Source organism: Cyprinodon tularosa, unplaced genomic scaffold, assembly GCF_016077235.1.
Source record: "Cyprinodon tularosa strain WSP-4 unplaced genomic scaffold, ASM1607723v1 ctg66, whole genome shotgun sequence".
Lineage (NCBI taxonomy): Eukaryota > Metazoa > Chordata > Actinopteri > Cyprinodontiformes > Cyprinodontidae > Cyprinodon > Cyprinodon tularosa.
Window position 1 is genome coordinate 3,646,482 of NW_024039407.1, and position 71,409 is coordinate 3,717,890.

The window sequence follows — 71,409 nt, forward strand, 5'->3', positions numbered from 1 at the left end:
GATTCAACTTAAACCTTTAATGCATAGAGATAGTATGAGGAGACTTTGAAGACTTTCCTTTTGGTTTGTTGTTAAATAAGAAATAGTAATCAAAATAGCTGTTCTTCTATTTACGTAGCAGTAATGCATAATTGTGCATAATTATAATAAAGCAATTTATATGCAGGAAACAAGTTGAGCAATATGGCAATTGCCATACTGCTACACTTGTGAAAGTAAAATCTGTTGGGCTCTTTTTGGCATCAAGACAATTATTCTTATTGCCACATTGCCAGACAGGACACTGTAAAAAAATAAAAATAAATAGCTGTTCTTATTTTTTGTGGCCTTTTTTATGCTGAAGTTCTCTACAAGTGGTGTAGAATTTGCAGCGGAGGTTCTATGAATCAATACATCAGGTGGTTTCTAAAAGTTACGAGGTTCTTTGAAATTTCTCTGAAAATGTACTGATATAGGAAAATTTTATTTGGATTATTAAATACATAAGTAGTGCATGTACTTATGGGTACTTAAGTGTTTTTAAAAGTGTGCACTTTTATACTTTAACCTGAATAGATGTTTGACAGAGTGACTTTTACTTGAAGTTGAGTAAGAGTTGACTATGAGTATTAATACTTTTACTAAAGTACTAATGTTGAGTACTTCATCCACCACTGATATTGGTTAGATTACAGGATTTCACATTTCAAGAATGTCAACATTTTCTGGCTCTAGCCAGGTTCCACGAGAATTTAACTCTTGCCCTAAATGAAAGAAAAAACATAGATTTAACACAACCCTCTACTGCAACTACTGTAGTACTTAAGGGATAAAGTGAAGCCAGGTACTGGTACTCAAATGCAGTTCATTAATTAATTATCCTTTGAGGTAATCTCTCATATATATATATATATATATATATATATATATATATATATATATATATATATATATATATATATATATATATATATATATATATATATATATATAGTATATTTCGGAATAAAACAACTTGACTTTTAGTTATTTTTTTTTCCTCATTGACATTTACTGGTGTCCTCCATACTCAGACTTATGGTCCCATCCAGGGGCATCCCTCTCCAGGGTTAGACCCCTCTGGTGTTCTCTCTCCAGGCTTAGAACGCCTTAGTGTTCCCTCTCTAGAGACCCCAAGCAGGCTCTGTGCCGTCCAGAGACTCCCTAAGCCTACTGATGTACTAGTCCCTAAAATAGAGCTCAATGAAGGCTCGTCCTCAAGGTCCTCAAGGCCCCCCCAGCAGCCACTCCTCACCCTCAAAGGCCCTTAGCAGGAGCTTCTCGCCTCCAAGGCCCCTCAGCACGGACTCCTCGCCTCTTCATGGGTCCCAAGCTCTGCCGCCTCTTTGTGCGTCCCAAGCAGTGCCGCTGCTTCATAGGCTCCTGTGCCTCAGTCGGAGGTCCCAAGGCTCCTGTGGCAAAGTTGGCATTCACCAAGGCTCATGTGCCACAGTTGGTGGTCCCCAAGGCTTGTGTGCTGCAGTCTGGGGTCCACAAGGCTGGTGTGCTGTAGTCTGAAGTCCCCAAGGTTCGTATGCTGCAGTTGGCAGTCCCCAAGGCTCATGAGCCACAATCGGCAGGCTCCAAGGCTTAAGTGCAGCAGTCGGTGGCCTCCAAAGTTCCTGCTGTAGAGATGTCGTACTCCGGAGGTCCTCTGTTGCTGTCCTCATGGCCTGCCTCCAGAGACTTTGCTTCGTCTCTGGCCTCTCGGCGGGCCTCCAGGGACTATGCTTCACCTCAGGCCTGATGGCCTTGGGCCTTCAGAGAATTTTTTTTTTTTGTCCTCGCCCGCCTTTGGTGGGTTGGTTTGTGTTTGGACTATATTTTAGAGTTTTATTTCATATGTCAGGTCTTCGCTGTCTAAATCGTAAATATGTGAATGGGCCATTAACCTTGTGTCTTTTCCTAACTTTCCCCATATTATAGGCTAGCTTACTTTTCTTCCCATTATTCCTCGAAAAAAGTTATCCTTTATACTTGTCACAGTTGTTTTAGTTATTACAAGCAAACTTTTATCAAACTACTGTGCTAAAAAAACAGTCAGTCTGATCAGACAAGTCAAGAGAGGGAGTCGTTTTTCAGACCACCACCCTCACCTGGTCAACCAAGTAGGGTCTGAGGAAGGAAATTACAATGAATCACAAAAGGCAATTGTCCATTTTTTTGTGCCAATATTTTATTAGCTTCCCAGATTTGAAGGGATTTAATTTTAATGGAAGACGGTCATTTATATTTCATATTTATATTTTCAGTAATTTAACTTTTTGTGGACAAATAAGTGAATCTAAATTTATTTTATTTTATTTTCAGTGCTTCTCTATAAACTTTTATGTTTTTCTTTACACAAACTTTGAAATGATAACCAAAAATTTAATTAAAAAAACATAGTTTTATATAAATCCGAATCAGCATTTTTCCACTGGCCTACTGTAGGCCTGCTGTGGGGGGGCCCTATGATATTTATTTAATGGGGCCCAAGATCCCCGAAAGCACCCCTGATCCTATCACCTGCATACAGTCGATTTATTTATATAGCTGCAATTAACAACACATATAATCTCAAAGCACTTTACAGTGACAAATCAAATTATTTTTGAAACCCAACATTGTTTTAAACTTATATCTGTCAGCAAATTCTAACTTGCTTCACAAATGATCAAAAATACAAGTATTTTTATAGAAATGTAAATTCATATAAATGCACAATGATGCCATTTTTAGACATTTTGACTTACAAGATGGAAAAAGTTATTCACAAGACATTCTGAATTACAAGCTGAAAATCAATAACTGCTTCCTGTGCCTCTGACGCAGATTAGCTCCAACCACCCCCATCTAAACAGAAACAAAAAATGAGCTGCAAGAAACACTAAATGATGTTTTCCTGAAGTCTCTATAATAGCCTCTGTCAGCTTTCTTTCAGTGTGAAACATTTGAGGTTAAATAATAGTAAAACTATGCAATGTCAAATGTATTATCTGAAAGCAACACTTTTTATTTGTTGACATAAATAGTTCGGGAGGCTTTGAAATAAAAAAACCTATATGTTAATTGTCAAGCTTGAAATATTCTAAAAAATAAGTAATTAACTTGGAAATGTTTTGAACAGTCTTGAAGCAATCTGGAATAGTGATTCATACATCACAAGTTTTTAATGCTTTAAAATGATTTTTTTCCCAGAATCCAGCCTGACAGAAAAAGTTTCCTTACACTGCTCCGTTCCCAGGATGATCATTTGGAATACTAATGGAAGTTTTGTCGATTTTCTAATTAATGGCATTCCGCCTTTGGGCTACCTGGTATGAATACATAACAGCTTTGGAGAAGAAAACATCATAACATCATTATTCTATCATCTCTGTACATAAAGATATATTTGCAGGGCAAAATGTTTGGTATGCAGAGGAAGACATGCTTGGGTTACAATTTATTTTATTATTTATAAGGCTTGCTGGTTCTAATTTAGATCAGACTAAATGAACCACAATGATTTTGGAAAAAATATAGATAATGGAATAGGGTGGTGCAACTATATTCTTGTGCTATTAAGATCTTTTTATATATAACACTAATGCATTGTGATTGACTGATACAAGGTTTAAGCTAATTTAGTTTTAGAATTTTCTCTAACTACATGAGATTTGTAAAGCAGACCTAAAAATGGGGAATTGTTTGCCCAGGTGACTTTTCAGAGAATCACGAAGTGGACACAATGTCAGGAGCAAAAAATAGATTGTTAGGAAGTTTTCTATAAATATCCTTGAATGAGTTCTTAAAATAAAATCCTCAAGCCTCATGGGAAGCATTTGATATGCAAATTACCTTAGAAAAAAAATATCTTTTATAATGTATTATCTATTCTGAACAGCGTGGTGAATATTATGGTACCCAGATAAAACAGGAACATTTAATATATATTATCTATTTAAGCCAATCAAAGAATTTACTTAATCTGTTATTGTTCATTTCCTGCCTTGTGCTTGCTTTATATTTCTTGATGTACAGTGTCATCTAGTGGGGCTGAAATGTTAAAACCACAATAAAGCCGCAATGACACCATATTTCACCCTAAATAAAATTTTAAAAAAGAAAGAAGGAAATACATTGATGTGTGAAGAACTTTGATGGGGGAAATACAGCTGGTGGTGGGCCTGTTTCCTGTTCTATATGGGTTTCATATATATCCAGCGTAAAAAACAACCTTACGCCTGTATAAACCACAGGTGGGCCCAACCTGGAGAACATGATGTGTTTGCAGAAAAAAGTCGTTTCAGTGACTCATAAACAGGATGTTTGATTATTGGTTCACGTTTAGCAAAAGCAGAGCAACAGCAAGAAGCAACACTTGTCAGATAATGTGACAAACAGCCATCTGCTCTTTGAGCAAAATGTCAGCAAATCATGATCTGTTTTTTTACATTGTACAAAGTGTCCAAGGTGGCTGTTTCATTAGAACAACATACACCAACAGTTTGTCTCATGGAGAATTTTATTTATTTTTTGTGTATATTTTATTTTGAGATAAGTTTTATTTTGAAAAAATTGGAGTAAACTGTAAGAATATCAACCTTTTTGTTTTTAGCAGTTTTAGATGAGTTTACACAGTCCAAAAAGTTAATGAGGCTCACAGGCATATAAAGAATGCCTACAGCAAAGCATATCAAATGTTTGATGTGAAATGTTAGAAATATGGCAATGATAGGAAAATGGTCCTCGAGTTAAGAAATCAGTCTCATTCTGGTCGTCTCCTACTTATCCGAGATCGGGTCGAAGGGGCAGCAGTCTCAGCAAAGACCTAGACTACCCAGATAACTCCAGCTCCAATGGGGGGTTCCAGGTTTCCAGGTTTCATGACCAGAGTGGGGGGTAAGACAAAAACTGATTGGTAAATCAAGGGATTGCCTTTTTCTTCAGGTCTCTCTTCACCCACTGTCTGCAATATATCAGCAGCCGCACCATGACATGTTAAATATAAGAAGTGTCCAGGGGGCATCCAAAAACGATGTCCGAACCACCTACGCTCTATCACAAGGTAGAGAAGCGGTAATATTACAAACCTCTTCTGTACGACCAAGTTTCTCATCTCTGAGGGAGTGGCCAGCCACTATGTCGAGAAAGATCATTTCATCATCCAGATGACCGACAGCTCTCTCTTCACCACAACGGACCGGTGCAGTGTCTGCAAAATAGCAGCCGCTGCACCAGGACTTAATGAATATGGGAGGTGTCCAGGGGGCATCTGAAAAAGATGCATGTGCATACAGTCTCAAAGGCCTTCACCACTTCAATCCTCTTTCCACTGGTCCCTTATGGTTGTGGTGGGTCCCCTGGGGAATTGCCTTACATTCCCCCTTTCTGGTTTGGTCCGGCTGCAATTTGCATGAAGGAACCCGACAACCAGGCACTCACTGACCATCCCAAAAACTGGGCCTGGTTACGGGGTAAGGCATTCCTTTTTTTGACGGATCACCTAGAGCCTGTTTGCCTTGGTAGACCCTGAGATGGCCTTTAGGATCACCCAAACACTGAGTACAGAAATCATTGACTGTATCAAGAACTATGTGGCAACAGGTCGTCAAAAACCCTCAGTGCTCTTCAAGACTTGGTGAAAGCCACTAAGGTTACAGTATCTACACTAAGGATGTAACTAAAACGAATTCCCTTTATGTCTCCCAATGCTTATTCAGGCCTTTTGACCAGTGTCATATCTGGAGGATAGAATGAATAGAACAACCTGCCTCAATTGAGCAGGTAAAGACTAACTTATTCTTTGGAGACGTTCTACCTCCTTCAACTTTCAAGATCCACAGGAGGCAATTGTAAGCATCCTACAGGCTGGGCTTAGGAGGAGGGGATCAAGATTCTTAGAAGCTAGTTCCTGGCTAAGGGTCATTTATGCAGCAGAAATGGGATGCTCTAAGAACTAAGAATCGGATTTGTTGCAAATGGCTACTAACTTGAATATTTTGCCAATAAGCAAAATGTGTATTTTAGGTTAAACGGTTTTCTGTACCACTTAATAAGTTAAACAATCAAAAAGTCATTCAAATGGAAATAAAAATGTTTTGACAAAATGACGTTTCTCTTTCGAAGATAACACAAATCTATCTTAGTGCATTTCAATTAAAAACACTGGAGGTAATAGGAAATGTCCTTGTTTAGTGTCTCATCTGTTTTTCCTGTAATTTCTTTATTAAGTATGCTCTTCTTCTTTCTGCCTGTTCTCTGAAAAATGACGCACAGATATTTCTGCGTAGTCGCTTGGCATAAACCTCCAGGAACACCAAAAAATAGCTCATCATCCAGAGACATCCCAGCAGCATAGAGACACCCAGCTTCGGAGCTGAAGTTGCCACCTCGCAGAGTGAAGGTTCGGGGTTGAAAGTCCACTTGTATTCCTTTTTGAAGTTTATCAGCTCTCTTGTGACGCACGAATTAGGGATAATACAGAATGCAGGAGGAAACCATTTAACCTGCAGTAAAAAGTAGGGCACATTAAATGAAAATGTTATTCAGTGGAAAAATATGCAGAGTCGAAGCGAAAAATAAAATTACCTTATAATCGACAGTCATTGCAGCAGTAGTCGGTGGAAAATCCAACACCCATGGGATGATCATTTGGACTATATGATACGCAACATTATCCAAAAATACTATTAGAGTAATTCCAACAAAGTATAATGTCACAACGACCAGTGATATTAAAGAAGAGGTACATTCTTGACTTGTTATTTTGCAGATCCGGACTGGGATTCTTTCTTTAGCCTGCTGGATATTACCCCCAGGAGATATTTTTTGTCGAAGTGCTTCAGAGGTCAAGGGGTTATCAAAATGAACAGCTGTCAGATAGGATTTTAAATATCGTGCAGATTCTATGATCAGCAAAACGACAAATATGGCTGCGAGGATCCGGTTTGACACCAGCTTATAGTGAGTCAGGAGGTTCCTTGTATATGATAAGTTGACCTCTATTTGATAAATCACTTTAGCAAACGTGCTTTTGACTTCTGACATGTCAACATGAGTGAAATGGTCCAGGGTTCTTAAATTTTTGACAATACTTAAGTCCTCCCTCCTTGCTTTGATGGCTTCGTTGACTAGGTCTTGCTTTGCTTTGTTGAGGGGTTGAGATGAGTTCAGCAGAGTTCTTGTAAAACCCTCAGCAGTACACTTCAAGATCCGTGCTACAGCCCCTACGTTGACCGCGATGTTAGGGATGATGTTCAACACAAGAATCATGACAGAGGCTGAGATAAGGAGTTTGCATCCCTGTTTGGTGCACACAGTGGGCAGGATCATTGTGAGAACGCAGCGGAGGGGGTGGCACAGGAAGGAGACCAGGAGTATGGTTATGCTGTAGAAGCAAGTGGTCTGAAGCGATGCCATGTGGCTGTATTTTAAAGTATGTGACAGCCACTGGTGCACCAGACCACCTGTAATGATGGAAAAGGTGAAGCAGATAGAGAGCAGAGAAATTATTTCTAGGCCTGAGGGAGCAGGTTTGGAATAAACGTCCCAGAGATAAAACAGCAGAGACTTTAGAGCCTTTCTAAAGGTTCCCGATTTGTTCCTGAAAAGAAAAAAAAGAGTTTCAAACTGGTGATGAGGCTGTAGGATGCTCAAACAATTTATCACTTTATATGAACATTTGCACATTTAATATAATTATTTTATATAATGGTTTAGGTTTTATTTGCCCTACAGAACCTTTTGAATCATCGACCCACTATTTCTTCTACAGTTCTATTTTATGCAGAGCTCCTCAGGAATCTATTCTGGGATTACTTTTGTTTCTTAAATTCTATTTAGATATATCTTGCATTTATGTCTGGTTTGAAGAAAACATATAACTTCTTTTCTGTTTTTATGTTAAATAATCTCAGAACTACCTTTAGTTGAGTTGTTGCCAAACTTCCGCATTTAAACGATCCATTTGAGTCTTACTGAGGACAAAGCCGGGATGGCTTCACATTTTAATCGGAGAAGACTTAATGATTTATCTTTTAAAAACATGATAATCAGACTTCATCTTATTTGGATGTGGTTCTTCTGGAGCCTTTTGTTCAGTTGCAAGTTAAAATGTGTGAGTTGCTTTTAATTTTAATCATATAAGCAAACTTTTTTAAACTGAAGCTCTGTATCTATGTAAAGTATTCTTTATCTTTTGAAAACTTGCAACTGGGGATATATGCTTCTTTTAAATGGCATCTTAAATATTGCTGCTTTTTTTTTTTTTTTTACATATATAAAGCTTTTATGTAGGTCTGTCACCCAGTGGCGGCCGGCCCATAGGGGGCGCTGGGGCACCGCCCTCCCTGATAAGAAGAGAGAAACGTAAAATATATTTTTAGAAATTAACTCATAAATGTCAGTTTTACTCTCTAGACTGTGTACCTATAAGCAAAACAAATTATATAAACTACATTTCCCTATCTACTGTCATTAATTTGTGGATTTCCACAGACAGACTCCTACCGTCTCTGTTCTGGGGGCGCTGATCAGACTGACCCACATTTGCAGAGAATCTGTCAATCATGTACTATTGCTAGGTGAATTTAATGGCCAATCAGCGTCTCGGAACTTTATGGTATTGGGGCGCTGAAAATACTGCGCTTTAACAGGCTTCTGAACCCAAGCGCAGGTGCAGACAGTTAGAGGGAAGATGGCGAATGTAACGACCGAGATGCAGCTTCCACCAAATTCGGTGAGATCCTTATTTATCTACCCGTTTGCCAGAAGAACATCCCTGTTGTAGGATATGAACATTTCATGTCATGGTTATTGTGACTGTGACGAATCCACCTCGTCGCTTAAAACAACCTCTCTAACTTTGCGCACCACACACACATTCCTGTTATACTGTGTTTGTGAGGACCAATACACTCGCGCTGAGCCAAGTAGCTCCATGAACTTAAAACACACAAGCTGTTCCTGGTTACCTGCTGGCATATTGAGGGTGCACACTTAATATTTCAGTGGGGTTAGCCGTGTGTGTGTGTGTGTGTGTGGGGGGGGGGGGGGGGGGTGTACGTGTTTATGCTATGGGGACTTGTCATCTTCAGTCTGGCTGCGTCTTTGCTGGGTTCAAACCCAGTTTTGTGTAATTGAATAAGTCAATGAATCTGTGTAAAAGAATTAAGTTGTAAAAATTATTTGTTTTGTTTTACATCAATTGTTTGTGGAGGTAATATATGGACAAAACTGATTAATGAGAAGAAATCAGAAATAAGAGAGCCTGATGTGAGGGGCTTAAACTATTTAATGAGGGCTGTGGGAAGAAAAGCGGCAATTTTTGTTTTCTGTTTCTTTGTTACATTGCTGGTAACTGGAGGGAGGCTGAGGCCCAGAGTATCTTGTATGTTTAGTTTCTTTTGCACCCTGTTTTGAGTTTTTGAGCTCAATAAATCACCAACACCGGTAACCCGACTGAGACTGGATTCTTGGAGGCCAAAGAACCCCGTCACAGTGACCCAAATCATCACTGTTACTGTTATTATATAGTAAATTAAATCATTACTGTTAAATTGTATGTATTGTCCAATTGTTTATTTGAATTCTTATTCCGGATTAGTTGGAGACATACACTAGGCTATATCAGCCCCACCAAAAATATTTTTCACCAGCCGCCACTGCTGTCACCCCTATAAAAACGTGTGACCGTGTTTCCCACGCATGGGCGTAGGTTTGCATAGGGACCATAGGGACATGTCCCTACCAAAATTTTGAACCGACCTAATTGTCCCTACCAATAATTGGATGTGAGCAACATGTTTATAATTTACAGCAGTAGTTGTTGCAGCAGTGACTTCTTTTCCTCTCGCAGCTCCTCTGCCTGGTCTCTCCTGTCACTTTCATGTAGCATCGCATGGAACTGTGCTGCGCTGTTTAACTCAACTCTCATTGGTTGTTCTGCCTTAAGTTCCGCCTTCTCTCTCTCTGATTGGCTGTTTACTAGTCCGCGTGTGCTTGGAGCACAACATTGAAAATGTATTCACACTAGAATGCAGCGGTTACTGCAATTAATATTAGGCTACAAAACTAGTCCCAATAAAAAAATGAATATCATGTACACTAAAAAACAAAAACCTTTTTTTTTCTTTTATAAAACGAAATATTCTGAGTCAGCCAGGAGTTCTGAAGACTGCTGGAAAAATGGGCAAATAAAGGCTGTAAGCCATCAACATTTCTGATTCTCAGCCACAGCCAACTAAAAAAGAAAATGTGAGGGTTTCCTTTTTACCGATATTTAGTTGATATTACTGTTTTCTTTTTTTTGTTTTTATTTTTACAATTTTGCTTCATTACCAGTAAAGAGCGAATATCCTTCTATCAAATGTGTTGTGGAGTGGGAGCTGAGAGATAAAGACAACAAAGACCTGTTCTGCATCCGATTCCCAGTTCAGATTGTGAGCTAAACCACCATAACAGAGAAGAACCTCAGATGAGCCGCTTTTAAGAAGGGATTCAGCTTTGAGTAAAAAAAATAAAAAATCTAATATCCCTGGTTCTTGAGACTTTTATCTAAGTGGGTTGCTCTGTGGGGAAAGGCACATTTTACATTTATATTACTGTATGTTTTAAAGTCTCTATACAGTTAATGATGAATCACTCACTAAATTAGTTGACGATTATTGAAATAATCAATTAATATGATTCATTTTTTTCAGCCCCAGATGAAATACATGAAATTGGCTATACAGAGTAACTACAGCCCAGATATTCAACTTTTATAGTGAAGTTAATATTTTAATGAATGTATTATTTTGCTTGATACAGAGAGAGAATAGTAGGTACAAATATTAGAGTGGGGTTTAACTCTGCACAATTCTGTATCTTCAAAAGAAAATACTGTATTTACCTTCTCTCTTAGTCTTTCAAATGAAACCGTTTTCAAAGTGGAAAACAGTCCTAATTCCACATTCATCAGAGCCGGTGATACTTCAAACATTGATAAACAGCATCTAATGAGTGTAGAGCTTATAACATTTTTATTAATGGAGCAAAATGTTGCTTTTCTCTTTTAACAATGAATTCCTCTTACCAGTACGGATGCTCACATCGAGCATAAAAAAGGGCACGCATATTGCATAGCACCAATGACACCAGACCAATAGTGTCCCTACCAAAGTTCAAATCAAACCTACGCCCTTGTTCCCACGTCTATGCTTTTTTAAACTGGCTCCCTTTTTTGTTTTAAAGTCGATTTTAAAGTTTTATTTTTGACTTATTAGGGACTGAATAGACAGACTCTGGGGTAACTGACCTGCTGCAGCATTATATGCCCTCTAATGATCACTTGTTTTCTGTCTCTAAGGAACAAGCTGATTCACAGAGGTGTTCAAATGTTTAAGGTAATGCCCTTAAATTATGAAATGAAGTCCCTTTGCACTTAGGACAAGGTCTAGTTGTCTATATTTGCTTTTAATACAGTGTAACAAAAGTCCTTCTGAATGTATTACTGTATGTTTTTTATTGTCCTTTTATTAAGATTAACTTAATTTAATCATTTAATCATCACTGTTCATTGTTAAAAAATTAGTTATTTTACCATCTGAATATGTATTCAGGAGATAAAGTAGCAACAATATACATCCTTTAGTATTATACTTTAACTCCATGTGTTTTTCAGACTCCTTTTCACAAAATAGACTCAAATAAAAGAATAAATTATTAAATTTAAGCAGTAGTATACCCCTCTGTCAGCACAATAACTGTGAAAATAATAATAAAATAACAATGAAAATCAAATAATACAAACAAGGTCACAAAGAAGTATCTTTTCCTAGTTTAATTTTCATCAAATTTTATTTTACCTTTTCTCAAGTCTAATTTTTGAGAATTATTCAGAGCAGCCAAAAATGCAACAAAAATAATGAGGCAAAGGTAGTTGACAGTTCTTACCTGAGCGATAAGATAGTTTGGGCCATAATCCACTCTTTTTAAGCTCTGAATGCGCAGGGTAAAAAACAGTTTTGGGAAGTGTTGAACCTTGAAGGTAGAAAAAGGAGAACTAAACTGAACAGTCAGCGTCATGTTGGTGTTTATTGGTCACACGAATTCTCACGAGGAAAACAAATACTCAGCTCTTCTCAGATCTTTTTTAACAGCTGATTGGTAAAACACAAGATGACACAAGTTTCAAGATGATTAGAATGTGATGACGCCATTGACCAACAGCATAATTTATTGTTTTTTTACTTCCTGAATGTTACTTTAGGATCCTTCCTTCGACTACCAACTAAAAATGGGGGAGGGGTTTCAATACTCTGATGATCCCAGACTCACCCCGAGCTTAATTGTGCCAGGTAGGGACTGCCAAGGCAAAGGAGCTCTGGGTGACAGGTCAGACAAAGAACAGTTTAAGAAGCCCTTATGATGACCAGAAAATCAAGGTGCATAACATCGCTCAGTGAGTTAGGAGTTGGGATTTCATCCTGGAGTCAGGCCTTGGAATGTGGTTCATTGGAAAGTGTCTGAAAGTCGAGTTTCTCCCTTAGGGACCTGTGACCTGATCCTCAGTCGCTTAAGAATGTAGAATCTTATCTCGCTATGGGTAAGAGAGGAAAGAATCTCTTCTATTCTGGAGAGTAGAAAAGAGTTCAGTTTGGGGAGAGCCAGAAAACTGGGATGGACATCCTTGTCTCAGCTCAGGTGTCTTGTGTTGGAGTTTACACAGGTGGATGAGAGGGTTGCATCTCTTTGGATAGTGGGGGAGTCTCTGATTGTTGTCTCAGCCTATTGGCCAAACGGCCTCCTTAACATCCTGGCTGGGGGAGTTTGGATAGCAACCCTTTTTGGAGATTTCCTCAATCTGTTCAACCTTGGCCTTAGGAGGAGAAAATGGTTTTGGTATATAATAAATATATATATATATATATATATATATATATATATATATATATATATATATATATATATATATATATATATATATATATATATATATATATATATATATATATATTGTTAGGTTTATTCTTTTATACATCATGTGCATTGTTAGTTTGTTAGCCAGATAGAGAGAGCAGATGGCCGTCCTTTACATTGTGGATGTCACTTTGTGTAAGTAGGTCATCTAAATAGGACAGCCTTCTTGTCTTTTAAAGATACACAGAATATGGGCACATCTTGGAGCCGGACTGATAGAGGAGATGTATCTGTAATCTTGGGCATAGAGCAAGATGCATACAGGTCAGGGCATGGATGGCGTGTCAGTTTCTCATACTCTCAGCTAAACATCCACATGATCCGATACATAGACTCATGAGTTATAAGAAGGAGAAGATGACCTTGTTCCGGGCTCAATCTTTGCCAGACGTTCGCGGACGTGATTTTTTGAGCCCACAGCTGTGCAAGCTCCAAGCATTTTCTCTGTCCTGTAACGACCTCATCTGGAATAACTCTGTTACTTTTTTACTCCTGTTTTTATAGTCCTTTTTTATATGGTTTTACCCAGTTTGAGTTAAGAGTAGTAAGTAACTCCCAGGAAAAGAACCAGTGGGGAAGCCCAGAGGTGCAACTTAGGGCTTATATTTAAGAAGTTCCTATCCTCTTAGACAGACAGACAGACAGATAGATAGATAGATAGATAGATAGATAGATAGATAGATAGATAGATAGATAGATAGATAGATAGATAGATAGATAGATAGATAGATAGATAGATAGTGATGCATTAAAAGTAAGCATTTAAGGGAAATAAAATCTCCCCACAAAAATAGGTGAGCAAATCTTTTTGGGACAGCATCTCTGTTCTTGGTGGACCTATGATATATCCTACCTTCTTGATTGCACCACTAGCTCAAAAGCCCACATAAATATATAAAAAAGGATAGACAATGTATATGTATGGATACAAATACCTTGGGGCAAGGGGAACACAAAAAGAAGCGGTTGAACTTGTTTGGTAAATAAATTACTACGGCAGAGCTAAAAGTAGAAATATTTTTTCTACAAGGCAGAGATAATGCAAATATGTTACAAAGGAATTTAAAAATTAACAAGGTAGGAACATTTTAAAGCTGAAAAAAGGTGTTACCATGAAGCTCTTACTTCGTCCGTCTCCTTATTTTTTATATGGACCTAAATGCACAGTAAAAGCATATCTTATTCAAAAAAGGAAAATGGATATATATATCTATATATGTCTATATCTATATATCTATCTCTATATATATATATATATATATATATATATATATAGATAGATAGATATGTGTATATATATATATATATATATATATATTTATATATATATATATAGATATAGATAGATACATGTATATATATATTTATATATATATATATAGATATATATATATATATATATAGGCACCGCACAAGCAGAGAGTGAATCTCGCGCTTTTTACTTGTGACAATGTTATGACAATAAAGCGGAATTCTATTCTATTCTATACAGGAAAGCAGTGTGAAAATTGTAGTTTGAAAACCTGAAAAAGGGGTTCCAAAGAGAAGCATCCATTTACAGATGTTTTAGGACGACATTAAAAAGACGTTTCATTATTACATCATCGGCATTCAGAAAAAGACTGGGGTTACCTCCTTTTTACTTGAAAAAATTTTTATATTTATGCAAATTTATTAAAGACAGGAATACTGGCTAAGAGCTGTCATGGACAGAGCCAGCTATGGAGCTAGTTTAACATTAGCTTTTCTTACAAAGAAAGTATTTATGAATCAGTGCTTCTCTCTTTATTTTGCTTCTGAGTTCTTGAACCCTCACCAGCCTAAGGCAGAGGGCCACTCACACTGACCCTGCTTATGCTTAAGGTTCCTTGCTGTCAAAAGTGAGTTTTTTCTCTCTACTATCACTGCATGCATGGCTGGTGTGAGAGATAGTTGTAAAGTTAACAAACCAAAGCAAGCAAATGTCTACTGTGGTTACATATGGTCATTCAGGAGGGTGAATCCTGCAAAATTAATAACGGGATTTGATCAGCTGGTTTTCCTTTGATGGAAAACCCTTAACAAATCTTTCTGAATGGTTTGACTGAATTGTTTCTGTAAAGTTGAAATATTTTTCGTTAATTTCTGCTATATAAATCCCAGTTCCTACTTACAATGAAATTAAGAAGAATTGGAAAAGTATGGTCTTCGAAAGGCAAATACTACAACTGTGTTGTAGATAAAAAAAAATCATTTGTAACAATGTTGGGAGAATTTGTATAATTCTTTTATTGATTTGTCAAACCAAAAATCATTTAAGGGTTTATTCATAATACGACTGTCAACTTTTTACACGTTTCTTATCCAAGACTGCTGTTTCTGTTTTTACTGAATCTTTAAAGTTTTTGGTTGAATATTTTCTCGTTTTTCTTGTAAACATTAAAAGCTCTCTGCTGAAGCAGAGCACTGCACGGCATGACCTCTACGATCTTGTAGAAGTTAACCATTGCTGTAAGGCCTTGTGACTTCAAAGTCTGACTCATAATAACCCCTTACAACACTGAACAAACACAGGTTTACAGCCATTTGGTGAAATGTGTCAGAATGTGTGAAAACCTTCTTAGAAGCCAACAACTTGGATATTCTTTGTCGTTCTATTTAGACTTAGACAAATTTATTTATAATTTCTTTACACAAGTGTAAAACAAAAAGAAATTATTAAAACATTAAAACATACTTTTGACAGATAAAATCTGTGTAAATCACAATGAGAAAATCAATAGTTTATTAAATGTAATTACACAAATGTAGGTCACTATAAAACAAATGTACAGACACAGATATTGGCGTTTATCAACACAATGGGTAAAGATTTTTTTTTAGGTGAAGTTAATTGTGTGCTACATAATTCACCTACAAAAACATAATCTCTTAGTGAATTTAACCAATACATGGTTTAAAAAAGCTATTCACACATGTTTCTTGTCTTCAAACAGTGTTCGACCTTGTTTTTGCAGAATTTAAATTAACGATACTGATAAGTTTATGGCTCCTCCATCCTTATCAGTGTTGCAACGACTTTAATGAGCTCAAGTATAAAATCCAACATTTGTCATGGGTACTGCATCAACAAGCATTAGAGCAAAAAAAAAGATTTAATTGCTTTTTTAACGTGGTATCCTGATGGAATGCCACCTGTAGAATAAATGAGATTGTGAACTATTCTCAATACTGAACATACCCCGGATAACTGTTTGTGGTATTATAACCAAGTTAAAGTGATATGAAAAATTTTCAGTAGACATCATTAAGATTCGACCTGTCCAGGGTGTATCCCACCTATCGCCGTACACTGCTGGAGATAGGAACCAGCCCCACCATGACCCTGACAATGACTAAGTGGGAGAAAATGGATGGATCATTAAGATTACCTGAGGGTTTGTTTTTTGGGTGTGTGTTACATCCTAAACAAACTCCTAAACCACTTTTGGTTCCAAACTCCTATTTATCTTAAGTGCATTTATTTATTGTCTGCTCTGTTTTTTTCTTCTTTTTTTTTGGACTAAAGCTTGATTTATGCTTGACGTGTCTGCTAGGACCATGTGAAAATCTCTTGGACAATGACTGACTCTTTGATGACATAAGAAGGCTTTATATAAGTCTGCTTTGTTTTCTACTTCCTCATTTAGTGTGGTGTTGTAATCTTGAGGTTTGTGCTGTACAAGCCCCCCCGGAGCTTGCCAGAATATTTGGTACAAGTGGAAAAGCTGCCCAGAGAATGAAACCTGCAGAACGAGTTTCTCATTTTCCAAGCAGAAAATATTTGTAAGCAAATTTCCTTTCAGCATTAATAAAGTTTTGTGCAGAGGGATTTAGAGGCAGGTGCTGTTTCAGTAAGCTAATAAATGTGGATCACTTTGAACAGAATTGACAGTAGCAGGATAGAACCTTAAGAATTAATCAGAGCAGACAATGGGAGCCAGGCTAACCTCTGCAACATCAGTGTCTGATCCCACAAATGGGCATCTGGAAAGATTTTCTATAAAAACACACTAAAACTAATGGTTAGCCTTTACAGAGGAGTTAAAGCTGTTTTGGCTGCAAAGAGATACCAGTACATTTCAAACCTTTGATTGGGAATGGGATATCACACATTATATGTAAAGGCAAAAGAATACAGCGTATGAAAATGCAGGATTTGGTAAAACACATTCACATAAGGGTTTCTTAAAATTATTTGAAAAGTGAGCACACACTCCAATGAAGTTCTTAAAGCTAGGTAACAGCCGTAACAGGAAATTGGGGTGTTTCAGCAACAATACAGACATTTAAAAACAGATACGTCCATGGAAAGTTTTAGTTTTAAACCTATATACAGTCTGCAGTCATATCATCAGAGTGTGGCATTGAATGATTTTATAGATGAAAGGTGAACAGCAGCAGTATTGTTGATAGAGTGGGCCCATTCTGGGTAAGTGCTCAGGTTAAACATGGCAATGCCCCATGTGTTCATAGCTAGAGAGACTGAGAGGATCCCCAGGATGTTCATTACAAATCCAGTTTTCACCTGTAAAAAGAGAGATGGAAAGCATGAGGACTGCTGGTCTTTAAAGAGAATAACGTCAAGAGTCAGTGAGAGAATATTACCATGTCTTTGACCAAGAGATGTCCGGATGCAAATGCAATGGAGTTGGGTGGTGTGGACACAGGGAGCATAAAGGCATATGAACATCCCACTGTGGCAGGGATCATGAAGTACAAAGGATTCACTGAGACACGAATTGCCTGCAGAGACAGTCCCAAACTTTAAAATTTCCCATCAATACCATTTCAAGGTATTCAATTCAAAACATAAAAAGAAAATATAAATCTGAAAATAACCAATTCAGGAAATACAACTCAGCATGGGTTTGCAATTTTAAGCTTAAATTCTTGAAGCTATTCTGCAGTCAATGTTTTGTGCAAAGTCAGAATTACACAATGCAGTAAAACCCTCTCGATAATCATTACTATAACAGCAGCAGTTAATGTCCAACAGCCTACAAACACGAAGACATTTATTGCTGGAGTTTAGCAAGCCTTCTGGACCCTCAATAAGAGGAATCGCTGCATCTGACCTTGGCCATTGTTCACTAAATTGGTTTGCAGTGTGTTTTAACAGGAGCATCCTTTTTTTTTTACCTCATTATTATTATAACCAGTGCATTTATACTAACTTGCAATAGATAAAGACTACACGTGCAATACTTTCCATTACTGCAGTTACCAATTGTAATTATAGAACAGATGTAGATCCTGGAGAGGACATATATACACAGAGAGATGTGCTCATATTTAATTTAATCTTACCAGCTCAGCAATGACAGGTAAAAATATTATAATAGTGGCAGTGTTGCTAGCGAACTCTGTGAAACAGGCAAGGAAAGCAGTGATCAACATCACAGCTACAGCTGGGGGAACTTCAGCCAAAGGCTGGAGGTGGCCTCCAATCCAGGAGGCAAGGCCAGACTCCTGCCAAATACCAAAATATCTAGGTTAGGAGTCAAGGATCAAATAAAAAGACAACAAACTATATTTGATAGAGGACCAGTGAAAGCACAACCAACAGAGAAAGTAAGGATAATGACTCATTCGATCAGCTAGAGGAAAAAAAAGTGTTTTACTCGACTTAGATTTTCAATGTTGATTGTTTGTTGACGTTTCCATTGAAGCTGACTAGAGGTAATGCAGTAAGAATATTAATATCACAATAGATCTAACAAACACTAAAATGAGCAGCAGATGAGGACCTAATCTGTCATATAAATAAAGCAACTAGACATCCAGAATATATTGCACTAAACCAAGCTGTTTAGAGCTTACTGTCTAACAAAAATAGCTCAAAATAAAGGTTGACTAACTCCTAAATCTACTTATTTTTGCTAATACGCTGCATAAACAGATACATTTTAGTCTACATGTACCAGGCATTTTTGTAAAACTATTTAATTATATTTTGCATACAATATATAAAAAACTCTGTTTTCAATTGAATAAATGAGATACCTTCTATTAATTTTGCTTCATAAAAAAGGAAGAAGATAACTCCATAGTTCCATTTGGATAACTCCATTAAAAATACGTTTCTCTACTAAATAAGAATTTTTCCAAGTAGGCCCTGGACTGATTAGTACACTCCAAAACAATCTAGAAACAAGCAAAAATGTCTTAAATTAAGTGTATTTACCCTTAATTTGAGTAGGTAAATGAGGTAGCTTGCCAATGGAATGCATATTTTTACCCTTAAAATAAGATATTTAGATAAAATGCACTTGAAATAAGACAATGCAATTGTGTTTTTTTATTTTGAATGTAAATTGTCTTTTTCTATTGGCAAGATGTCTCTTTTACCTCCTCAATTCAAGAACAAATACACTTATTTTAAGAGAAAAATTACTTATTTAGATTTAGATTTTTTCCAGTGTAATATTCAGTAGAGGTGGGCGGATGAATCCAAGGATCGATACTATCAAAACCAACGCTGGTATTGATATTGAACAACACTTGTTTAACAAAATCAATACTTTTTATTCTCTCTGGCACACACTAAGTGCAGCCTATTCACCAGTCACCCCGTCTGTGTCACAGTGCTTTGCTGCTCCCCCCCCCTCTAACGTCGGGCGACAAAAACAGAGAGATGAAACTTTGCTCCATGCTCCAACAGATCCTCAACCCTCAGACAGACGTGATTGATCCATTAGATAAGAGTGATCATCTTCAGAAGCGATTCATATTAACTTTCAAATTAGATATTATATGTATGTTACTGGAACCCATTCAGAAATTAAGACCTTGTTACGGTCACTGACCTCTAGGAGATCGCCTCATGAGAGAGCTCTCTCTTTGTGTTTCAGGTCTACCTGGCTGCTACAGGTGCAATGTGTTGAAGCTCATCAGCCACCCCATAAAGAGCTTCAAACCTGAGATGTCAGGCCCCTTCTTTCTCTTATTTCCTGAGGCTTGATCTGCAGTGATCTTGTCTGTGAGCTGAGTGTTACTGTTCATGTTGAATAATTGGCTAAATAAAACATTTTTCTGTTCACAGTGGAAGCTGGTAGGGGTTCTCTGCCATTTGTGTTTAACTGTTTTCTCCTTGTTTCGCAGTTAGACGCGGAGTTCAGGTATTGTACTTTCTTTTCAGTTTTCTGTTAGAAAGTTGTTTATTTTATAAGTGTGTGTGTGTGTGTGTGGGGGGGGGGGGCTTTTTGTTGTTTTGGCCTCAGAGACCCTGAGGCTTAAAGCTTCCCTGTTTTGCTGTCTTCTATATTTGTGAACTCCTGCAAATTGTGAAATAAATTATGTTTTGCTATTGACATCACCTTTTAGTTTACTGACGTTTGTTTTACACCCAGTGCCAGGATTTACCCTTAGTGGTCTTAAGGGGGGGTTGTAACAGACCTTGAAGGAAGCCAGTACATTTACCCATTAAAACGTGTTTTATAAGCAGGCTGACATTATCTAATCCTTTATTTATCCCAAAATGTTGACATTTTTTTGAATTAAAGCAACAGGTACACACAATGCAAACAAAATTACATAAGAATGAAAGAATATAATAATATAAGAGATGGATTAGGAAAAAACACTATGAACATAACATTATTAATACTATTATAATTAAATTGTTAAAATAAAATACAAATCACAGAAACAATGAAAGGTCAACAGTTCCAAGATACATCAAGCTTAAATATTAAAAAGTATCCTATCAATATCAGCAATACTGACCCTGTATTTACTTCGTTTTGTATCGATGAAAAATTCCCGGTATCGCCCACCTCTAAAATCCAGTTCCTCCAAACATTTAAAAACTAACTTTTTTTATTCTGTGGATCTTATAAAGTCAAAATTACTCATATTTTTAGGTGTTACTTCTAAGCTGCAACAAACTATTGAGTGTGTCAGGTTAGTATAGAAACAAAAGACAAGGCAAGCATGCTATGATAACAAATAGTCTATAGATTTAAAGTACAAGGCTAATTTGGGGAAAAACAAGAATCTTTACCTCGCAAGCTTTGGCCATTGCAAAGCCGCCTCCAAGCAAGAGAATAATATTCCACGGGACAGAGTCCTGGGCCTTTTTCCATGAAAGCAGAGGAACGTACGGAGTGTTTACAGCTGGGAAAATATTAAAGAAAAAGAATTAGAAATTATTTAAATTATCTCTGGAAAAGTGTTTACTGTGGAAATCTTTAAATGTTTATAGTCTTGCGAATTCTCTATTTTAATGTTTATGAATATAGTTAGGAGCAAGAGAAATCTACTGTTTAGTATTTTTTTTTTTTATGGGCGTATTAGTTGCAGAAGATTGAATTCATTCTCTTCATTTCAAACATTTGACCCGAAATTTTAGAAACACAAAAGAGCCCCATGGTTTGCTTTTTTTAGTTGGAGTCCAGGGGTTTATTTGAGCAGCTGAACATAACAACCATAATCTCGTGCACATGAGCCCCAGACTCTCAACAGACAGCAAATGTCCACATATCTGTGCATTCTCAGAAACACTGGTGTTTCGATCTTTTCAAACGAGATAATGAATTGCAGTCATAGTCTGGATACTTACCCTGGCCACAAAGATAAATAATATTAGCCACAGCTCAAGCCTTCAAATCATCTCTCATGATTTACAACATGGTGACTTGTTCGCATAAACAGATCTACACTGCTGGGAAAATGTTTTTATTCTGTTCTTAGCATAAAACAATTTTCTCTCAATCTGCAGGTTTATTAGAATTTCTAAAAGCAGATCTTTTAGTTATCAGGCTCCTCTCCTGTGGAACCAACTACCAGTTTTATTCAGTAAGCAGACACCCTGTCTACTTTTAAGGCTAGGCTTAAAACGTTCCATTTTTGATAAAGCTTATAGTTAGAGTGGCTCAGGTTACCCTGAGCTATCTCTATAGTTATGCTGCTATAGGCTTAGACTGCTGGAGGACAGAGGGATCCATTTTCATCATCCTCTTCATTCTGTCTCGATTCTCCCACTCTGCAGAATTTGTTAGTTCAATGTCTTGTGTTAGGCTTCATTTATAGTAGCTTCATTTGGCCTGCTCTTTTTTGGTTGTGACACCATTCGGGAGAGAAATATCAGCTGTGCTACTGCCATCAACACCTTTGTTTATAGATGTTGGAGCTGGGCCTGTTTTTCAGTTTAGTCCTGTTTCACTGACTATGGCTAACTGTATATGCTCTTTTTCATTCTCTGACATGGGACTTGGCTTGGAGCTCATCTGTATGGCTATGTGTTTCCTGGATACGGCCGCCTGTCGAGCCGGTTGACAGTTGCCTTTTGTATCTGTACTTCCTTTTCTGTATCTCTGCTTCTGTTTCCTTGAACCCCAGTCGGCCTCAGCAGATGGCCGCTCACAGTGAGCCTGGTTCTGCTGGAGGTTACTTCCTGTTAAAAGGGAGTTTTCCTCTCCACTGTCGCTACAAGGATGCTTGGTGTTAGGGACTGACTTTGAGTCAATGAGTCGACGCAATCAAATTGATTTCTTTCTGTAAGTTCATTACAAAAATACAGTAACTATTCAAATCATTCGTCCACTATGTGAAAAAATTATTATCCAGTAGAACATGGTACAGTAGGTGGCAAAAAAAAAACATTGGGCATTTGTAATGGCTGCCTATGAGGAATCTTGGCTCGCACTTTCTTGCAGAACAGTTTTTTATTCAGTCACATAGGGGAGGCACACAAATGATCAGTCTATGGTCATGACCCAGAATCTCAATGTAATTTAAGTTCCAACTTTTTCTAGAGTCCAAAATCCTAATTTTGGTCAGGTATTTTACTTTACCCACTGGAAGTGGACTAGCTAGTGTGGTTTTCAATAAGTCCTACTGAACTTAACCCTACAGACAGTGCAAAGAAGTAGAATGCATGGTTTCATCAATAATGTCATGTTCTCCATGTTTTTGAAGCAACACAAATCATTTCACCTCCACCACCATATAATATTTTCTTTTGATGAAAAGGTTATGTTGGATGAACACCAATTTGACAGGATGCACAATCCCCAAAAGGTCGACACAATATTTTGTTTGGTCAATATCTGCTACCACTGTTAAGCCTTTAGAAATGGAGTGTTTCTCTTTTTTGCTGTAGCATGACCACTGACCTATAAGAAGCTGAAACCTGCAGTGATGATCACAGGGTTTCCATAACTGCTTTAGTTTTAAACTGTAGTCCATATAACTTCACTAACATTTCCAAAAGTTGTTGTATTCACTGCCATGCTCTTCTATTGTTTTTCCTCTTTCACATTTTTCCTCAAACACACCGTCTTTACATTACATCCTCACTTCCTGCTTTTGGCTCAATAGGAAAGGCAGTAATTCATACTGCAAGCAAATTCCAGGGTGTAGATAAATGGTGCCCAGACCTTTAGTTGCAACAGTGCTAGGATACAGTTCTGTAGTCTGTGTCTGGGTTTAAACAGGTGGGTCATGCTAAGTTAAGTCAAGTTAGTGGCTTGAGTGCAAACCCTTTCAATTCCCTTTTATCCCACTATAAATGCAACTTTTTTTTATTTTATTTTTAATCTTTCTTTAGATCTGGGAATGATGTGTTGCTTTAAAGATTTTGTAGCCCTCAGAGGTTCTACTTTAGTAAATTCTTGACTGAACAGATCTGGCTAAAATCAATACAGCTGTACATGGGGTTGATTTTGGGTAGTGTTTCTTCTTGTAATAAGTAAATTCTTCATCTAAGAACAACTTTTTGCATTAATTAGGTTTTATTTTTCTTTTATTATTGTTTGTTAATCTAATAAAAATCAACTGTGACATAAAGAACAAAAAAGGATGCAATGTTCCTTTAAACTAGGAAATGTGAATTGCTAGTTCTCACACATATATAAACAGAAAAATCAAAGTGCAGCTACAGAGCTTTGCAGGATTACTATAATCACAGAAACAGAGAAAGTACAGTTTCTCTTCCAGGTGGGAAATTTACTAAGGCTCTCTAATCTACATTATTAACATTCTTCAGGCTGCTTTGTGTGTTTTGCAACAGCTACCAAAGGAAAGAGTGCTTAAAAATGTCCTAGAAATCCAGTCATAGATATAAACTTTTAGGATGTGACCAACCTTTTGGGTCAAACCACCAACTCAGAGAAGGTTTCTGTGATGGGAAGAAGAACAAAATGGACACAATGATGACACCAGTGACAGCATCAGAGACATACCTGCAGGAAAAGGAGAAATCAAAGACAATTAGCAGCCAAAAGTAATGAGTCGACACTCCTGGGGAGTAAAACCTGCTTTTTAATTTTACTAATGTCCTACCCTTTTTTGAAAAACACCGACCAGCCAGTAACAAATTTGGGATCTCTTGTGAAAAGAAGAACAGCAAATAAAATAAAAAAGAAAGAGATGGCCCCTTCTGCAAAACTGAAAGTAAAAGAGATTAGAAAGCGAAAAATAACTAAATGTATTTACGTGATATTCTTATTTGATTAAATGGCATACACGTATCCTCACTTTATGGGTCCCAGTTTTTTGTAATCTTCTTTAATTAGAGCTCTGGCTCTAGCTTCTGCCTGGGCTCTGTGGTCATGTCTTGTGAAGCACAACCTGGAATAAATAAAAGGCTTAAAATATATGTCAACAGAAGTGATAATAGATAATTATATTTTCACATAAAAGAGGAAATATGAGTTTAAAATCTGACAATACCTCGTATTAAGTCCCCCGTATAGAAAAGAGATCCATATCCATGCCAAAAACAAAAAGAGAAGCATGAGGGGGAAGGCAAAGGCAAACCAAGAGCCAAAGTTGATAAGATCACTGTCTGGGAAGTAGCTGTAAAGGTAAACATAATCATAGGTTAACAGAGTCATTTCCTGTAGAAAAAACATATCCTAAGCAAAACCTGTACCTTTTCAGCTGTCCAATTAGGATAAGGTTTGGTGCTGTGCCTGTCAGCGTGGCTGTACCTCCTATACTGGCAGCATAGGGAATACAAATCAAGAATCCTTTCCAAACTTTCATTTGATACTGTGACTCTGATTGGATCTCCTCAGGTGTCCTCACATCTGTAGGTTCCACACCATCCATCCTTATTAAAGTTTAAAGACATAATTAAACATTTTCCATAAAAACAACAATGTTATTGACATTTATTGTTATTCACTGACATTCTATTAAGCTACTAACTAAATCATGCAAGTGATCAATTTAAACCATTTTATTTTAATCACTTTCTAAAGTTTAAAAGCCACAATAGACAATATTCACCCAATAATTCTTATGACTACTGATTAATCACAATAAATATTGAGTAAATACTGCCTGGAGACTATTTCAAAACAAATGCTACTGTAATATTTCTATGGTATTGCTTGAATTATTCTGCCATGTTAGACTTTTGATCTGGTTATTTACTTCCAGTGTAAGGGATTATATAAGAAGCATGTGGTGATATTTATTTTCAATAAAGAACTGAAACTCTGACCTTTGAGAGAGAATTGAACACACCATATGATAAAACCCTCCATCTGACACATATTTTCTGAATTCCAATTATATTCAGGAATTCCTCTAAGAAATCACTACCAAAATGAACTCGCTCTCTGCGCTCTTTACCCATCCATTGATAGCGATTTTTTTTCAGAAGGCTCTGATGGCAGCGAATGGAGCTTCAGTGATGTCTGGCCTAAAAGAAATGAAATTGAGACACAGCTTTGGTTGGTTTGATATTTACAAGAATAAGGATCACTGAAATTATGATTAACTCAAGTTTTTTTAAGGGAACCAGTTTTTCCAGTCCTTAACAAAACTCTTAGATGGAACAACATCAATCAATTACTATCCAATGCTTGACTAACTCTAAATCCCAGGACAATTCCTACTGAAAACTGCACAAAGTTCATATATTCGATTATATATTATTGTGTCATGAAGGAAAGGTTAAACATGTCAATTTATATGTTGTCTTTGTCTGTAAACTCTTCAGCAATTTAAATCCTTAAACCCACATTTACCAATTTCAAAGTAAATGAACAACTTTTGCTTTGAATACTTCTTAAGGTTGCTTTTTCTGTTCTCTCTTCATTTTGTGTTTTCCACCAACTTTTCTAGGAAATATGTACCCCATCCACAAATAAATGTGCAACCATATAATCACACTTGTCACTTGATTGAATCAGACTGTTTGTTTTCAGGCACTTAGTGGCCTATTCTGAGTTTTTGCCCCACTCCCCGCTGCTGGAAGAGTTATAAGATTGTGAAATGTCATCACGAGAAATGCTGAAAGCTCAGTAAAGCAGAAGAAAATAATATCCTTTCTAAGATCATCAAAATAAGCAATATTTTATAGCCTTGATACCTTAATAGGTATTAATAGGTATTTCTAAAGTTAGGTGAAGTTGATGGAGACCTTCTTGATTCCCTGTTACAAACACTTTGCAAATATACACTTTACCATTTATTACACCTCTGTCATGATCCTCTGGGGATTTGCACTTTTGCTTCAAGGTTTCCAGGTCTCCAAACAGGCTCTCCAGTATAGCATTGGCTATGGGAAGCATCATGGCTGTTGTGGCAGTGTTGCTGAGCCACATAGAAAGGAAGGACGAGGTTAACATCATCCCCAAGATGAGCCTATGAAATCAACAAAGTTTCCAGTTTGTAAAACTTCACTTTAATCCTTGAAAGAAACAATCATCCTAATATTAAGTTTGATTCTTCACTTTTTGGAAATATCCTATTTTTCTTGAAAAAAATTTGCTTCACTATAGCCAAATGTGGTTTGAGAAGTATCTCAAGATGACGGATATTCTCACCAAGCGGGTTTAACTCCGACAATACTAAGGACCTTCAGAGCTATCCTACGATGCAGTCCCCACTCCTCTATTGATGATGCCATCACAAGACCACTGAGGAAGAGGAAGTTTGTCTCAATGAAGTACTGGGGACAGACTTTTTTGGCAGGGAGAATACCCAGCGTTGGGAAGAGGCACACTGGAAGCATTGCAGTGACAGCCAGAGGCAGGGCCTCCGTGCACCAAAAGGTAGCCATTAGTATCACCACGTAAAGACATTTTCCCTCCTGAAAGAGAAACAACATGCATTTTTAAATGTCGCTGCCACAACAATACAATGATATATATAATTTTAATCTGCCACAAGGCTTTATGTTTATGCAAGTTTAAAGTGAAGGAGAATTAGTCTCAGAAGTTAATAGAGAAACATCAGCTTATGGGGAACATTTTGATGCTATTTTTTTTTTTATTATTGCTGTGATTAATTTGTTGTGTAATAAAATACAAGGTAAGAAATAATACAATTATCCCAGAAAGTATATACCTTATACTTATGCTATACTACAAGTACATTCAAACATAATTCAAACATTTTAATTTAAGGCAACCATTAAATCGACTTGTTAAGTAAACTAGACAGATTATTTAACCCTGTTTTAAGAGCCATGATATTTTTCTGTCTGAAAATGACTTTCATGAAAAATAATCTATACCATTAGTGAAACAGGGCACACAATACTGATCACCAAATGAGTGAGCCAACATTTAGTCACAATCAGTTGACTCTTATTAAAGCTCAAGAAATGACTCAATGTCATCTTCCTTCATATTAACCGATTTACACAATTTCTTCAACAGACTATAGATAAAAATAAACTAACATACAGTGTTAATAACTTACCTTTTCTGGCAGAGTAAAAAGTAAAGGCAGAAACACAAGTGGAGCTAGCAAGAGAAGCAGCTGCTTGTGGACGCACCACAGCTTTTTGGATAAGACTGATATTTTCATTCCCTGAGTGAGGCTTTGCTCCCCTAAGAGACATAAACTTCAAACTGGCTGGAAATAGTCTGTGAGGGAGCACTTTGAAGCTCCTGACTGGACGCAGCAGAAGATTAACCAAATACTCTGCTACAGGTTAACTCCTCCTGTGGTTGTGTTACACAGGACTGTCCATTTTCTTTCAGGTTTCCAACTGGCCCGCCTTTCTAAGCTCTACAAGGACTAAAGCAGCTTAAGAGAAAATTGTATGCTCATTAAATAAAGCGGCTGCAGCAGGTCTGACCCATTAAATAAAGGCTGCCTTTTAAATTATCCATGTTCAGTGCCATATGTGATGATACAATCTTAGGAAACCACTGGGTGTCGCGGTTGAGCACCGTCAAGTCAGATCAATCTAAACACAACACAGAAGGTGAAATCTGTATTACTGTATAAGCCTGGAAGACTACCAGACTTTACTCCCCAGACCCCTGATAGGTTAAGTGTTTTTTATATATTTCAAAAAAGTATTTATAAAAGGTAACACCAAAGGTGACATGGTTTAAAGCGCAATGGTGACACCTTAAGGTCGACATAGGAACAAAAAAGGAGTCATAGGTCAGTATAAATTTTTTTTTTTTTTATTTTACACCTAAATCTGTGACCAACCCAAGGGTTTTTTTTTTATGTATTTCACAGATTTCTTACTTTTAGTTATTAGTTTTTACTCTTTTTGGGTACTATTTTTGTGATGTTAGGCTTACTGTAGGTATGAATCTAGTGATGTTATATTTAGGAATGAATCCTGTGATGTTAGGGTAAGGTATACATCCTGGGATTTTACATTTAAGATAGAATTCTGTAAAATTAGATTTATATTTGACTCTAGTGGCATTAGGGTTCACGTACATAGCAGACTGGTGGGAAAAATCTGCGTTATGGATCATACTGATAAGTCCCTGAATAAGGTGTGAAACCAGTTCTCTACCTGTTCACATTAGTGTCCTCAATTAACGTGACATGTCATAAAGAGAGGGTTGCACACTCTCTTTTTTGAAGCTTGAGGTGTCCTGATCTTGGCCCTGATGACTGGCTTAATGGTTCATTCTATTCACCTGCCTAGCTCCACCCAGTTTCTTATTACTGTTCACCTCAACTACCTGCTCCTAACTCTATTTAAACTACCGTATTTTCACGACTATAAGGCGCATATAAACGTCTTTTTTTCCCTCAAAATGTTCCTCAAAAGAACGAGTGGGGCCAGCGTTTCGACGGTCGCTGTTCGACTAAAAGCAGTAACGCTAGCAGAAGAAATGAAAATTGAACATTTTCAAGGAGGTCCGTCGTGGTGCTTTCGTTGCAATTTTTCCATCCGGACCAGGACTACAGTTGCTCAGCAACTTCCGGCAGATTATAATGAAAAGCTAGCAAGCTTCCACTCCTTCTACAGCAAACGCCGACAAACGCATCCAGCCCAGCCACATCACCAACATGGACGAGGTGCCGCTCACTTTCGACATCCAGGTGAATCACACGGTGGAGAAGAAGGGGACCAGGACGGTAGCGATACACACAACGGGGTATGAAAAGGCGTCGTTTACTGTTGTGCTTGGCTGCCACGCAAATGGACAGAAACTGCCGCCTATGGTGATTTTTAAAAGAAAGACTTTGCCTAAAGAGACTTTTCCAGCTGGAGTCGTTATTAAGGCAAATAAAAAGGGCTGGATGGATGAGGAGATGATGAAAGCGTGGCTGAGGGAAGTGTATGTGAGGAGACCAGGTGGTTTTTTTCCACGCATCACCATCGCTGTTAATCTGTGACTCCATGCGTGCCCATCTCACAGCCGATGTGAAAAACAAGGTGAAACAAATAAACGCTGTGCTCGCTGTTATCCCGTGGGGTCTGACAAAGGAACTTCAACCGCTCCATATCGGTTCAAAGTAAGGCTGCGAGCGGCGTGGGAGCGATGGATGACAGACAGAGTCCACAGTTTCACGAAAAGTGGAAGTCAGCGCCGGGCAAGTTACGCCCCCGTTTGCGGATGGATTATTGATGCTTGGACTAACGTGTCTGCTGGCACTGTTGTTTGAGCTTTCACAAAAGCCGGCATCATTTCCAAGGAGCCGCCCGGCGCGGAAAGTGACTCTGACAGCAAAGAAGGGGAAATTGGCATGTCTGATTTAGCGCAGCTGTTTAATTCAGAAACAGAGGATGATGACTTTGATGGGTTCGATTAATACTTTGTAATAAATACATGAATAAAGCACAAACATACTCAGTTTTGCTCCCACTCTATTTTTCCACCTGAAAACTTAATTCAACAGCAGCCTCTGGCCAGGTCGCCTCCGGGTTCACCGCGGCGGCTGGTAGGTGTTTTTAATCAAAATAATCCAAACTGCAGGCACCAGGATAATAAAAGTGAACATATTCTGCCTGCAGATTTCTGCATTTCATGTTCATTTAGGCGTTAATAAACTGTTTCAGAGGAGTGACCACACCGCTCCGTGTCATCAGTGATGTGTCTGTGTCACGTAAAGCTCCCAGGTTTGATTAATACTTTGTAATAAACACATGAATAAAACACAAACATACTCAGTTTTGCTCCCGCTCTATTTTTCCACCTGAAAACTTAATTCAAGAGCAGCCTCTGGCCGGGTCGCCTCCTCGCAGTTCACCGCGGCGGCTGGTAGGTGTTTTTCATCTAAATAACCAAAACTGCAGGCACCAGGATAATAAAAGCAAACATATTCTGCCGGCAGATTTCTGCATTTTAAGTTAATTTAGGCGTTAATAAACTGTTTCAGAGGAGTGATCACAGCGCTCTGTGTCATCAGTGATGTGTCTGTCCCATGGCCAGTTCCCAGATTTGATTAACACTTTGTAATAAATACATGAATAAAGCACAAACTTACTCAGTTTTGCTCCCGTTCTATTTTTAAATACGCAGTAGAGTATTTAAACGTAGTAGAGGACATGCACCTGTATATAAAACCCGAGCCCTATAATCTGGTGCGCCTTATGTGTGCGTTAAATACAGAAATGACACACATAACTGAGACTGCGCCTTTTATTACGGTGCGCCTTATGGTCGTGAAAATACGGTACTTGCTCCCAGTCGTTAGTGCAAGATTATCAGAGTGTTTGTGTTGCTCTAATTGCCTGATTCTGACTAGTTTTTGCCATTGGACCTCTGAGCCTGCCTGCCCCTGTTCTGATCTGTTTGCCTGACCTGCCTTTGAACTCCTGCTAGATTCTGCCTGCTTACGACCCTGGATCTGTCCCCTGACCCAGACTTGGATTTCCCTTGGGTACCTCTTTGGATATCAAATCTTCTGGTGTGGACTCCTGTTTACCTCATCAACACCAGCTTTGGCTTCACCTTCTGGAAACTTACGTGGTCACTAACCTGAGTTTTCCCTTCTGCAGAAATTCCCGCCTTTTTTGTCTTAGCTGCTGAGTCGAAGATTTGAAATGCTGTCTATAAAGGCTATTGTAAAACACATCAGTCTGTCTGACTGAAGTTCTTGGTCCAGTTCTTGGTCTGTGTTCTGACATGAGGAGCAGTTGAGGAGAGGTGTAGCTCACTCGTTTAAATAATAACTAAAAGGTTTAGACTGGGATTGAGCAGGGCTCGATAACTTTAGCTAAGCCTTGGCTAGAAAAGAGAATATCAACTAGCATTGTTGCTAGCATCTCATCAGATCATCCCTCTGCCAACCACGATTTTAGACATTAAAACATCGAATTTGGTCCAAAATAGTTCAATGATTTAGTGGATGGATCAACAATAGAGAGCACAATGAGCATGTTTGATAATTTATGAAAATGTTAACATTATACAATTTAAAAGTAAAACACTGTTAATAAATCTAGCATTATTGTAAGTACTGGCGTAACCTTTGTTCTGAAATGTTTTGATTGATTTGCAACAACCACCATAAACCATATTCTGTGATCCATCATATGATCCAAGGTGATGCTAGATGTATTTCACCATAGACTTCTTTAGGTTTAGGTTAAGTTATACGACTTGTGACTTAAATTATTGTTATCAGTTTTGTAACCTTAGTTTTAGGTTTGTAGATAGCAGAGTGGTGAGGAGAATCCCCAACAGCCCATGATTACATATGGAATGTCCGAGAATACTTTGCAGGGGTGTCTCGGACCATGGATCCCAAAGGGGAAAAAAATAACACCATGGAATGCTGGTGACAAAGGATGCAGGATTTCAGGGTTAGAGAGCTCTGCTCTGACGGATGTCAGTTCCTGCTTGGTTCCTCGTGACTCAATCAACTCCTCCCAACAGAAAAACATCCACCATAGAAAGATTCCTTTATTGTGTTTCTATAATTTCATCAATGCAACAAAACTTAAACCGCATGGTGAAGCGGCTCAAGGTGAAGCGGCACATTTAATCATGAATGATTATTATATATTTAAGCCAACATAGTCCTTTCCTATAGTGGGATAATACACCTAGAGCCTGTGTTGCCATAAGAGGCATATATAATACTTTTACATTTTTGCTTGCTTTGAGCAGTTTGGGTTGCCAACCCCTGGTTATGTCTAAGACCTCCTCTTTTTGGAGATGGTTTTTCCAGGTTAAAAAAGATGGCTTTCTTAACACTTCTCTCAAACCATCTTTCTTCCTTGGCCAGAATGTGGACGTTGTTGTCCTCAGATGAGTGTCCTATAGCCTTCAGCTGTAGGGGAAGGGCTGAGCCCTGTTCTGAGGTGTTGGCCCCCCTTGTGTTGAGACAAGTGCCTGTGTGGCGGTTGCTTGATCTCTTCAAGGTTCAGGTGTTCACTATAATGAACAGCATAAACCACTTTGTTGGCCTTGTTTGTGGGTGTCTTATTTTTTATGTGAACTGTTGTTTTGTCTCAGGGTTTGCAATTCACAGGAACTTGGTGCTGGTTAAAACTCCTCCTGAATTTTTTAGACTGCAGCAAGATATGGAATGACAATGTTCCTTCTTCTGTTTTCTTCCTTCTCAGCAGACCTCTTGTTGATTCTTTAAAAAGCCCATCTGGGATACCCACAGTTCTTCAGGTGTGTTCTTATATGTCACTGTTCTCTCATCTTCCCTCCTATGGTGGTAGAGATGGTTTCTGCTCGTGTTTGGAGGGTTCTGATGATGCCTAGTTCGTGTTCTAGTGGGTGATGTGAGTCAAAACAGAGGTGTTGGTGGGTCTGTGTGGGTTTCCTGTTTACTTTCTTGTTGAGTTGTCTGTCTTCCATGATGTGACCCGTACAGTTTAGGGATGCAAGGCTGTCATCTTTCACATCTTCCAGGGTAAACCTAATGTTTCTATCCACTGCGTTGTTGTGGTCTGTGAACATGTTGATATCCTTTGTCTTTATTTTGGCCCATGTGTTATCCACGTACCTGAACCAGTGACTGGTATAAGTGCAGAGCTCTGCTTTCCACTCCTTTCATGTACATATACCTTTGCCACTATGGGAGACACAGGAGAACCCAGAAGTACATTCTAGTCTCAAAATAAGTGCAAATTGTTGCCTATTTCAACCAGCAATACTGGAGATGCACCTTGTGGTTTATTGTCATGATCAGTATATGGTTCAACAGGGCTATATAAACCTTTTACGCTCATTAAAGTATTTTTCTCGTACCTTCATTGATTGAAAACTATCAAACAGAACTTGTGAGTCCATATTTACAAATTTTGTGTTATCACTACAGTACTTTATAAAACTGCAAGACTGCTATTATGGTCCTCTGCTGGTCAGGATTCACATATTGTTTATTATTGAATGATGTTTTCAAAACTGACTGCAAACCATGGAAAAAAATCCAAAGACGTGTGGAAAGTAAAACTTTCTATTTGAAACATACAGCCAGTTCTGCCTGGTTTCTTCACCGGTTGTTTTTTTTTTATCCAAGAAAAAAAAACACTCTGCACTAATCATTTAACAGATGCCTGAGATGCTTGAGTGATATTTAAGGCTTTTTAAAATTGGGGTTTTGCCGAGTAGGACTGAGTGACGGACGTCTGTGGCACATATGGCCAGATTGTAATGGTTCAAGTTGAATTTTTTTAAAGTATTATTGTTTACTGTGCATCTTTTAACCTAATAAAGAAGCAAAACAAATAAGGATACCTAAAGTTTTTTTCTTTTTTTCTTTTTTGCAATTTTATTCTAATGTCAGCTGTGGAAGCACAGAGTAGAGCAGTTGCAAGGTGGAAAAAAAAGAGAAACATATCACTCATTCATATAATTTTACATTGTGAACACTTTATTGCTTTCATTGTATACCTTTTACAGTTTTAATAATATATCACAGTATAACAAAAAAAAAAAACAAGTATGTAATGATTTATATATGTATGTAATCATACAGTGAAAAAAAGACCTTTTGCGTAATTAACATAAAAAAGTAAATATATAAAAATTAATCATTTCATAAAGAATTTTTTAAAGTTAAGACATGATACTCGGGTTGTGGGTGCGGAGAATGCAGAGTAGGATATTGTTGATGGTAAAAATAAGCCACTGAGATGTGAAGCTGGAAATTCCAAGTTAATTTACCGTTTAATCAGTGTATAAGTCATGGTTGAATCAACATTGAAGTATGCTTTGATTGTGAATAATGTATCAATAGTAATACTGTAGCATTGTTTCAGGATCTCCCTTTTCAAATGAAAAATGTACACTTTATAGCTTTTCCAATTTTAAGGTACCTAATGTTTTGTATCCCGTCTGGTCAAGAGACAATTCATTTTCAACACATAATATTACCACAATTATACATAAGAAGTGGTGAAATATTAAAAATATATAATGTTAAGCATGTTGATTTAAGCTGAAATTTCGACTTTGATTAATAAGCATTTTAACCTTTTTACTACTATTTAATAATAATAATTGTTTTAACATTTGAGTCCATAACCAACATAGTTTTGATCACATCTGAATCCAATTTCAACGTTGAAGGGAGGTCATGTGCCAGCTTCATGCATTCATGCAGTCATGAAAAAATGCTACTGGTATTGTGTACTTTGGACAGAATTATTTAAATGCGTACATCAAAGGGAAGATAAAATGCATTAGGCTCTACAAATGGCAGAATGATCCTGATTCAATATAGTTGGTATTTCTCAATAAAGAAAAGGAAAAGCACCATGGACACAATCCAAACACCCTGGCCTGTGTTCAAGCTTCTTCTATTGTCATGTATAGATATGTCTGAACCCTATACATAGTGCAAAGATAAAAATGTCCAAAGTTAAGGATGCATTTTACAACCAAAAGCAAGTTTTAGAAATCACACTGCACTAGACCACATGGACATTTGATTATCTTGTGAAATAGGCTATGTTTGACTTTAAGTTTTATTACTTTTGTTAATAAATTCTTATATTTTGTATTGAAGCTATTGTGACTTTATCCCATATATGTGCAGAGTAACAGTTTGACTCGAATTTGAAATTGAATCAAACTTTAGTTTAATACAACATAAAGTTATTACAGGATTGAGTCATAGAAATGTACCATTTTGACCTATAGAAAATTTTGACTGCAGCAGACATTTTCCAACCATTAGAGGGCAGCACTAAAACAGGTCAAATACTGCAGAAATATTTGAACTAAAATGTCAAAATTTGCCTAGCAAAATTTGTCTGCAAAAATCTTATTTTAGGGTTTAGATATTAAATATGATAGGAAGAGCTGAGGAAATGTTTTTTGATTATTGCTTCTCTTGTTTTCTCCTTAATTCCTGTTGTTTGTTTAAATCAGTTTGTTCGTTGGATTACTACAAGTAAAAAAAGCCACTGCTTAAAGGAATAGTACACCCAAAACATGATTAGCCTTCATTTTCTACTTACCCCCATGCTGAAAAACACTCTGGAGTACTTTTTTGATATCTCAAATGCATCTGGAGATCTGGGAGGCTTCTTGCTGTCTGCTGACATTCAAATAATGGAGGTCCATAACGCCCGAGGCAGAAAGGTCCATAAAAGTCCACAAAAAACGTGTCAATATTCCTCCATACTGCTCGTCCAATCTATTCCAAGTGTCCTGAGACGGTAGCGTCCATAATATACTCGAAACGAAGTAATTTAGAATGTTTTTAGAGCATAAACAGTAGTGTATAGGATTTCCTAAAAGCGTGTTCACGAGTCTACGGAAACCGCGGCAGACCAAACCAGATGAAAGTGCGCATTCAGCGTCTGCTCTGCCGATAATGCAAGCGTAGAAGAAGAAATGTGCTGTTTACCTGTGCAAAGAAAGAAACAACGAAAGAAAAATGTCTGAGGACTTCAGTGTTGAGGAAGAGCATGAGTTCTTTGCCGAGCTGAATGCGCACTTTCATCTGGTTTGGTCTGCCGCGGTTTCCGTAGACTCGTGAACGCGCTTTTAGGAAATCCTATACACTACTGTTTATGCTCTAAAAACATTCTAAATGACTTCGTTTCGAGTAAATTATGGACGCTACCGTCTCAGGACACTTGGAATACATTGGACGAGCAGTATGGAGGAATATTGACACGTTTTTTGTGGACTTTTATGGACCTTTCTGTCTCGGGCACCATAGACCTCCATTATTTGAATGTCAGCAGACAGCAAGAAGCCTCCCAGATTTCCAGATGCATTTGAGATATCAAAAAAGTACTCCAGAGTTTTGTTCAGCATGGGGGTGAGTAGAAAATGAAGGCATGTTCATGTTTTGGGTGTACTATTCCTTTAAGGCCTCCAAACCTGGACCTCACATCAATGCTTGTAGATTTAAAATTTAAAATGTTCTATTTCTACAGAGGGTGATTATATAATTACATTTTCGAAGTTTCTGTATGTATAACTTAAGAAGATTTAAAAGATTTAAGATTTAAAACTTAAATACTGAGTCCATAGATATTGTCAAACTGTCTAAAATTGCAAAGACTAACAGTTGTAATCAGAAGTTAGGATTTAAATATCTTTAAGCTTGATATGCTTAAGTCTTTCTCAACAAATCTCTGATTGCTTTTAAAGGGGTCATAGAATGATTGTAGAGGGTATTTGGTGCTGGTCCTTAAGGTCTCTGAATAGGGTGTGTAACAATGGTTGGGCTCAAAATAGCATATTTCCTGTTCTATGCGGCCTAATGCAAGCCTGGTTATAAGCCCAAAAAATATAATGGCATGTTTCTTTCCCTTTTTGGTATGCTCATGAATATTTAGATGTGGGCTGATTCGTTGGTATACGAGTGAAGCTGCTGAGTAAAGATGCATCATAGCAACAAGCACTCACTCACTAAAACATATACGGTAAATTGTTGAGACAAAAGTAATCCATGCATGTGGAGTCTTCAGATCCTTGGGAAGATTGAAAAATATTCCCTTTGTCTGTGCAGCCTGGAACACTAGATTTACGCCCATGGTTCTGGCTCATTTTCAATAGAGAAACTGCCTGCTTTGTGATTCTTGTAGAAGTAAACCCAACTGTAGGCTAAACAGCTAAACTGGTGTCTTACATCTACCTCTATTCATGTTCTCTGGATAGTGAACCAGTGGGCTGGTCTGTATGTCAATTTCAGGGCGTGACAAAAGTACAGGCCAGAATTAAATAAGGCACCATCGCCGAATTGACGTTAACTTGGTGCTTTGTTTGGCTTCACCCATTTTATGGTGGAATGTTAGAATTGTGAGATTTGCAGAGAAAGGAGGTGTCGATGGGGTTTGAATTTCTCTGTACGTCCATTTCACCCACTGAACTATAGTTATTCATCTTTAATCTAAGTCAGTTAGACTCAGCCCCTTCTCCAAGATTGCACCAAGAAGTAAGTTGTCACTGCAACTTTGCACATTGCAATAAAGTCTGTTTGTTTCCTTTAACCAATTGTAGAGCAGTGAGCTGCATTTTCGCAGCAACAGCACTCAGGTGCAGAGATTTGGCTCAGGGACGAAAAGTGTCAGAGAACGTGCAAAGTTTCCAGGAAGCAAGCAACCAATTCTAAATACTAGACCATCTTTCCCCTCAAATCTGCTTTGAAATGCTGGTATTACAAATTATGATTTTGAGAGAGAGAGGAACCAGATTAATTTCTGCTTAAGGCCAAAAACAATCTTTGGCTGGACCCAAAGTTATATTATTCCTAAATATCCCTGTCATAAAGTCAAAAGTCATTTGGGTAATATTGAAAAAAGCATAGGTTGGCCCGCAGATTGTGGTCTCATAATATTTTCCCCTCAGCATTGTGACCTCAAAAAAAAAAAACTGTTTCAAGCTATGACCTAAACAATAACGGCATTGGTACGTTTTCCTTTTTTTTTTTTTTACACAGAGCAGGTTATACTCCTACACCACAACAATGACTGTATCCCCTCCCCGTCTTTTCTTGTAAATGAGCAAAACTATGATGGGCTTTAAGCAGTGACTCAGACATAAATGGAGATTTTTATTGTGTAAACGGGTTGGTTTACATGTTTAACAGTTAAAACAAGCTTAGTTAGGTTGGGAATGTCAAAGGTCCTCATTTATAGAGTGGAACTTTTCTCTGGAGTTTAAAGAATGGAAAAATTCTGAACTAAATAGCCGCTAAACAAGTTGAAGGCACAAACTAAACTGTTCATAATTTATTCGTTATGGTACGCCAGCATTCATACCATGTAAACGAATCACTGTCTCCCAGACATCCGTGGTAAAAAATTTTTTTTATATTTTTGAAAAACAAAGCGGAGTGTGTATGATGTCATCCGTGTGCGCCGGCTACCGTTCATTCATCCTGTCCGCTGAACTGCTGCTAGTTTTCCTCACATGCCTGGAAGATGTCTAGTGCTACTACCACAGATGATCTCCCTCCCGAAATGGAATTGAACGATTCAGATTAGCTAGCCCAATGAATAGAAGGGGTAGAGCGTAGCCGCCTGTGGCCCGGGCTGCGTGTCACAACTCCAGTCTGGCGCGCGGATGACGTCATACACGCTCAGCTTTGTTTTTAAAAGATATAAATATGAAAAATATAACCGCGGATATGGAAGCAAAACATTACCATATTTCAAATGAAAAAGCATTTTCCGAAATGCTTTTTCATTTTAAGAATGCAGCTTTTGTTGACATTGTGGTTAAACAGGGTGACAAGGTTAAACAAATCACAGAAAAATAAGACCAAAAAAAAGAAAACAAAAGATTGTTTTTTTGCTCTGTTTTCTGCACTTTGTAACCTCTGGGTTATTGCCGTAAAATGTTCCTCTTCCAAGCCTTCCCAGTCATCTGTGTCCATAACCTCTCAGAAAATACCCATTCTGTGGATCAAGTTCCCAACTGGCAGCCTTGGGTCTCTGACCATAGTTCCGCTCCTGACCGATTCCTTTCCCCTTTCCACCGTGCTTGTTTCAGACTTACTGTTCCAGCAATGTATTTTTGATTCCCATGTGAGTAGAACATGATGTAATAACGTAAAATCAAGGGGCCAATGTAAAAACAACGGTGTTCCCCTTTAACACTATATAAACCTTTTCCCTTATCACAGAACCTTTCATTGTAATCCATTGCATTAATCCAGCAATAGTATCTTCAAGGTAGCAGGTGGAGGATAAGAAAGAAAAAGTAAAAAATGTGATGCTACATGTACAGTGTATAGGCATTTGAAATGGATATAACAGTGTGACTAAAATGTTACTGTTTCAGTTGCTCTAAATAAAAACCCTGATATCCTGTAGGTCTCTGCTGACCCTAAAAATATAAAGCCACATTGTGGTTAAACAGGATGACATTGTTAAACAAAGCATGGACATAAGACAAAATATAGAAAACAAAAACACCCACATTGATTTAAAAAAGAAATTAAAACAGCAAACATTTTTCTTGAGATGTGTTTTCTCTTTCCACAGGAATTCTTCTGTCAGCTGTATAATCTATTCTTCTCTCGCCTCGTTGATATGACATGCATCATCTTAAACAGCAAGGAAAAAGAAAAATCATAATAGTAAGGCACATCATGTGGTGAAAGAAACTGAGAAGAAGACCACCTATTTAAACCTGATCAATGCAAAACTTGCTTGGGAGCTGCAGCACAATGAAAATACGATGCTTTACTTTAGGAGCAAGACCCCCTACACAAGTTAACACTCTTGCAGGAGTTGTCACTGTCCTACATAGCGGTTAAGGTGCTAGAAACGCTGTTGTTAAACCTATTGCGTAAATTCCACGTAACCTTTTAAAAGTGTTTTCCTCATTGACACCACAATTTTTTGTTGAATTTTTCCTTGCATTATTTCAATGTTTTGTTTTAAATCAGTCAAAAAAATCTATATTTTCCTTAAATGTTTCTGAAATGTATAAAGAAAGAGAGACTTGGGGGAAAAAAATTCCAGTTAGGGAATTCAGCACAAATGTGTCTTTTTCTGAAAATTATCAATAGTTTTTCATCAGAAGGATAAGAGAAACAGTGTAAGTATCTTTGAGATCAACTCTTGGGCTCTGTGGAGATTTGGTGTTTACCACAAGGGTTTCATCGCTAAACAATAACTGTTGCAGTTTTACCTCAACAGTATTTCTTTGTGAGTCACAACCATGATAACATCACCCATGCTGTATGGCTGTAAATAAAGCTGTAAATATCTAAAGCTCTACGTCTGTATTAACGGATACTTGTGGGCAACTATTCTTAGTTCCAACTGATAGGCAACAAGCAGGGGCGCTTTATTGCAATTTCACTGGAGGTGGGGTGTCAATATATTCATGCTTTGTTTCACTGTTTACTGCTGAAAAATTAGGGAGAAAATGAAGATTATTTATTTTACTGCTGAATTTTCTTTTCATATTTGAAAAATATAGTGGGACAAATCTTCTCTTCTTCTTTTGGACACCCCCTCAGTCAAGGGCCCTTAGAATCGTCCTACATTTTTCACCCCCCATATGGCGCCCCTGGCAACAAGTAAGAACTATATGAAACAGTACCTCCCCATATATGTGTGTGTGTATATATGTGTATATGTCTGTGTAAATAAGAGGAAAAAGCCAGTAAGCTAGAGGTTACACCAGGAAACAGTCCTTCTCAATACACTGTGCTGTTTGTGGTTAAATGGAGGATGGGGTGTAAGCTGAAGGTATTTGTGTCATAAATCCTTATAAATGGCATTTATATAACTTTGGTTATGTAAATAACTGGATGATTTGAATTAATTCTGGGATGAATAAAATATTTTTTTCTTGATTTGATGTTGTTACAGCAACAAATTATATGCTAAATATTGAAGAGTGAGGGGTTGTCGGTTCACACCAGAATGATGTGACTGGATTTGCAGCACAAAAAACTGGTTGGATAACCAGAATGATGGAAAATCAAGAAAGATTTCTACTTTCTGAAGCCTAAATTTGTCTGCTGCCATCGGTCTATCAACTATTGAACCTCCATATATGAGAACTGTGTGGGCTATGCAAGCTATAATGGGGTTTTCTCAAGTCTGTAATAATCAATTAGCTTTTTACCATCTGTTTACCAGGCTGAAACATTTCTTATGATAAACACCTACATTGCTGAAGCTTCAAAGTAAACACAGTTATATGTTTTTTTCCTTTGTTTTAATTTGCAGCTGTTCCTACACTACATGTAATTGTATTATAAACATGTTAATTCCACCTAAAATGAACAAAGAAAAAGTATTTTAACATTTTCTTACAGCAGAACCACCTCCCAGCTTTATGGATTGGAAAAACGTAGGTTTTCATATGTCTTAAGGTAAGTCACCAATTCTAACCAAGCTCTTAATTAATTAAATAAAACATATTTGTCAAACATAAAGAAAATAAATTGTGCTGTTTTTCTTTAGTGTTTGATTCTGTCAATGTAATACTAAATCCATTTCTCCCATCATGTCTTTTTCATTAGGAAGCTCTTACATATGTCGTTTTCTTAGTTTTTTCAGCAAAGCAAATCATTCCCCTCAAACAAAATAAAGTATAAGAAAAACAAGTATTTTACCTGAATACAGGTCAGAGATAGAAGAATTTTTGCAATGGCCACTAATAGGTAGCCTGCTAAACTCCAATGTGGTGGAAACTCCTGGACATCTAAAGGCAGGTTGGACTGGGTTGAGTTCGGTGTTGTTGTTGCTGTTGCTGTGGTTGGATTAGTCTGGGTCACACACTCTGCATTTGGACAACAGCAAATAAAATAAAAAAAATAATTCCTTTTTCATCAGTAGTATGCAAAAGTTAACAATAAGTGTATCTTTAAAGCTAAAAGGAGATAGATTTTTGTAGAATCTCTTAAATAATTGATCTCAGAGAGTTTCCTGTTTGACAACTTGCTTGAATTTATAGATGAATAAGGATGGAAATTTCTGAAATGACAGCAAAATGAAGCAGATCTTGTTTTTGTGAGATGGATGTCTCGGAACGTTTCCTGCTTTTTGATGTGGCTGGATGTGTTCTGGTTCAAAATAAAAGCTATTTCAACATTGTAGTTTTAATTCCCTAGCAACAGTAAAAAGCTTACATTCTTATATTACCTTTACATTTATTTTAGTACCTTTGAACTTTTTTTGACTACTTTGCACTGCTTCCTGCTTTTTTTCAGGGCAATAAAGTTGAGTGATTACTCAAAAGCAAGAATTCAGATAAAAATTTTAAATTCCAATTTTAAACATATATATATATATATATATATATATATACATTTTCTGATATATTATCCCTTTCATTTGGTTTTTCGCAAACAGTCTGCATTGTCCTGCTGGAACACATTGAATCCAAGTCTAAGCTGTCTGGTTGATCATTTAAAGTGAGGTTGGATATTTCAGGGCATCCATTCAACATTCATTCATCCACTTTTCAGAGTGATTCATTGCAGTTTACACTGAAACAGTCCTGCATCAGACTACCACTACTTAGTTTGACAATTAGTACAATTAATGTTTTAAAGCCTCCTCTTTCATCTTGAAGACATATTTTTAGTATTTGTGTTCCAAGAGCTTAAACTATGTCTTGCATGGTAATGACATTTTTCTTTAGAAAATGTTTTTCTCATTAAGCTCTTATTTCAGAACAACCACCAAACATAAAACGGACCATTCTTTTTGCCTCCAGCCATTAGCTTCACAAACAATTAAATTAAGAAACACCTACATTATGAGTTACAACATTTAATTTATCTTTGGGAATAATTAAGTATTTTGAATTTATTTTAAGTAATAAGTCTTGTCCATGTCGGCAACAAATGCCATTCAGTATTGAACCTGTCAGCCTTTGAGCTGAGGCATCCTTCCTGGTCAGCAGGTTTCCAGGCTATATTGACTTTTAAATCCTCTTCAATGTGGCATAAAACCATTACGTTTCATCTGAAGGTTATGATTTGAATCTTTTTCTTGACCTGTTTGAATTTTGGTTTCGCAAAATTATTTATTATTTATCTATCTGCAGCTGTTTGAATTCGACATCAAAATATCTTCTAAACAGATTTAAATCAGCAGTTCTGCTTTTTAGATGTGCATTGAGTATTTTGGATTCTGCCTGTTAACTGAGCCTTGGTCTTTCCAATTAATGCCATAAGGGTGCAGAAAATCCTTAAATGCGTTCAAATTTTTGAACCAAATTCTTATTAATAATGTCATTTGTTGAGTAAGTCTAAAAACTAAGAGAAAAAAATAAACAAAAGTTAATATACATTCAAAAATGTGATTAAATGTATTTACCATGTGCAATTCCGTGACAATAAATCAACTTTTTGATGCATTTGCTGCCATAAAAAGTATGCAGTCAAAGCCATTCAGTGCGGTCAGTAAAATAAAGAATAAAGTAAAGAAAAAAGTGATAAAAATTTAAAAGAAAGTTCATATAGCCCCTCCCTAACCAAGATAACTTTTGATAATAAATATAAAATTATTCATGAATTTCCTCAGAGGCTGAGTTTGTTTTGTTACCTTGGACGTAACCCAAATCTATTTCTAGCCTAATTTTACATTTTTAGGTGGTAATAATAATAAAGTCAACTAATGATGAACAAAACAAAATATGAAATCCACAGAGTCCTTTTACAATCATAACTTTGTTTTACCTTTATTCTAAGCTGATCTTTAGGATTTCTGAAGTGTCACGTATATTTATAATACATTTAAAGCTTACCTTTAACCCTTAGAGTGACAGTGCCTTCCTCGTTTTGACCTCCAACGTTTGCTACGATCTTATATTTGTAGGTGCCAGAATCTTCAGGCTTCACTAACGGCAAAATTAGACTCAGGTTCTCGCCAAACTTTGCCTCCCGAGAGAAATTGAAGGCCTGTGGTTTATCTTTACGCATCCTGATGATAGCTGCTTCTCCCTGTTTTAAACAACAAGCAAAAGGAAGATATTTTTTTTATGAATCTCTTATAAGGCAGTGTACAGTGACAGATAGCTCACACTTTTCAGAATTTTTTGGCTGGATAGAACAGACCTTATACCATGTGAATGAGTAAAAATCCAAGGCTTTGTTTCTGCTGACTGGACCCTCAAGCAGAACATCTTCATCGCAATCCTTTATAACTTCTCTCTGACTCTGTGTTGTGTGATGCACCAGCAACATCTGAGAAGAGCAAACCAGAAACAGAGAACGGTAAAAAACATTGCTGAGCAGACCATTTTGATTTTGATCGGGATGATGAAAAAAATATGACTTACAATGATGAACAGAATCTCCTGGGACATGTTTATCAATAGATCTGCCTCTTGTGTTTGCGGTGAAAGTGGGGTCTTTTTATCACTTCACTTGAAGTTGTGTCATAGTTTCCTGAGAAACAGGAAATGAGATTTTGAAAAATGGTAAACATATGCCACCAGCTGGTGAGTGATAAAACAAAAACTGTTCTGTTTTTGTTTTTAAGATTGAAAGTAAGTAACTCTGTTAAAATGTTACCAGCAGATTTGGCCCTTTGGCAATGAAAAAAATTAGAATTAATTATTTATATTATGATGCTTATGCACTATAGTCTATATCACATGTGTCAAACTCAAGGCCCGCGGGCCAGATGTGGCCCGCCACGTCATTTTATGTGGCCCGCTAGAACTCCCACAGCCGTCATTTTGATGGTTCTGAGATTTTAAAGGGAAAGAACTATATTTAAAATTAAATTTATGTTGCTCATGTTAACTCAATTTTCCTGATTCTAAATTTCCTTCATTTTCACTTTTTTTTTTTTTATACAATTAAAACGTAAAAAATAAATATGGTTAATTCTACCTCGATCCCCCACAACCGCCATTTTGACGGCTCTATTAGTTGCATTGTAAATTCTTCCCGCGGTTGATTGACGATTGGTACCGTTGCCTAGCAACCAACATTCTACCTAGAACTTTTTGGCTAATATGGAAAAAGTGGCGTTCAGAAGAAACCTAACAGCGAAACAGGTTTTAGAAATGCTTCAAAATATCGATGATAGTGATTCGGGCGGAGGGGGAGAGACCGATGAGAAGGACTAGGTAGGAAGCGGCTGTGTGACATGTGTGTGTTAGAGGAACAAGCAAGCATATGTTTTCTATGCAACTGTAATTGTCACTTGAATAAGTTATAATTAATAAAGAGTTATTTAACATTAAGGAGTCGTTACATTTATTTCACATTACATTCAATTACATTTAGTTACATTTATAAGTTACATCTGGCCCTTTAAGGACAGCAATTACTCTGATGTGGCCCTCAGTGAAAATGAGTTTGACACCCCTGGTCTATATGGTGTGTTCGTGATACGATAAAGAAATGCTAGTCCTTTAAGATTATGAACTTTTTCCTTTTAGATAACAAGAAACATCAGTCAGCTGGAATCAGCTGAGAGGTACCTGTGTTCTGTCAGATGAGCAAACCCAGTCAGACCAGCATACCCATAGTCAACACCCATTTATCCCTTTAGTGTATCCTTTTAGTTTTTTTCTTTAGTATTGTATGAAAAATAAACTTGAAACTACATCAACGGGCATGTATCCCTTTGGTCATGTACAAAAATAAAATTTAATTAATTGCTTTTTGTTTGTTTTTTAAGCGTATGGCGATCACACCTTAAATAGTTTTTTTTTGTAGGCAAGGCAAGGCAAATTGATTTGTATTGCATAATTCAGTACAAAGACAATGCAAAGTGCTTTAAATTATTAAAATACAGAAAATAAAACAGAATCAAAGCAAGTAGGAAAAAATAAATAAATAAAAAATGCAGAAACAAAAAAGAACATTAAAAAAGTTGGATTAAAGAAACCCAGGACCTTTAGCGTGCACTGGGGCGGTTTGCAGCCAAGTGTGGGACCAGGTTTGAAGAGGACCCAAATGCAGAGACTGAAGCTGAGATGGTTTCTTGCAAGATTGAATTAACTAAAAAGGGCAACAGAAGCAAAAATCCAGAAACAAAAAAAGAAAATCCACAAAATACGGAAAACCAGGAATATTCACAACAAGGGCAAAGAAATTAAGATAAAGCATCCACAGTGACTGAGCAGGAGGTGCACATATGGGGGAGAGAAAAAAAGACCTGGCTAATCAGCAAATTGGGAGCAGGTGTGAACAGATGGGTCTAGAAGGGAGCTAGGGAAAAGGAGACTGACACAAGAGGGCAACAGAGGGCAAACAAGAGATACCTAAGAACTTAAATACAATCAAAAATAAAACCAATGAAAACTCAACGATAAAACTTAAACAGAACCAAAACCATGGCAGTAATGACCAAAAGGCCGAAATTAGTTTCCTTCGCAGGGTGGCTGGGCGAATCAGGATGTGTTGCCTTTGCACTTGGAAGTCCATTTCCCTGTGTTACTCGACTAGAATAAAAGCCCCTAAGTTTCAATTCCCAATGTAAAATGTTCAGTTTAAAATTACGTTTCAATAAAGTTGTCACACAAATATAACAGTTAAAGTTACAGGATTAAACTATTTATTAGAAAGTATTTAAACCTCTGTGTCATCACTGCCCTTCTCAGTCGGTAGTAAGTTCAGTTATAGCAATCAACTTTCAATCACAACATCAATAATTAAAAATATTGAAACCTTGTCATTTTCATTTAACCGAATGTAATGAACTCTACATATCATTCTAGAATGTAATGAACAATGATTGTAAATTCACAGTAAATGTATTCATTTGCATTACTTTCACATTATATTGCTGGTCAAATTTAGCGAAATATATACTGCAAATTCACTGTTAATTATTGTGAACTTGTACATTAATTTCACAATGCACAGTGTAAAAGTCCAGGGCCTTCTTGTACTAATGTGCAGCAAAATGCTGTAATTTCACAGTAAGGTATTGTAATATCAAGATAATAGATTTCTTTAAGGAAGCTTTAAAGCTATGTATACAGTTGTGCTTTCACAACACTGTATTGTAATATCAGGGCTTTAAAATGACAGTAAATTGTCAGTATGATTCCCAGTGAACTACTTACTCTGAAAGTAATGCAACACTTATGTTGCATTACATTATCAATTAACTGTAAATTCACAGTGAAAAATGTATAGCCTACAGTGAAGACAACATTCCAGGCTAAACCTACTGACTTTTAAGTTCAAGCTTACAACCACCTCTTAGAAATGATTGTTATATTAGACATTGCCTCTAACCTTAGATGACTGTGAGTATTGCCAATGTTGGCCTATGTGTCTCTGAACAGATTAGAGAAAAGTGATCAGAAAAGGTTATTTGTTGTTTTAAGAGTTGGGTAACTCTGTTGGACAGAGACCCCATACCTGGTGTAAATTACAGCCAAAAAAGGTCCCCTTAAGGATGATAACAGACATTATAGACATTTTTAACATTTCCATTAGCCAGATATGATTAGGGAACTGAGAACTGATTAGGGGGAAAAAACCTGCCAATGTGGAAACATTATCATACACAAAAATCAGCTATGATTAATGTTTTGCTAGCCTATAAAATACTGTAATTTTAGCCTTTGGGCCAGCTGTGTTTGTGTTGACGTCTTTGACAGGGGAGGGTGAAAACCTATGGTTATTATTAGCAGTTACTTAGTAAAAAACGAAGAGTGAGATCTTTTCAATTCCCTAGTCACCAAAGCACAGTTCCTCACTGAAAAGAAACCAGTTCTGCAGAGGTGAAGGCAAAGAATTTTTACAACTGTATAAGAGAGAAAAATTAGATTTTTTTCAGCCACCTTATTATAGCCTTGGCTATTTAGAGTGGGAATTACATTTTAGAGGATTTGATTGTTGTATATTAGACTTAATGTGAAATTGTAATTTCTCCATACCTGTAGAAGACAACAAAATTAATCAAATCTTTCATCTGTGGTGTAAAAGTTTATCTAACTCCTTCAAATATCTCAGTCCAGTTCTCATTACCGCTCATCTGATCCAACTGCTTCAGTCTCTATTTAACCAGCCTTCAGACCATTCATCAGTGCCAAATTATTTTGAGCCATTGGTGAGAAGTATTCAAGCCTTCCTGAATTCTGATTGCCTGATCCTGACCTTTTCTGCCTCTCAACCTCTTAGCATGCCTGTCCCCATCTGATCTGTTAACCCGACCCGTCTTCTGACTCCTGCCGGATCCCTGTCTGCCTTTGTACCGTACAAGTCTTTGGATCTTGGATCTCCTGGTTCTGAAAGCTGATGACAGGCCGGAACCAACCTCACCCTCTGACCCTGGACTGAACTATAAGACCAGGTTAGTCACTCACACGTCCGTTTTCATCCACTTCCAGACATACGTGGTCAATAACCTATTTTCTCCTCCTGTAGAGGTGCTATCTTCGGTTTCGTTACTAATAAACACTTTGAGAAATCTGTTTGTACGCCTGTAATACTGGATCCTATTGTTCTTAGCTCAACACAAATATCAAGGAATTGCACTGTTCTACAAAGATCTTATCAAAATATGTGTAATGAATATGCACATTTAATCAATACAAACACTACATTATAGAATGTGAAATAATCCAAAACATACATTATATATTTTTTATGTTAAAATTTATTATAAAGATCTTGTAAAGAAAACAATTTCTCTAAAAAGCTTATCAGTCCAAGTAAAGCATTAGAAATACTACAGTTTTACGACTGTTCTTTTATTGATCATGAACAAAGACAAATAAGATTGTCCTTTATAGGCACAGAATATAATCTAGACAAAATGTTGCGCATTCTATCCTTTATTTTTTTTTAAGCTAGGCCAGACTCACTTCCCTTTCCCAGATTCCGCCTAGTATTGTAGAAGCTATAATACAATATGTATGTTTGTGTCAAGTGGGATTTGGTTTCTGTGCCGTGCACCTACCTGCTTCCAGAAGGAAAGAGGGTTAGTGCATCGGTCAGGTACAGGACCTAATCTCTTCTACTCAAGAAATAAGGCTGGTTATGGAGTCAAATAGTAATGCTCAACTTTATTTTTATTTCAAGCTCCATACAAAAATGTCTTTTTCATGGAATCTTTTATGCTGGGAGAAGCGGACTGCCATTGTGTAGCACCCAAAGATCTTTCTGGTGCAAACGTTTTTGCTCAGAAACAGAGATTGGCAGGGAAATTGCAGACTTCCCTGGATTCAAGCCACCATTCCTCAAATTTACATTGAAATCCTGGTAGCAGAGGTGATGCTCTTAACAAAAAGAGCCTAAAGGAATATGAATTAATTTCGTAAGTCCACATGCAACCTTTAGCAAAACCAAAATATGTTTTGTCATGACTATCTCCTCGTCACAAAGTTAACTCTCACTTGGGTGATGTTAAAAGACGTGTGGATTAACCACCAGATGGTGGTCTTGTCACATTTCCCCACCAAGCTGTGGCTTATAAACTGTCCTTCCAGCTATGACTTAAATTGTAATGGTTCGTTTTTTCACCTGAAGTGGATTTGATGGCAGGTTTTTATTTAAGTAAGGAGCTGAAATGCTTATGTGAGAACAATAACTGCATCAGCTCACCTTTACCTCTAAATAAGCAATGGAACAAAAGTAATTAGCACATGTTTTTTTTTTTTTACTTGTTTTAAATGGTTTTAAAATGAATTCATGATGATTACTCAGACATGCATGAATCAAGCAAAAATGCCACTATAAGCATGACAACGATGAATGAAACAGCATTACAAGAGTTGGTTTACTTTGATAGAAAGGAATATCCTGAACCAAAGAGCCAGTCAACAATGTTTAATTTTTGTTAAACAGCCAGCAAGAAACATTACATTTATTTCAAACACATTGATTAAACTAAGAAAGACTCAAACACATAAACATATATTTAAACATCAATATATATAATCAAACATATCACCAAACTTAAGCTAGAGACCTAATTACTCTAAGAATCCAGTAGAGATAATTGAACGTCTTTAAAAGGTGGATGATCAGAAACCTAAAGCAGAAAAAATGAAGGACTCTATACATTTTTGACATTGAGTGTGACTATAGCATTATGGTTTCTGTTCCTCTCTGTGGAAACCCTGTCATACAACCATGCCTCTGTAGTTCTTGCGAAATAACTGGAGCATAACAAACATGACTTTTGATTTATTTCATTTTCTTTTTTGAAATCCTTCTGTTCAATGCATAATCGATTCTTCTGTTGTCTCGATAGTGGGACATGCATCACCTTAAAAAGCAAGAAAAAAGACAAAAAATATCAAGGCACATCATTTTGATGTTACAAACTGAGTTATGTGATTATTTGAAATTAATTCTTCAAAATTTAATGCCATTTAATGCCAAATATGCTTCCTGATAACATGAATTTTGTCATCAAACAGTAAAAAAGAATAATAGGATGCAGTAGTTTCCCAGCTCAATCTCTCTGAGATGAACTGTCTTTGGCTGAAACACTTCATCCCCAAAGGCCTTTAATCTAGACAAAATGTTGCGCGTGCTATCCTTTATTTTTTTTAAGCTAGGCCAATTAGACTCACTTCCCTTTCCCAGATTCCCCCTAGTATTGTAGAAGCTATAATACAATAGGTATGTTTGTGTCAAGGGGGATTTGGTTTCTGTGCCGTGCGCCTACCTGCGTCCAGAAGGAAAGAGGGTTAGTGCATCAGACAGGTACAGGACCTAATCTCCTCTACTCAAGAAACAAGGCTGGTTATGGAGTCAAATAGTAATACCCAACTTTATTTTTCATTTCAAGCTCCATACATTGCAATAAAAAAATGTCTTTTTCATTTAATCGTTTCTGTTGGGAGGAGCAGACTGCCGTTGTGTAGCACCCAAAGATCTTTCTGGTGCAAATGTTTTTGCTCAGGAACAGAGATTGGCAGGGAAATTGCAGACTATGTGGTTTCTGTTCCTCTCAGTGGAAACCCTTTCATACAACCATGCCTCTGTAGTTCTTGCGAAATAACAGGAGCATAACAAACATGACTTTTGATTTATTTCATCTTCTGTTTTCAAATCCTTTTGTTCAATGCATAATCGATTCTTCTGTTGTCTCAATGTTGGGACATGCATCACCTTAAAAAGCAAGAAAAAATACAAAAATATCAAGGCACATCATTTCGATGTTACAAACTGATTATTTTTCAAATAATCACATAGAAAAAATGAAGGACTCGATACTGTACATTTTTGATTGAGTGACTATAGCATTATGGTTTCTGTTACGTATATGTTATGTATATGTTCTGTTACGTATATTTATAATACATTTAAAGCTTACCGTTAACCCTTAGAGTGACAGTGCCTTCCTCGTTTTGACCTCCAACGTTTGCTACGATCTTATATTTGTAGGTGCCAGAATCCTCAGGCTTCACTAACGGCAAAATTAGACTCAGGTTCTCGCCAAACTTTGCCTCCCGAGAGAAATTGAAGGCCTGTGGTTTATCTTTACGCATCCTGATGATAGCTGCTTCTCCCTGTTTAAAACAACAACCAAAAGGATGATTTTTTTTATATGAATCTCTTATAAGGCAGTGTACAGTGACAGATAGCTCACACTTTTCAGAATTTTTTGGCTGGATAGAACAGACCTTATACCATGTGAATGAGAAAAAATCCAAGGCTTTGTTCCTGCTAACTGGACCCTCAAGCAGAACATCTTCATTGCAATCCTTTATAACTTCTCTCTGACTCTGTGTTGTGTGATGCACCAGCAACATCTGAGAAGAGCAAACCAGAAACAGAGAACGGTAAAAAACATTGCTGAGCAGACCATTTTGATTTTGATAGGGATGATGAAAAAAATATGACTTACAATGATGAACAGTATCTCCTGGGACATGTTTATCAATAGATCTGCCTCTTGTGTTTGCGGTGAAAGTGGGGTCCTTTTCTCACTTCACTTGAAGTTGTGTCATAGTTTCCTGAGAAACAGGAAATGAGATTTTGAAAAATGGTAAACATATGCCACCAGCTGGTGAGTGATAAAACAAAAACTGTTTTTTTTTTTTTTTTTTTTTTTTTAAGATTGAAAGTAAGTAACTCTGTTAAAATGTTACCAGCAGATTTGGCCCTTTGGCAATAATAAAAAAAAAAAAAAATAGAATTAGAATTATTTGTGTTATGATGCTTATGCACTATAGTCTATATGGTGTGTTCGTGATACGATAAAGAAATGCTAGTCCTTTAAGATTATGAACTTTTTCCTTTTAGATAACAAGAAACATCAGTCAGCTGCAATCAGCTGAGAGGTACCTGTGTTCTGTCAGATGAGCAAACCCAGTCAGACCAGCATACCCATAGTCAATACCTATTTATCCCTTTAGTGTATCCCTTTAGTTTTTTCCTTTAGTATTGTATGAAAAATAAACTTGAAACTACATCAACAGGCATGTATCCCTTTGGTCATGTACAAAAATAAAATTTAATTAATTGCTTTTTGTTTGTTTTTTAAGCGTGTGGCGATCTCACCTTAAATTGTTTTTTTTTGTAGGCAAGGCAAGGCAAATTGATTTGTATTGCATAATTCTGTACAAAGACAATTCAAAGTGCTTTAAATTATTAAAATATAGGAAAATAAAACAGAATCAAAGCAAGTAGGAAAAAATAAATAAATAAAAAATGCAGAAACAAAAAAAGAACATTAAAAAAGTTGGATTAAAGAAACCCAGGACCTTTAGCGTGCACTGGGGTGGTTTGCAGCCAAGTGTGGGACCAGGTTTGAAGATGACCCAAATGCAGAGACTGAAGCTGAGATGGTTTCTTGCAAGATTGAATTAACAAAAAAGGGCAAAAGAAGCAAAAATCCAGAAACAAAAACAAAAAAATCCACAAAATACCGAAAACCAGGAATATTCACAACAAGGGCAAATAAATTAAGATAAAGCATCCACAGTGACTGAGCAGGAGGTGCACATATGGGAGAGAGAAAAAAAGACCAGGCTAATCAGCAAATTGGGAGCAGGTGTGAACAGATGGGTCTAGAACGGAGCTAGGGAAAAGGAGACTGACACAAGAGGGCAACAGAGGGCAAAAAAGAGATACCTAAGAACTTAAATACAATCAAAAATAAAACCAATGAAAACTCAACGATAAAACTTAAACAGAACCAAAACCATGGCAGTAATGACCAAAAGGCCGAAATGAGTTTCCTTCGCAGGGTGGCTGGGCAAACCCTTGGAGATTGGGTGAGTAGCTCAGTTACTCAGGAGAAGCTAAGAGTAGAGTTGTTGCCATCCACAGCGAAAGGAGCCAGTGGAGGCTGCTGGGGCATCTAGTCCAGATGCCTCCTGGTCGCCTCCCTCGGGAGGTGCTTCGGGGACGTCTGGAGGAATAATGGAAGGCCCAGGACACGCTGAAGAGATTACGTCTCTGAGCTGGCCTGATATCATCTTGCGGCCCCCTCAGAGCAACTGGAGGAGGTGTGTGTGGATTGGGAAGTCTGGGTATCTCTGCTTAGATTGTTGCTTCCGCGACCATGCCCCGGATAAAGCGGAAGAACGAAACAACTTTTTAATTTAATGTCTTAAAAAAGCTCTTGAATTTCTCCTAAAGATTTATAAAAAGCATTAGAATACATTCATTAAGGTTTTGCAAATGGCACAGAGGTTAGCGCGCACCAGCCATGTACAGAGGCCTTAGTCATCGACGCAGCCGATCTGGGTTCGAATCAGACCTGTGGTCCTTTGCTGCATGTCTCTCTTCCTCTCTCTCATACTCCCTTTCCTGTCAGCCCACTATCAAAAGTACAAGCCACTAGTGCCATAAAAACTAAAAAAAAAAAAAAACATTCATAACAAAGATTTAAAATGTCTTATCCTTTTTTTGAGAAGATTAACAGAGTTGGAAAAAAAATCAAACGCAGAAAAAAGATTTGTTTTTAAGAAAAATACAGGTGTACAGGGAGTGTTGGCCTAGTCATTAGAGCTGTGCACTTCTGCTCTGAGAAGTTCGCAAGTACCTGGTTCAATCCCAACAGCCTGCATTCTGGGTTCCTGAGCAAAAACCTTTAACCCCACTCTGCTCCCCGAGTGCCACACAATGGCAGCTCACTGCACCATAAGGGGATGGGTCAAAGGTGGAGAGTGAATTTCCCCATTTTGGGACAATATAGGGATTTACATTTTTATTTATTTTTTTTGCTCAGGAACAGAGATTGGCAGGGAAAGTGCAGGCTTCCCTGGAATCAAGCCACCATTTCCCAGATCTATATTGAAATGCTAGTAGCAGAGGTGATGCTCTTAACAAAAAGAACCTAAAGGAATCTGAAATAATTTTGTTTTGAGTCCACATGCAACCTTTAGCAAAACCAAAATATTTTTTGTAATGAATATCTCCTCGTCCCAAAGTTAACTCTCACTTGGGTGATGTTAAAAGATGCGTGGATTAACCACCAGATGGTGGTCTTGTCACATTTCCCCACCAATGTGTGGCTTATAAACTGTCCTTCCAGCTATGACTTAAATTGTAATGGTTCGTTTTTTCACCTGCAGTGGATTTGATGGCAGGTTTTCATTCAAGTAAGGAGATGATAAGCTTATGTCACAACAATAACTGCATCAGCTCACCTTTACCTCTAAATAAGCAATGGAACAAAAGTAATTACCACATGTTATAGAGATTTTAACTTGTTTTAAATGGTTTTAAAATGAATTCATGATGATTACTCAGACATGCATGAATCAAGCAAAAATGCCACTATAAGCATGACAGCTCTACTAAGAATCCAGTAGAGATAATTGAATGTCTTTAAAAGGTGGATGATCAGAAACCTAAAGCAGAAAACATGAAGGACTCTATACATTTTTGACATTGAGTGTGACTATAACATTATGGTTTCTGTTCCTCTCAGTGGAAACCCTGTAATATGACCATGCCTCTGTTCTTATTGTGAAATAACTGGAGCATAACAAATATGACTTTAGATGTATTTCATTTTCTGTTTTCAAATCCTTCTGTTCAATGCATAATCAATTCTTCTGTTGTCTCGATAGTGGGACATGTATTACTTTAAAAAGCAAGAAAAAGGACAAAAATATCAAGGCACATCATTTCGATGTAACAAACTGAGATGAAGGACACCCGCTTAAAAACATCAGGGAAGCTGAAGGGCTGTATGTGCTCTTTACGCATCCTGATAATAGCTGTGACACCCTGTTTAAAACAAAAACAAAAAAGAAGATTTAAAAGTATGTCTTATAAAACAGTATTAGGTGAGAGACATCTCTAAGCAATATTTTCTTGCAGAGCAAAGCTTACCTTATACCACGTGAATGGGAAAAAAATCAAAGGCTTTGCTGCTGATAACTGAACACTCTAGTAGAACATCTTTGGCACAATTTCCTTGAATTTCACGACGTAGTTGGATTGTGGTTGGGAGATGCATCAACAGCAGCTAGGAAAATAAAACCAGAGACTGTCAGAGAACAAAATAATGTAACACTGCTGAACAGAAGCATTTTAATTGGGATAATAAGAACATCTCACCATGATAAACAGTATCCCTTAGGACATGTTTTACACCTGATTTGCTTCTTGTCTTTGCGATGAAAGTGTGAAATTTTTCTCTATTTACTTGAAACTTAGTCACAGTTTCCTGTGAAAACAGGAAACGAGATTTGGCAAGTAAATCTATGGATAACATAACATATGCCACCAGGTGGTGCCTGACAAGACTGAAATCTTTGTATGTTGTCACAGAAATATTTCACAGGGACCCTCGGTGAAAAAATACATTATGGAATCAGTGCTTTTGAGAAGAGGAAAGTTATGTGATTATTTGAAATTCATTCTTCAAAATTTTATGCCAAAGATGTTTTGCTAAACAGCCAATGTGAAACTTTAAATATTGTGATTAAAAAACACTGTGTTTAAACTCTGAGAGGCAGAAAGATATAAACCAGTATTTAGACATTACAGTAGATAAACTCTTCTCCTTGCTGGAGCTGTTCTCTTGCCTTGGTGGGACCGTTGTGGGTTCACTTACAGCTTCCTACTCTGCCACATGCAGGCGCCTCTTTGACTAAAGCACTTACTTCCTGACTTCCTATCAATCTGCATGAAAGTGTTTGCATGTAAGTTGAGCAGATAAGGGTAGCTCTGATGTACGAAGCTCTTTGAGTGGTCAAGTATTTAAGGAATTATTGGTGTAATGAGTACAAAGACTTGCTTTAATTTCATTGTCCAATATAAAAAAAAAATACAATATTTTAAAAGCCAAATTTTAAGACTATTATCATTGCTATGAAAGATAAATATACAGATTAAAATTCAGAATTCCTCCTATGATTGGAGCTGTAAGTCATGAAAAATGGACACTATTCATCTTTAAAAAAAAAACTAAAACAAAAAAACAAAAAAAGAATGAATCAAGCAGCTTTAAACATAAAAACATGCTTTTACAGTGCTGGTGAAGAAAAGAGAAACACCAAAGTTAATCGCAAAGAAGCAAATAAAATAAAAATTTTTTACTTTTTGTTTTTTTTTTCTCTCAGAATTTCCATATTGCAAGTGGAGATACAAAAATAACACACCCTGATATCAGGATGAAGTGGAAAATTTGGAGATCCAGCATCACTGGGTTCCCATCCATAGAAAATATGATGTAGTACTTCTTGCAGCTCGTATCTGATTAAAACAGGTCACAAAATAGTTCTGCAGTTCTGTTTGTTGTCACATTTTATTTAGTGTTTGAACAATTAAAGGTATTGTGGAGGATTTTTGTGAATTTTCCATTGCCCATGCACAACCCTGTACCCACTCTTGAGAGGGAATGCCTTTTAAACACATGCGAGAGTTTAAAAGTTGCAGTTCTCATAGCTCATACAAGTTTATTGTGCCTGAACCTCCGCCCTAACCCCTAAATCCCTCAATCACTACATAGAGTCGGACTATATAGTGGACTTTATAGTGAACTCAGTTAACTTACCGTTACTACTTTTTTCCACATTGGTCACGTAACTCCTCCACCACACGGTGCTCGCGCCATCTTTGTTATTAGTCACCGTTGTCGGTCTGCGACAGCCTATGGCGACAGCGGGCTGCTGTGACAACAAATCCCATAATGCTTTGATACGAGAGCTCTCCGCACAAATCGTTCTGGGATATATCTGCCTCCTCTGAGGCCTTTCTTTTCTTCTCATGAACTTCATAGACACTATTTCTCTTACGACCCTCAGTCGTTTTCAAAGAAAACGGTGAGAAAGGTGAGCTTCAGTGACTGAAACCGTTGATCACCACAGATATATGCCTGAAAGTGCACATGCGCAGAAAAATAGTTAACGGGACGAGCACGTAAGATGGCCTTTTATAAACATATCATCAGATTGATAATTAGGAGGACCACTTATATAGACGATCCACCCGGAGATAAAAGATGGTCCTAAAATTCCAGGATTTAATGGGGTGAACTTAGTTTTGTCACAGAGGTCCATCTCTATTAAACAAGCTTAAAAAAATAACATTCAAAGAAAATAATCTGTATAAACCTAATGGCCTGATAATTTATATGTAAGAGTATCTGGAAATGACCCTATCCGTTTTTTTCCCCCCTTTGGCTACACATCAATCACAAGAGCATAAAGAGTCATGTACAACTTTTGGGGGAAATGAAAAAGGTTTATGAAGGTTATTGAGCTCTTTCTTCTAACAGCAGAATGACATTAATCATTCACACAAACACATACACACTCACACACATATGTGTCAAGCTCATCCTGTTGTTTTTGCCACAGGGAACTATCCATTGTCTCCCTCTCAACCGTATTATTTGTATGTGTCGCTCCTGTTGACAAAGGAGGGCGATATATGGTTATTAATAGCAGAGGGACTTTATGGAAAAGGGAAGAGTGAGGTCCTTTGGATTTCCCCATCTGCATAAAAAACAATACTTCACTCAGCAGCAGCTGGTACGGCAGAAGAAATGCGACAGAAATTTTACAAATGAATATTAGTGAAAATGTGGATTTTTTTTTTCCCAGCCACCTCCCACTGGACACCAGGGGCTGCAGCTGTGAGCTGTTTTAGTTCTGTGACCCAGAGTAAACTCAGAGCAGGACATAAACATCAAATGTAAAAGCACAACTCTCCACATTCCTGGAATATCAGTCAGAGACAGATGTGCTGATATTTCAGTGCTGCATTTTATAAAATCCAACTCATTAAACACAGGGGAGCTTTAAAGTTCTTCCAAACTGCTCATGCAAAATAGAATTTCAGCAGAAAACAATCTACAGGGTTGATAGAGGAATTAAGGGTGTTTTTTCTTTATTATTGGCTTGATATTTGGTGCAAATGTGACACAAGCGTAGTGGGGATGTTTGTCGGCATTTAGCCTCTTGGTGTTGCAGCTAAAGCGTGTTACTGAGGTAAATCCCAGAGGTTGTTAGCATGCCCAGCTGCAGGGTCTGGCCTCTATGTTTCTGTCAGCAAGCTTGTTCACTGCACACTCTGTCGCCTCTGATTGAGGAAATCCTCTGACTGTTTGCTCTGTTTGCTGAAATGAAACATCCCAATGGTTCCGCTGTCCCTCCCACAGGTCCTGTACGCAGAGACTTTCCCATGAAGACCACAGAATGTTTACAAGGGTTTGACAGATATATGGCTTTTTGATGGACCGTCACACTGCCACTGTGTTTCAGTGCCAGGGAGGAAGACAGATGACACGACCAGATAAAATTAGTCATTTGTGTAATCTAGTGTATCATTAAGATAGTCATTTATCAAATGACTATGTGAGAAAATAAAAGAGAGGAGAATGAAGCAAATCTAAGCTTACGATTTCTATGGTTTGGTCAGCTCCCTCACCAACACTGTTTAGTTTTCTCACTTTCCATGTGCTGGAACTAAAGGTTCATAAATGTCAACCTGAAATAACAGTGAAAAAATATGTCAACGTTAATTGGCCACAGTAATTAGATTGAAAACATATAAATAAGTTATTGTCATGATTAGAGACTGACTGATCTAATATCTTTTGCTAAATAATACCTATCACTAAGGGAAGCATACGCTACCTACTGAGGCGACGGGAATCTTTTGGAGTGAAGGGAGCGCTTCAGAAAAACCTCTTGGATTCTCTTGTGGCATCTCTCCTGGTTAGTATTTTAGAGCAGCAGCTTGACGTCCTTTTACTTTCTGTATCCTGTCGGCCTATTTTTAACTTCTTTGATTTGTTCTTTTTATATGGTCTTGTCTGTTTATGTTTTCTTTACTGTCTTTTTTTCTCTGCTCCTAAAACACTTGCATGCTCCCACTGTAGCGAAACAAAGGACGTTTCTATTCTGGTCACACTTTTTGATCGAATGTTTAGTTATAAAGAACCAACTTCTTTCCCCACAGTAAGAACTGATTCATTTAGGTTAAAGAGTTGATTGTTACTTTTGTCTGATGTTGATTATAGCTAGCAATAGACTATACAAGCTACTTAGCCTGTAAAAAAAAAAGAAAAATGTGTTCCTGTGGAATATATAACAATAACATAATGATAAATCATAGCTCCACCATATTGCAATTTCATATTTTTTGCGTTTTGAGAAGGTTGGAAGAACTCTGAAGAATGTTTTTAACTGTTGAGGCGTCTTACAAACTCTTCTCTACTCTTACCCAATAAACTGAGTGCTAATAGAATGAAATGTAGATAACAGGACGTTACATAGGTGGGAGATGTGGAGCCATCAATTCATCTGTATGTCATCTATGACTCACCTCGTTCAGTGGCTGGGCAGAACAAACACATGGCATGGAGATGTATTGATTGCTCCCACCTGGGACATAATCTGCAGAGAGCTTTGTTAAACAATAACTGCTTCTTGGTTCAGGCCTGCTCAAACTTCTCAAGAGGTTTCCCTGCTTCAGGACAGCTGATTTCCATTGATAGCTGATTTATTCAACTGCAGTCATCAGATTCATCCTCTAATACCTCTAAAACCTGCAGGGAAACAACCCTCGAGGACCGACGTTGGGCAAGCCTTCTAGAACTTGGATTTTGATTTCATTTCAAAATGTTTTTTATAATTTGAGCAATAAGTAAATACAAAAGACACAGGTCAATGCACACTGTTAACATATTGGGGCAAGTAGTCAAGGACAAAACTGTTGTATACAGCTATGTTTACCATCACCACCACAAGATGATAACTAGTCAAAATAAAATTGAGTTTACATGTATATATATCAAATATATTTTCCTTTAAAAGAAACAACTATAAAGCAAACTGAATCTGCATCAAACCTTTTTTCATTATAATCCAAAAAGGGAATGTTGGACAGTAATCCTGATCTTTTCAAGCTGAAGAAATTACATGGTATTGTTCACCCAGTGAGAATGTTTTGGAGGGGAGGGGGACTTCCAGTTAGTAAGGATTAAACGACAAGCCAATAGAGTTGAAAATGATTGGCAATTTGAAGCTCTAACATTAGTGCAAAGTGCGGTTATTGGATCTGGCTCAATTAGTTTTTACCATGGATTTTGATAGCAACTGTTTACTGTCTCTTTTTTTTTTTTTTTTTTTTACTTTAATACCATCTATAGCAGGGGTCTGCAACCTGCGGCTCCAGAGCCACATATGGCTCTTTGAACCCTCTCCAGCGGCTCTTAATATAGGCTAAAATGTATATAAAGAGCTAAATAATTTACTATAATATATACCGGTATCAATAGCTTTAGCGTTTTTTATAATATGGAAAAGAATGAGATTAAAAGAACCAGAAATATGTTTTAAGTGACATTTTTCTATGAATTAGCTTGAAAATGATACGTTTTAACATTAAAAATATATGAATTGATTGTTTGAGATAGCAAGGTTTTCTAGAAAAAGTCATGGTATATTTTGCGGCTCTAAATAACTTTTATTTGGTTGTACTCTGGGCAAAACGGCTCTTTGGATATGAAAGGTTGCAGACCCCTGATCTATAGGTAATGTTAAGGCAGCACAGTGAGTAGCACTGTTGACTTACAGCAAGAAGTTTCCAGGTTCGATTCCCTGCCTTGGCTTATTTCTGCATGGAGTTAGCATGTTCTCCCCATGCATGCATGGGTTCTCTCCGGGTACTCTGGCTTCTTACCACAGTCCAAAGTCAAGACCGTTAGGTTAGTTGAGTGTGTGTGAATAGTTGTTTGCCCTGTTTGTTTCTGTGTTGCCCTGCAATAAGCTGGCGACCTGTCCAGGGTGTACCCCGCCTCTCGCCCATTAACAGTTGGAGATAGGCTGTCAAGGGCACCACCACCCCTCTCGACCCCACCAGGGATAAGCGTGTCAGAAAATGGAAGGTAATGTTACATCTCATTTACTCTTTCTGATTTCATCTGACTGCCTTGAATATAAAAAATTATTATGTCAGTGTTATTGTTACCCTTTTTTATATCCTCTCTAAGAGACCATTCCCTTTATTGATATCAGCTGTAATTCAAATTAGTATTGGTTGTCTGGTCAATAACTATATTAAAGCAAATCAACACAGCTGGAACATCAAAAAAAAGTAATGAAGTCCGTCTTGAGATTTAAAATAAACTTTTTATTGTTTGCATCCAGCAAAAAAACAGCAATAGTTTGTGTTGCAGATCTGTTATTATTTTCTGGGTCAGAAACGGACTAATGGGGGAATAACTGCTGTAAGCTCCAAGATCTCAAATCTGGCTGATATCAAAACCAATTTTAATATTGCCTCTATGACCGTGAACGGATATATTTCCTCACACTTTGGACACCATGAAAGACCAAACGCATTGCTGATACTGCTTCTCTGCAAACACTCACAATCCTGAGTTGCATTACAACCACTGTCATATTACCAAACTGCATGACTGATCCCCTTCTACAACACAGACAGCAACTCCTTGGAAATAAATATCGGTTGTTGATGTCAGCCCTCCAAAAAAAGACTAATATCGCCTGCAATATTAATGCTAAGGTATCGTGCATCCTTTGTTCCAAGTTATAAAATTTGGTTAGAGAGAGAAAGAGACCCTTTGTGGAATGGGAAGCACTATCATACCTGCTATCATAATGATATAAATTTTCTGTACTAAACCAATTAACCAAATAACGCTACCTAGTTGGTGTGATACAGATTAACGATAGCACGTTTGTTCTGTGCACACATTCAAACACCTGACAGGCAAAGGTAAAACAGGGTATTTCACCATATTAGCTTTATGAGGCGTTACTATGTCAACATTGTGTTTTTAGCCTGTTTCTCCAGCCCAATGCGCTGCTAAGACATAAATCATAATATTTTTCTTTTCACAAGAGCTTCAATAACAATGACCCTTTACGCATGCAACAGGGAGTATACGCCTCTCCACTCGGAATATGATGTTTTTCCTTCCGTTTGATCTGGATAGTGCTTTGTTATGCTGATTACAGCTGAAACAAGCTTAAATTATTATTTTTTTTTTTTGTTATTGTGAGAGAACTGGGTGCACAGAGCTGCATCACCCTGCCAGTTCAAGTGTTTATTTAAGGAAGCAAAAAATAAAAATCCTTCTCTAATGTCTTGCAGGATTCTCACCTTAGCCTCTGGGCTTTGGCAGGCCACTCACTGTTGGGGATTGATTGGCCAAGCTAGCAGGAGAACACAGCACTGTTAGCAGGATCTGTATTGTTCCCTAATTTCTTCTCTGGGATTTCCTTAGACCAGCTCCCTCCACCCACCCGTTCTATTCTCTCTGCAGCCCTTAATCATCCTCCCTCTGTCTGAAGGGCCTGCCAAACTCTTTGGCACATAAAAACAATTGTTCTTGCATGTCTGAGGAGACACAACCGGCTTCTCGGACGGCTTTTCTCCCCTACAGAAGCTCAGCTGATGGTCAGGCATACAGACTTCCTCCTCCGCATGGAAAAGTGCCTGTGTTCAGTGAAATAGGAAAGGAGGCGCCTTAGCCTTAAGCTGCAAAGTGACACAGAACCATCAATATGTCTGACGTCCTGGGCCATCTTATGCTGAAATGGACTGTAAGAGCAGAAGCTATTAAAATATTACCATGTGCAAGGTTTTTGTAACAAGACCTCCTTGGCAAGAGTTACAAAATGCTGAGGACAAGCACCGATCTGGGAATCAGGACAGCGTTCCCAGATGATGCTGAAAAAAAAACAACAACAAAAAACGCTTTACATCCTTCCTGTTTCTGGTTCATCTAGTTTTTCTTCACTTCTTTCCTGCTCTCGGGGAGAAATGAACAGGACGGCTCTGAGCTGTCTGAGCTGTGATTTGTGTTTCATCTGTGAAGGTGTTTGCAAGCAGCCGTTGCTCAACACGATTCATCAAACCGTCCTTCCTTAATGAAATACAACTGCTTCCTGTTCTGTGCATTAGCATGACAAGAAAGGCTTTTCAGCTTATGGCTTCAGGAACATGAAAACTGTGATGGGTTACTTCATTCCCTTAAAGACAGAATAGTTCCAACTGTTGGAATAAAATAAAACAAAAAAAAAAATCACTCAAAGTATTTCAGAAAACAGAGGCACTTAGAATAGTAAAATATATGAATTTGACTATTTCAACAAAGGTTTTTTAAAAGCCAATTTATAATGACATCATTCAATCCTGGTGTTAAAATATTTTTAGCTTGTTTTTCACTTCAGTTTATTTCCGTTTATCATTAATCACAACACATTTCATTTCAAGGCACTTTACTGACACAATACAAATACCCAGTTTTTACCTCTGAAATAAAGACTTGAAGTACTTTCTTAACTTTTTTGATGAAAGAGTAAAAATTAACTGTCCTCATCTACTGGCCTGAGATTAAGCAGAAATGTTCACTGTCTCAGGAAAAAACATCATTGTATAGTTGTTGAGAATTTAATTGTTCCTGCTGGAAGTTTCTTCATGTTAAAAGGGAGTTTTTCCTTTCTACTGTCGCTACAAGCATTCTTGGTGTGAGGGGTTGCCTTTGAGTCAGTGAGTTGATGCAATCAACTAGTTTTCCTTAAATAGAAAACTTTGAATAAATTTGACTGTATGATTTGGTGAACTATAAAGTGCCTTGAGTTGACGTGTTGTGAATTGGTGCCATATAAAACTGAATTGAATTGAGTAACTTAGATATAATGTTGTTTGTGTGTAAAATTTACAGAAATGGGAGTTTTTTTTTTTTTTTTTTTCTTTTTTTAACTTTGGTAGGCTGGACAACTTCAAAGTTGTGAAGTAATGAGGCATGCCTGAAGAAATTACAAAAAGTATACAACTTCAGAGTCGCTGCACACCGCACATCAAACAGACCGGCTGCATCTACATTTCCATCTGGGACTGATAACCACAGATAAGAGCTTGCAAGAGAGACATCCAAGCCTTCACCAGTTAGTTTGTGTTGCTTTAGGATGGATGGAGCAACAGGTCAGCGCGCTATTATAACTGGATAGGAGGAGCTGGCTGCTTTGGAGTCAAGCGTCATTCTCCTGCTGCAGATTTGCAGGAATCCCATGAAAACACGTTTTTTTTATCTCTCAGGTGTTCATATCAAAAAATATAAAATATGGCTGTAGAAAATAAAAGGGTTAAAATATCTATCTAGTATATGTATATAATATGCAATGTTTCTTCTTTCTATTAGGCTAGAAAGAATAAAACATCTATATTTAGTGGAATAGCCATGATCGCTGCATTCATGCATTTCGATCTTTCACATCTGTTTGGGTCCAGAGGATCTTATCAGTGCCTCGTTTAGCAGAATAATATTTGCATGTCTGAGCATGAAAGGGCTTCACAAATAAAGAAGCAACAGTAGTTTTCCAAAACTTCAAAATTAACCAATTCATTGGAGAAAAACATATATATCCAGTCAGTGCTGTGTGCATACCCTGCCTTCTTACTTGCAGGGTGACTGGCAGGTGGGTTCCCACAGCTGAAGCTCATCATGGTCCAATCAGGAGCAGTTTATAGAGGCGCAGATCCCCTGTGGCAGATGCCAGATTGTTCTCCTTCTTCAAGTGGCAATCAGGCCTCGCAGTGAGCTTATGAATTCCAGTTTTTTGTGTTTTACAATTTACCTTCTCATTGTCCTCCCTCCAGAACAGCCATTAATTGGTTCTTGATCAGCGACTCTCTGCCTCCACCTTGTCATTTCTGAGGCTCATGGTTATTTAGTATTCAGCTCAGGAACCTCACTGCTCCTCTGGTTTTGTCTCTGAATCAAAAGTCTCAGCACTTTTACTAAATCACCATCATCATCATCACTTACCTGCATGTCCATCCCTAAATCACTCTGTCTGCCTCTGCCTACTTCTTGGAAAGAAAGATAGGAATCGTTACCAAACCGAACCCCGCACAACAACTTACCCAACTCAGTAGATTGACTCACCTCCTTCCTGGAAAAATCTGCCTTTCGACAATATGTCTCCTACTTCTGCACATTTACCAGAAGACTTGCTGCAATAAAAATGTTCCTGAAACTCTTCAACTTCCTTGTCATTGTTACTTGAATCCAGGGATGAATGTGTGTAATCAAGTGCAACAAATCTACCTCATATTAATGAATTTGGTCTACCTGTGGAATAGAATCGAAGAAGAAGAATAAAATTCACATTAATTGTCATTACACTGTCACAAGTACAAAGCAATGAAATTCACTCTCTGCATTTAACCAATCCCTTTTGGCAGCAGTGAGCTGCCATTGTGCGGCATCAGGGAGCAGTGTGGGGTCTTGCTTAGGGAGACAGTCCAAAGCCCTGAACAGCTATTTTATGTTTTTTAAAGAATACATGTTGAAAACAGAACAATTATATGCTTGGTGCAATAACGACTAAAAGTGAGGTGTTCATGTGTACGAGGATGGAAACACATACTGCCAACCAGACATCTTAGCAGTGATCATTTTATTCTAGCAACAGAATATCATAACATAATTTGCATTTAGTTGATGATTTATTTAGGGAATATTTCTCATGCCAAATTTCCCTGACTGCAGCACACATCTGGTTCTGTCTCCTTTTTTCTTGCTAAGAATGAAAGCTCAAACAAAAATTGTCTAACACTGATCCTAATCTTGAGATCTATGTTTTTCTGTGGAATCTTTTAAATAATTCAGTCACTAAATTCAGTCTATTACTTATAAATTCACTGATTAAATTTAAAAAAGTAATCAGTAATTTCTTCCTATTCTTTTGCGTTCTTTACCAAACACAACCAAACACAACAGCTACAACTAGAATGTGTCCAAGTATTTTTTTTATCATTTTTTTTATATATATAGTTTTGAACTATTCATTTTTTTTTTAGCACAAAGATCGGATTTATTTACTGTCTAGAGAATCCTTTCCAACAACAACATCCAAAGCATAAAAATCTGCTTTGGGACTTAAAAAAGATGGGCATCAGTTAAAGAGGAGAAACTCAGTGATGAGGTAAACTTGAGTTCCCAGATGGGTCCTTTGGGCCTTTGCTTGTCAGACATGTTAACCAGACCCACACTGATCATGTCTGCTTTCTATCCACCTTTGATTTAACTCATTTCTTCTGCACTGTCTTTCCCATGTATCTGCCAACTTGTTTTTTAAAAAATCGTTTAGATTTTGTTTAAGACTCATCTTTTGGGTTGCTTGCTCTGCAACAGAGTGCTGTACATCTGGGTCCCAGTGCCGGATGATCTCAGGACTGGCGATGACCCAAAGCCCACCGCACAGAGAGATCCTCAGAGACGCCGGCTGTGCACTATTTTCCCCCTTCCTCTGCCTACGTGACATCTTCCTGTCTGGGGAGCCTCAGGGAGCCATTTAGGGAGGCCTCAGTCTCTGAACATGGAGGATGAATTTGACTTATCCCGATGGGGACAAGATGTAGACGGAGACTGACGGAAGCCTGCACCTTTACCTGCCTGAAAATTACCTTTCCATTCAGCCTCCTAAGCCACTGGGGAGTCTGCATCTTCTAAATCTGCAGACTCACTCTAAGTGATGCCAGACAGGAACTCTGGCTCTGCTGTCTGAGTGTTTGAGCTGCAGGTTGCATGGTAGAACACCTTCTCAGGATCCAGAGGAAGCAGAGAAAAGCCCAAAGAAACTTGGCGGCTTTCACTAGCTTCAAGGGAAAGTTGTTTGTATTGACGTCGATCTGCAGATCCAGACCCTCCCTATTAGAACAAACAGCAGGCTCAATCTGTATAGTTTCCTGATGTGAAATAAACCACTAACAAGAAAACAGATGAAAAAGGGGCAAGTCTAACTGCATCATTTGCCATCATTACGTTTCACTTCACTTCAGAGCTGCGACCTCTCACCTCTCACCCCATCTCGTCTTGTCCAGTGGGCCCACAGCGGTGATTTATCCCTCTGACACACCAACAGCTGTGTTGGGGCTCTGAGCAGAGTGTGGGCTACTATTTGCCGTGACTAATCGGAAACAGACTTAAAAAAAAACACTGAATGCTGAGTTTTGAAGGGGGTGAAAAAAAACAGCAGCCAGTGACACCAGAGACCCTGAACTTTTTGCTGTAAGCTTCAGCAGTTTCCTCACAACATGTTGGCTGAAACCATTATAACATGAAGATTGGGGGGGGAGCGCAGAATAGATTTAATATTCATGCAAAATGGTGACAGAGAATATTAAGATGTTTGTTTACTAGATATTAAGTAAACAAAAAAGCCTGCTGCACTAAAAGACAGATTTTCCAACACTTTACATCAAGGACTAAATAACCTTAATGTGTGACACATGCATCTTTACTGAAACGGTGCAATAAAATGGTAAAAATGCCTTACATTTTGATAAAATATATTTTATTTAAAACATCTTTCAAATAAAAAAAAAAGACCATTAAGTTTCCAACAAATGCACTGCATCTTTGAACATCTTACAGTCTGGGATGTCTCAGTCAAGTATAAATAGTCTTTTCTTTGGTGCCACCTTTGGATCCAGCATGTGTGTACAGGTACACGGGTGGGCGCTCTGTGTTGCACCAGCTTCAGTTCTTTCCCTGAGAAAGTCTTTGAGGGTTTTCAGGTTGCAAACAGTTCACTGATGGTTTCCGGTCAACGCCTCACTCGCAGTGGACCCAGTCCACGCATTTTCAAACAGTCTTTCCCATCTTTAATCTGAAAAAGAATTAAAAAGTGCATTAGTAACTTAATATAGAAAATTAAAATAGATCAGAAAAAAGCAGCACTGAATATCAGCCCTCACCCTCCTCAAAAGTTATAGTTCTTTTACACCGATGCAATTTGGAGGTGTTTTCTGTCACACCATATAAATAAGTGCATGTTAAAAAAATATATTTAAGCCATCCGTTTAACGTATTTTTCAGGCTGGTGCAGCGGATGTGTAGCAATAAAAAAAGAGCCCTGGTGTCCAGCATTCAATTCAGTTCAGTTCAATTCAAATCACTTTATTAATCCCTAAGGGGCAAATTAAGGCACTATGATTAGCAACACATTCAGAAAAACAAGAGCATGCGATGCAGAGAAAAAGAAAAAAATGCATCACTTAATATAATTAACAAGTGATAAAGAAAAGTGAACTAATGGGAGTCTTTTACTAATTGAACCCGATCAAAGATCAACACATTTAAGGTCAAATTATCCAACACCCCCTTTATTACATTTGGTCTATAAATGCATCAACAATCAGAACATATTAGATGAGTAAATGAAAAAGTTTAGGGACGTAAACTTTGGTGCATAAGATAGGGAATAATTTTAATAATTTTTATTTGCTGTTTGATTCCAAGACCCTCCAGAGTTTAGTCTGTTGAAAGTAAAAATAAATAAAAATAAAATTGAAAGCAGCACATTTCCTCTGAAGTTGAGAAAAATTTTCTCAATAAATATATATTAATACTTCAAAAGGAAATTAACAAAAAAGTAGAAAAAATAGATTGAAACAACATTTTTTTAAGTCTGACAGCCAAGGAGAAGATGCTGGGCTTGTTTCTTTATTCTGTGGATTTTTACAGGTTGAAATCAGTTTATCTGCAGATTAAACTTGTTAGCAACTCATGAGCAGAATTATATTTGGGCCAAAATTATTTATTTCTGAATAATGGCTGCAGAATGTTCTGCACAAAGTGTGCATCCTGTGCCCCTTGTTTAATGAAAACTTCAACTATCAGTAAGAATGCAGCTTTGATTTTTATTTTGATTCATATTATTTCGACTGAACGAGCAAAACCTAAAAGTACAAAATAAAATAAAAAACTATGCCAAGATCTATCTGCACTGGCAGCCTAATAAGGCCCAAAACTGTGCAGAAAGCATTCTGATTTTATCATCTGATGCTGTGTTGTATCAAAAGGGTTTTCATATAGGATTTCCATAAAAAGCATTTACCCCTCTCCTCTGGTTGCTCAAACAGAAGGTGCAGATGGTGCGCGGCTGCTTCCCTGCGCTCTCGCCCTGCGCATGGACCGCACCGAGGCACGGCTGTCCCTCCGCGCCGGCGTCTCCGATTAGCAGCACGTTGGCCAGGTGGGAGATGTAGCTGGAGGCGAGTCGAAGCGTTTCTATCTTGGAGAGCTTTCTGTCCACCGGCTCTGTGGGAATGAGAGTCCGGAGTGCGGTGAACGCCGTGTTGACGCTTTGGGTCCGACCCCTCTCCCGCGCGTTGGCGGCGCTCCGCTGCTTCATCACCACCGCGGAGTCTCCCTCCAGCTTACGGGAGATTCGCCTCCGTTTCTCCATCGAGCCGCAGTAGCTCTGCTCCGAGCTGCCGTCGCTCTCGCTGCGGTTCTCGTCGTCCTCAGAGGTGATCATGAAGTCCGAGTAGATCAAGTGGGTCGCCACGGGCCGCAGCATGGCAAAAGTCATGATTCAAAGTTACCAGTGCCTCCTTTATCCTCGTCAGAGTCGCTCCACACCGCACACCAAACAGACCGGCTGCATCTACATTTCCATCTGGGACTGAGAACCACAGATAAGAGCTTGCAAGAGAGACATCCAAGCCTTCACCAGTTAGTTTGCGTTGCTTTAGGATGAATGGAGCAACAGGTCAGCGCGCTATTATAACTGGATGGGAGGAGCTGGCTGCTTTCAGGTCAAGAGTCATTCTTCTGCTGCAGATCCTGCAGGAATCCCATGAAAACTTGTATATGTATATATGGCTGTAGAAAATAAAAAGTGTTACATATATTAAAATGCACTGTTTTCTTTCAGACTGAGATAGAAATGATAAGGATTAGGTTAGAAAGAATAAAACATCTATATTTAGCTCAATAGCCATGATCACTGCATTCATGCATTTCAATCTTTCACATCTGTTTGGGTCCAGAGGATGTTATCAGTGCCTCATTTAGCAGAATTATATTTGCATGTCTGAGTATGAAAAGGCTTCAGAAATAAAGAAGCAAAAGTAGTTTTCCAAAACTTCAAAATTAACCAAAACATTGGAGAAAAACATATATCCAGTCAGTGCTGTGTGCATAACCTGCCTTCCTAATTGCAGGATGACTGGCAGGTGATTCCGTAAAAATTAAAAAAAATATCCACTGGACTTGGTTTTCAAGATTTGAAGACGTTTCGCTACCTCTCCAGGAAGCTTTCTCAATTCAAATGTCTGGATCCGCAGTGAGTTTGAGTCTTATATAGACAACGCCTTGTATCGCTTGGAAACATGCAATGGCGGAATGCCATTGCATGTTTTTACGGAATGACTATGACCTGGATGACTGAGAACCTTCATCAGCGACTGGCAGGTGAGTTCCCACAGCTGAAGCTCATCATGGTCCAATCAGGAGCAGCTTATAGAGGCGCAGATCCCCTGCAGCAGATGCCAGATTGTTCTCCTTCGTCAACTGAGCTTATGAATTCAATTTTTTGTGTGTTTTACAATTTACCTTCTCATTGTCCTCCCTCCAGAACAGCCATTAATTGGTTCTTGATCAGCGACTCTCTGCCTCCACCTTGTCATTTCTGAGGCTCATGGTTATTTATTATTCAGCTCAGGAACCTCACTGCTCCTCTGGTTTCGTCTCTGAATCAAAGGTCTCAGCACTTTTTCTAAACCACCATCATCACTTACCTGTATGTCCATCCCTAAATCACTCTGTGCTGCCTCTGCCTACTTCTTGGAAAGAAAGACAGGAATTGTTACCAACCAGAATCCTGTACAACAACTTACCCAACTCAGTAGATTGACTCACCTCCTTCCTGGAAACCTCTGTTTTCCAACAATATGTCTGCTACTTCTGCACATTTACCAGTAGACTTGGTGCAATAAAAATGTACCTGAAATTCTTCAACTTCCTTGTCATTGTTGCTTGAATCCAGGGATGAATGTGTTTAATCAAGTGCAACAAATCTACCTCATATTAATGAATTTGGTCTACCTGTGGAATAGAATAGAAGAAGAATAGAATTAAAATGTACTGTCATTACACTGTCAAGTACAAAGCAACAAATTTTACTCTCTGCATTAAACCCATACCTTTTGGGAGCAGTGGGCTGCCATTGTGCGGAGCCTGGAGAGCAGTGTGGGGTGAAGGGTCTTGCT

The 71,409-nt window shown here is 37.7% G+C and overlaps 4 protein-coding genes and 1 long non-coding RNA gene across 8 annotated transcripts; all 5 read right to left on the reverse strand.

The window, feature by feature from the left end:
* Window positions 1-5,975: 5,975 nt before the first annotated feature.
* LOC119799339 (osteoclast stimulatory transmembrane protein) lies at window positions 5,976-11,988 on the reverse strand. Its single transcript, XM_038309181.1, has 3 exons — window positions 11,920-11,988; window positions 6,574-7,588; window positions 5,976-6,491 (listed from the first exon to the last, which is right to left on the reverse strand). Exons 1-3 carry the CDS (start codon window positions 11,943-11,945, stop codon window positions 6,177-6,179), a joined length of 1,356 nt encoding a protein of 451 aa, XP_038165109.1. The 5' UTR covers window positions 11,946-11,988; the 3' UTR covers window positions 5,976-6,176.
* A 5,131-nt stretch (window positions 11,989-17,119) lies between these two features.
* Window positions 17,120-28,031, reverse strand: slc13a3 (solute carrier family 13 member 3). The gene is made up of 13 exons (XM_038309165.1): window positions 27,628-28,031; window positions 26,748-27,013; window positions 26,387-26,565; window positions 25,549-25,618; window positions 24,842-25,021; window positions 24,640-24,765; window positions 24,445-24,537; window positions 24,250-24,354; window positions 24,052-24,149; window positions 20,969-21,081; window positions 18,274-18,435; window positions 17,572-17,709; window positions 17,120-17,491 (listed from the first exon to the last, which is right to left on the reverse strand). Exons 1-13 carry the CDS (start codon window positions 27,733-27,735, stop codon window positions 17,318-17,320), a joined length of 1,812 nt encoding a protein of 603 aa, XP_038165093.1. The 5' UTR covers window positions 27,736-28,031; the 3' UTR covers window positions 17,120-17,317.
* Window positions 28,032-38,633: 10,602 nt separating this feature from the next.
* On the reverse strand, window positions 38,634-51,920 carry LOC119799370. Of its 4 annotated transcripts, none has more exons than XM_038309212.1 (5): window positions 44,313-44,384; window positions 44,089-44,217; window positions 43,779-43,974; window positions 41,638-41,804; window positions 38,634-39,606 (listed from the first exon to the last, which is right to left on the reverse strand). In XM_038309212.1, the coding sequence occupies exons 1-5, from the start codon at window positions 44,337-44,339 to the stop codon at window positions 39,556-39,558; spliced, it is 570 nt and encodes a 189-aa protein (XP_038165140.1). In that variant the 5' UTR covers window positions 44,340-44,384; the 3' UTR covers window positions 38,634-39,555. The 4 variants fall into 4 exon arrangements, with proteins under 4 accessions (XP_038165140.1, XP_038165139.1, XP_038165141.1 ...); XM_038309211.1 differs by lacking the exons at window positions 43,779-43,974; window positions 44,089-44,217; window positions 44,313-44,384 and adding exons at window positions 51,275-51,470; window positions 51,585-51,713; window positions 51,809-51,920 and having other exon boundaries at window positions 38,646-39,606; XM_038309213.1 differs by lacking the exons at window positions 38,634-39,606; window positions 41,638-41,804; window positions 43,779-43,974; window positions 44,089-44,217; window positions 44,313-44,384 and adding exons at window positions 49,762-50,218; window positions 51,275-51,470; window positions 51,585-51,713; window positions 51,809-51,920.
* Window positions 51,921-54,731: 2,811 nt separating this feature from the next.
* On the reverse strand, window positions 54,732-55,589 carry LOC119799378. The gene is made up of 3 exons (XR_005282846.1): window positions 55,480-55,589; window positions 55,252-55,387; window positions 54,732-55,146 (listed from the first exon to the last, which is right to left on the reverse strand). It is a non-coding gene; the product is annotated as an uncharacterized LOC119799378 (long non-coding RNA).
* A 12,095-nt stretch (window positions 55,590-67,684) lies between these two features.
* tcf15 (transcription factor 15) lies at window positions 67,685-69,920 on the reverse strand. The gene is made up of 2 exons (XM_038309201.1): window positions 69,252-69,920; window positions 67,685-68,021 (listed from the first exon to the last, which is right to left on the reverse strand). The coding sequence occupies exons 1-2, from the start codon at window positions 69,726-69,728 to the stop codon at window positions 67,959-67,961; spliced, it is 540 nt and encodes a 179-aa protein (XP_038165129.1). The 5' UTR covers window positions 69,729-69,920; the 3' UTR covers window positions 67,685-67,958.
* Between the last annotated feature and the right edge of the window lie 1,489 nt (window positions 69,921-71,409).

Bases quoted from the DNA above. Each gene is read 5' to 3' on its own strand.
- LOC119799339 (XM_038309181.1), bottom strand. From the start codon at position 11,945: ATGGCCCAAACTATCTTATCGCTCAG. The intron at 7,589-11,919 runs GTAAGAACTGTC...TTTTCTTTTCAG, and splicing joins CAAACTATCTTATCGCTCAG to GAACAAATCGGGAACCTTTA. The intron at 6,492-6,573 runs GTAATTTTATTT...TTTTTACTGCAG, and splicing joins CAATGACTGTCGATTATAAG to GTTAAATGGTTTCCTCCTGC.
- slc13a3 (XM_038309165.1), bottom strand. From the start codon at position 27,735: ATGAAAATATCAGTCTTATCCAAAAAGCTGTGGTGCGTCCACAAGCAG. The intron at 25,022-25,548 runs GTAAAGAGCGCA...AACTTTAATAAG, and splicing joins AAATCGCTATCAATGGATGG to GATGGATGGTGTGGAACCTA. The intron at 24,150-24,249 runs GTAGGACATTAG...CTTTTCCTGCAG, and splicing joins TCGGTGTTTTTCAAAAAAGG to GTATGTCTCTGATGCTGTCA.
- LOC119799370 (XM_038309212.1), bottom strand. From the start codon at position 44,339: ATGTCCCAGGAGATTCTGTTCATCATT. The intron at 44,218-44,312 runs GTAAGTCATATT...TGCTCTTCTCAG, and splicing joins AGGAGATTCTGTTCATCATT to ATGTTGCTGGTGCATCACAC. The intron at 43,975-44,088 runs GTCTGTTCTATC...TGTTTAAAACAG, and splicing joins ACTCATTCACATGGTATAAG to GGAGAAGCAGCTATCATCAG.
- tcf15 (XM_038309201.1), bottom strand. From the start codon at position 69,728: ATGACTTTTGCCATGCTGCGGCCCGTGGCGACCCACTTGATCTACTCG. The intron at 68,022-69,251 runs GTAAATGCTTTT...ATTCTTTTTCAG, and splicing joins TGAGCAACCAGAGGAGAGGG to ATTAAAGATGGGAAAGACTG.